The sequence below is a fragment of the Lissotriton helveticus genome, chromosome 11 (genome assembly GCF_964261635.1).
Source record: "Lissotriton helveticus chromosome 11, aLisHel1.1, whole genome shotgun sequence".
Classification (NCBI taxonomy): Eukaryota; Metazoa; Chordata; class Amphibia; order Caudata; family Salamandridae; genus Lissotriton; species Lissotriton helveticus.
In genome coordinates, this window is record NC_136072.1 from 1201173233 (window position 1) to 1201245321 (window position 72089).

The window sequence follows — 72089 nt, forward strand, 5'->3', positions numbered from 1 at the left end:
AACATACCATGCAATTCTTGATAATATTCTCTGCACACTTGGGAATCCCTGAATTCTTCCATACTGGGGCCAACAATTCGCAAATACCTTTCACGCTTATATGAGCCATTCCATGAGCCATTGTAACCACTGCAAGCACATATGCATCGGGTAACAACCATCTCTGATGTTCTGATAGGTCAATCCAGCATCCATTTGCATCCATTCTACCCGTACTTTCTCTCCACGTGCTCAACTCTTTCTCTGTGGCCTCAGCTTGAATGGAATTCACACTCTCTATCGTGTCTTCACACATTCCAACATCACCAGTCCATCTTGCAGGGCCTGCAACATACATTCGGCTCATCACATTCTTTGCCGTTTCCTTCGCGATCTCATCAGCAAATGCATTTCCACGACCAACATCATCAGTCACCTTCTTGTGAGCACTACATTTCACAATCGCCACTTGCAGAGGCAGGGTCAGTGACTCAAGGAGCTCATTCACCAACTGACCATGCTGAATCTTAGCTCCATGCGAAGTCAGGAATCCACGTTCTCTCCACAATCGTCCAAAACTGTGAGCCACTCCAAAAGCATACTGGCTGTCGGTGTAGACAGTCACTTTCATCCCTTTAGACAACACACATGCTCTCGTGAGTGCAATCAGTTCTGCGGCTTGAGCTGAATTATGCGGGACACGTGCAGCTTCAACAATTGTATGCAAAGTCGTAACGGCATATGCCGCAGTCGTGTCCCCACTCGGGAGCTTGAAACATGAACCATCCACCCATAACGTTCCATCACACTCAGCAAGAGGAGTATCGAATAAATCTATTCACCCTTTCGTTTCTTCCTCTGTTCTGAGAAAACAATCGTGTTGTTCTGAACCATCTGATTCCTCTGTAATTGGTAACACCGTAGCTAGGTTTAAGGTACTGCATCTTTTGATGTGCACATGACTCGCTAGCAGTGTCAATTCGTAGCTGGACAATCGAGCACTAGTTAAGTGCTGTGTCTTGGTTCTGTTTAACAACGTGTCTACTGCATGTGGGACCATCACGATTAGTGTATTATCCATTACTAGACCAGCGGACTGTCGAATTGAGACAGCCGCTGCTGCTGTGGCTCTTAAACAACTCGGCAATGCTTTAGCTACCAGATCCAAAGTCGATAAAAAATAGGCACATGGACGCTGCCTACCTCCAAACAACTGAGTCAACACAGACAATGCACAGCCCTCTTTCTCGTGGACATATAATGTGAAAGGCTTACTGTAGTCGGGGGTACCCAACACAGGAGCCGAACACAATGCTGTGCGTAATTCGAGAAAACTTTTCTGACATTCTTCAGACCAAGGAATGGGATTGGGTGTGCCTTTACATGTTAATGCCACCAAAGGTTTGGCCAATAATGAAAAATTTGGAATCCACTGTCTACAGTACGATGTAATACCCAAGAAAGCACGCACTTCTCTTTGTGTTCTAGGCACACTCAATTTCGCTATTGCCTGAATTCTCTCTGGGGTCAGTTTCCTTCCCTCCTTCGATAAGAGGTGACCCAAGTAGGTCACTTCTTGTCGGCAGTATTGCAGTTTGGAAAGTGACACCTTATGATGTAAATCACACAGATGGCGTAACAATGACGTTGTTGCTTTCTTACAAATTCTCTCGGTATCTGCAGCAATAAGTAGATCGTCAACATACTGCACAAGAGTAGCACCTTTTGGCAAAACAATCGTATCAAGCTGTGTTTTTAGAGCTTGACTGTATATCGATGGACTTTCACAGTAGCCCTGAGGAGCGCGTTTAAAGCGGAAGCTGCGACCTCCTAAACTGAAGGAAAAAATATCCCTGCTTTCCTCGGCAATAGGGATGCTGAAGAAAGCATTGTTCAAGTCAATCACCGAAAACCAAGATGCAGAAGCTGGAATCATAGTCAATAATGTAGTGATGTCGGGGACAACTGGGAATTGTGGCACAATTATTTTATTGACCTTTCTAAGATCAATCACGAATCTGTACACGGGTGGCTGAGAAGGGTCAGTTCGTTTTAAAACAGGCAGAACCGGACTATTGCACACGTTGCCTCGTGTTTCTTCAATCACATCCTTTTCAATCAATTCATAAACGATCGCTAGCAACGCTTTTTCACCTTCACTAGAAATTTGGTATTGGGGAATTCGTGGCATTTTCACATTCGTTTTCAATGTCACAACATATGGTGGAATTTCTAAAAGACCCACATCATTTGGACCAGCGGCCCAAAGGATATCTGGAAGAAACGACAATTCTGCTGGAAGTTTGTCTCTTGACAGGTACATGGGAGAAACCACTTTCTTACCTAAAGTAAGTTGTACTCCTGAATGAGAACAGTACAAAGTTGCATATAATCTCTTTAACAAATCCAATCCTAGCAAGTTTTCACCACAACCTGTTGTCAGAATGAGGGGTGCTTCAAATTCGCAAGGACCAACAGAAAGAGACAAAGGGTCAGACGCCAGAAAAACCTACAGAAACGTTCATTTCGCCAGACAAAGGTGCGCCAGGGAGTTTGGAGTGCATAATAGAACTCTTTGTAGCACCAGTATCCAACAGAAAAGGCTCTGACACACCGGATGTAATCACCTCAACGTATGGTCCACTCTGATCTACTGGAACTGAAACAACTCCCTCTCTTTGTCTATGGCTGTCCTAGCAATCATTAGTTTCCCAATTCTCACTTTCTGTATAGTAATCATCAACATAGTACTGGGCTGTTCTGTCAGATGTGTTGTTCTGTTGATCGAACCTATTCATAGAATTTTGTAGTAGAAGTGGACGTGTGTTTTGTGGGACGTTTCCACGTCCTCTACCTCTAGAGGCTTGCTGAATACCTCGACCTCTTGTGTTTGAACCACCATTTGCACGCTGTAACAGAATTGGACAATTATTCTTAAAATGACCTTCTTCCTTACAATATAAACACTGATTGGGGCCCACAGTGACACGTGGCTGAGTATACTCGACTCTTTGCGAGTTCCCTTGATACTGTTGAGGCTGTTGAAAATTATTCTGATAATAGTTCTGGCCGTTATTATTCTTATTACCACCACCACGTGGCGGATATGCTTGTTGCAACAAAACCTTCGTTTTCAACTCCTTAGTTTTCTTTTCTGCTCTGTCTTTCTCGTCTTTGTCCCTATTTTCGTAGTACTGTGCTGTAGCTAATATCTGCGCTGAAGACGAAACTGCCCAAGAACTTTCTGAATCCTTCAACTTTCTACACAATTCTGGAAGTAGATTGTGCACGAATTTATCGACGAACAATCTCTGACCACCTTCGGTGGTCATATCCTGACCACTGTGATTGACAAATGTTTCTTCAAACCTGGTGAAGAAATCTGAGACAGTTTCTTCTTTCTTCTGCTTGCATGCAGACAACTTGTCCCAATTTACACGTATTGCAGGCATTATCGTTTTCATGTAATCTACTATTTTACCGGGGAGTTCTGCTACCAAAGGCTCAGGCTTGGCACCACCAACTTGTCGGGCATCTGTAGCAGCAATATTAGCCCATGAGTCACCTAATTTCTGATCGTGATCTGTATGACGAATCTTACTCCATAAAGTCTGTGGAACAACATTCCCAAATAGCATATCTATATCGGATAAATTCATTATACATGATCCAGCAGTTTGCGACAGCTCTTTGTAATACCCTGCAGGATTCTTACGCGGATCAGGCAATGTCTGTTTGAGTGCTAAAACTTCAGCTCGCTTTCATGGGACATGTACCCATACACGCTGAAAATGTGGCAAAATAGGTGGGTTAGCGGTTGTGTCACCCTCTCCCCACTGTGGGGGAACTTCTCTCATTGGGTATTGTCGTGCCTTTTTCCTACTAGATGCACTATGCTCAGATTGTGACCCAGAAGCGGTTCCCTTACACCGATATGATAACAACATTTCAACTGCTTTCTCGACATCGGGACCTACAATCATGCCCTCTCCAAACTTAAACCGTACACGACACATCTCTTGCGAGATGCATTCCATATCATTGTCCTCCAAATCCTCACAAAGGAAAACACACATTTGTTCGAAAACATATCTCTGCGTCGGTGCTTCCCATTGATGGAAGACTTCCATGACCGACTCTACATCATATTTTACGGTGTCCATAGCCCACTTTCTTGCCAAACGATTCAGTGAGTCTCTTTCTTGATAATCAGGCAGTCGACTTCGCAACTGTTTTCGTTCCATTTTAGGGGTCGTAGTAGGCGACCCAAAAAGGGGTGAAAGAAGGCTAGTGACAGTGCTGGCCATTTTCTGCCGAATGGAAGGTGAAACTGAAGGAAGAACAGGCGGAAAAACGGGGTGAGACAAGGCAGAGTCAGAGCCATAGCAGAGGAGGCGTCAGAAGAAGTAGAAGGAGCGCTAGGCAAAATCGTAGAGGGAGCATTAGGAGAAGTAGATGTGGTCGGTGAGCCTTGAGGAGGCTGCACCAGAGAAGTATGAGCCAGCTGAAGAGTAGCTGGTGGGTGCTGTAGAGAAGCAGGCATAATAGCTACAGGGGGCCAACTAAAGGTTGCGGAGGTGCTGTGGCATTTTGCGCATAGGGTGGTGGCGAACTTAATAAATGTGACATTAGCGGGTCTTTTTCACGCTCTTTTGCTGCCTCTTGCTGAAGAGACGGCAAAACTGGATAGCATTTATCTATTGCCATTTTACGTTGCCTGTGCAACTGCTCACTCATCTGCACTTCTTCATTGTCTTTAAACTGCACAGCAGCTTGCATTACTGAAAGTTCCCCTTCTCTCTTATTTTTCTTAGCTAATTTGATTTCCTTTTGTTTGGCTTCTTTGCGCCATAGGCGGAAAGAGTCAAACATCGCCGGCCGGGCTTTCTTTTTGAACAGTTTAACTTCAAGGTTATCTAAGATTTCGGTATCAAAGCTACCGTATTGGGGCCATTTTAGAACACCATCTTTTCTGGTGTATTTGATCCACACTTCATTGTATGTGATGGGGTCTACCCCATGTTTCATATATAGCTCGTAAGTTGGAGTTCCAACCGGAGGAACCGGACATGAGTCCTCCAATCGGGAGTCCCTATTATTACCACCAAGACAAAACAAATTTCCAAGTCTAAGACTAGGCATCTTCGCTCTCTAGTCTAGTTCCAAACTTCGAAGGATTATCGATTACGATAGTTCTTGTGAATACACAAGTCCCTCGGTTTTGGTGCTTGCAAGTACCAACACAAAACTATCCCAAAAATACCAAAGACTAAGACCAACTAAGGACTGGGAGACGCTCCACTTATACTTAACTGAAATATCGATGACTTCACCAGAAGACTCGTCTTAGTGTTTCGCTCTACCAAACTTCAAGGGTCCAAATCAGGGCGATAGCCAAGGCAGCAGTCCTCGTAGCCGTCGGGAAGCGGGGAACCTCGCAGCAAAGACCTTCGGACCACGTCGACATGCAGGGGTCGATGAGGTGGTTGGCCGTCCTCCGGAATTTTCACACGAAGCTCCTCACGAACCTCTGGCTGACTGGTACCACTGGAATCGCCCCAAACATTGGGCGCCAACTGAGGTACTGGATTTTCTTAAGAACCGGCACGGATACCGATAACCCAGCGGTGTCAGGGTACACCCAGAGACCTCGGGTTCTTCCTGATCCAGACCACAGAAACTCAGAGTCTTCTAGGTGAAGTCAAAGATCGATTTTATTGGCTGCAACCAAGGTAACAAGTGTCCTAGAAGTACAACACACGGGAAGTATATTCTCAGGAGACTACTCGAATTTACAAAGTCAGGCTTCTCTTCTTATACACAATTTTAAGCTTCAGGCAAACATTCTTGGTTGTAAAGTAAATCGTTAACATATTTCCAATACAAAGAAAAAGCAGAGTCATGATGACATGTCCATATTTCACGTCGTGCTGCCCACAACAATTCACTCGGCAGGGCCCAACATTTCATCAGATATCGGTGGACCCCCAATAAAAACGGGCACCTCCCCATCATAAAGGAAATGAAGAGAAAGGAGTGGAGACAGATGTGAGCGAGATACGGCAGGTGTGGGCGCTGAAATGGTTTTATGTCTGGTTGAGCCTTGATGTTATCTTGCCCGGCCACTGGGAGGGGAACTGACCTAACGAGTTCGGCCTGGGGCAATGGTTCCAACTTGTATAGGTCAACGAAAAGTCGATTTAAGGAGTATGTGTCCTTGTGGAATTGAATTCAGCTGGATTAAGGCCTATGTAAAGGGCAACACACAAAATGGCTGCCATATACAAAATGGAAGCCAAGGGTTCAAGGTTCGAGTGACGATTTCGAGGTGAAACCATCACTTGAATGCGAAGAAAATGCTTGTGCATAATGTACTCGTCATTCTCGGTCTTTTGATACCAAATTCGTCATGTTTCGGAGAGTTTTAATTCTCGAGTCAAAAACCATTATACGAATCCAGAATTTCAGAACCACAAATGATGCATCATATTTACAGTATGACGCATCATTGCGCACGGAGCTACAGATACGTCAGTATTTCTGACTTATCTGTATGGCGCAAAAGTGACGCATTGCTGGAGTGTGTCACAAAAGTGACGCAACTCCAGCAATGTCTCCTTTCACATGGGGCAACCCCATGTGAAAGGGCCTGCATCAGTCTTACGCCTGCTGTGAGGCAGGCGTAAGAAATTGACGCATTTGTGTCCTAGAAGTGGCGCAGTGAAATCTTATAGATTTCACTGTGTCACTTCTATGACCCTTTCTTGCGTCAGAACGCCCCCCTTGCATACATTATACCTGGCGCAGGTATAATGTAGCGCAGGGGTTTACAAAGTGACGCATCTACCTAGATGCGTCACTTTGTAAATATGGTGCAACAAGGCACCAGCGGCGTAAAAGTGATGCTCGGCCTCATAAATGAGGCCCTAGGTCTGTTGGGACAGGAGTTTCAGGAGCTGGGGACCCAAAATATATTGCGGTAGATTTATAAGCCCCTTGCACCACTTTTGCGTCACTTTCAAATCTTGTAAATCTTCTCCTTCGAGTGTGGGGAGAGGAGCAGGGTGTTTACGAGTCCCTGGTTTGAAACAAAGGAACAGAAGAAACTTCCTGAACCAGATGCGTGGATACAAAGACTATTTTTAAACAGATAGAGCCGGGGGGCTGGGTGGGTTCGAGGGGGGGGTACTTTATTGGAGGTGGGGGGGAGATGACATTGAAAGTCGGTTTTTAAAAGTCCCAGTTGTCTCTGGTGCATTTATCACTCTCTCCAGCTGCCCAGAGATTAATGCACCCAGCTCAGCACTGGGGCGAGAGACAGACAAAAAAAGAAGAAGGGCAGGAGATACAGGGATACAGCCAGATTGGAATTGGGAACAAGGGGCATATTATCAAGGACAGGTGTTAAAATTATCGCCATTTTATCGGCAGGACACTGACGGTAAAACATCGATAATGGGCTTGATAATGCATCCTTGTTAATTCCCATAGAAGCCCAGGTTCTGAAGTTTCCTGCCGATAAAACAGCGATAATTTTAACACCTGTCCTTGATAGGTCCCTAAGTTCAAGTCCCAGCATCAGCTTAACATCCTGTGATTCTGGGCAAATCCCCTAGTCTCCCGGTGCCCAAAAACATGTGTAATGTACCCAGGTGTGCATGCAAAGGGCTCTAATGCCTTTCGGGCTACGTAAAACTGCAAAAGTGAGATGGAGGGAAAAAAATGTTGTAAGACACAATGGCTGGAGAGAAACAGAGAGGAAGGCAGCCGAGCTGATTCGGACGTTTTTGTCAGTTCAGCCTTCAGTTCCTAGACAGCCTATAAATAGATGAAGCCATCTGAAGACTCTGACATAAAAAGGCCCAATTAAAGTCACAGAACATCTCGGATTATTACATCTTTTACAAGTTCTCCTGCACAGCCAATAATATGGAAGGGCCTTTCAGGAGGCAATAATACCAGCCTTAATGTCTTCATTAGCATCTACATTTTCAGGTCACATAAACTTTGATTTGTCTAAGACTGCAGGCCAGTGTTAGCAGCCCAGTCAAGCCAGTCTCTGACCTGGAGAGGCGTGGCTCGTCAACTTCAGATAAAATGCTGAATAATGGCCAGAGGATGTGATTGGAAAAGATGTTAAAGTTCAGTGATTCAAAACAGCTTGAATTTCATTCCTAGAGTTGGGGCTGCACCAGAGCGCTGCAATGTTTCAGACACTCACCCTCAGTCACAGCTCTGGGTTTAATCCATCATCGTTCTTTAGCTCACTTCGCCAACCCAGTTCAGACACAGCTGTATGCAAATCTTTCTTGACCCTGTGCCTCATGGGAACAGTCCAGCTGGAGCTGTCAAGCCATGTCTTCCCTGGAAGGGAAACAAGCATCCTGGGACCGGTTTTGGGGTAACACCCCTGATCAGTAAGGCTAGCTTGAATCCAGTGGCAAAGTGAGCAAGGGACCCACGACTGGGCATACCCTGTCAACTTAGGGTAAACAAACCAAACTCAAGAAGATGATGGATGGAGCGCTAAAACTTTTCAGACACTCACCCCCAGTCACAGATCTGGGTTTGATCCATCACCGTTCTTTAGCCCACTCTGCCACCCCAATTCAGACCCAGCTATATGCAAATCAGTCTTGTCCCTATGCCTCATGGGAACAGTCCAGCCCGAACTGCCAAGCCAGGTCTCCTGTGGACCGGAAACAAGCATCCTGGGATCGGTTTCAGGCTAACAGCCGTCTTCAGCCAGGCTAGCTTGAATCCAGTGGCAAAGTGAGCACGGGACCCACATCTGGGCATACCCTGCCACACTTAGGGTGCACAAAGCAAATACAAGTAGAAGATGTACAGAGAGCAGAAACTTTTCAGTAATGACAACTTTTTGGAAAAGTGACTCTGTTGTTGGGAGACTGAAACGCAGGAATTTCCAACTCGAGTTAGGGTGAGGTGGAAGTTATGAAGGTATACACCTTACTCCAGCTGAGATCGCCTGGAGGGTGCGATGAACCCTCTGAACACAGACCATTGAGCCAATACCACTAGACGGTCCTGGTGACATCACAACAGCAGACGGCAGTGAAGATGGAGGCCGTGGGGGAGGGAGGGGGTCCAGCTGGCGTTGAGATGGACTCGCTCCCGGGTTTGAATACAACAAAAAGCATGAAATAAGCCCAGGGCCTCCTAGAGGATGCTCCCGTGGAAAGAGCTGCAGATTCACAGGAGAGCCCATAGAGTGAGATGCTGCGGTACGAGCAGGTTATCGATTGTACCCCCCGCACATACACAAACAGATACATGGTGGGCAAAGGGGGGCAGACTTACAAGCCCCTTGGGACACTTTTGGGCTGCCATTGCTTCACTTTGTGATGCAGCGGCTGCATAAAAAATGCGGCTAGTTTACAATGTGACGCATCTAGGGAGATGCGTCACATTGTAAAGCCCTGCGTCACATTATACCTGCGTCAGGTATACTGTGTGCAGGGTGGGTGTTCCCACACAGAAAAACCTTGTAAAAGTGACGCAGTGAAAACTACAAGATTTCACTACGTCACTTCTAGGACGTCACTGAGTCAAAACCTTACACCTGCTTGAAGCAGGGGTAAGGAGTGACGCAGCATAATAAGTATAGGCCTCAACATGCATTGCTAGAGTTGCATCGTGCTTGGGACACAACTCCAGTAATGCATGACTTTTGCCCCAACAGATTTGTCAGAATTTCTGACGCATCTGTCAATCTTTGCGCCATGGAGCACCGTATTGTAAATACCACGCATCTGAAGAGCCACCGCCGGAGGAAGATCCTCCTCTTACCTGGCAGCCAAGACATGGAACTCCCTCCCCATCCACCTTCGGCTGACCCAGGACCATCTCGCCTTCAGGAAACAACTCAAGACCTGGCTGTTCGAGCAGTAGCATACCCCTTCCCCCAAGCGCCTTGAGACCCTCCCGGGTGAGTAGTGCGCTATACAAATGGTATGATTGATTGATTGATTGATCCATGGTGGGCAAGGATTTCCCAGGGTGGCGCAGGGAAAGTGACGCACCTCTACAGATGAGTCACTTTTTTGTAAATCTGCCCCAAGAACTGCAGAGGATGTCCAGGGCACTGCTCCGAGGAGGCGTGGAAGCGTCTGACTAACAGTCCTCAGAGGAGACAAGACGTGGAGCAAACCAGACAAAGAACTGAGATGAAAATGAGCTGTAGGGAGACCAAACCGAGGTTCCAATGGCCTTATGGACGGATTCCCTTTGCCACACTTTTATTTTCTCTCTGCGTAGCAGGTCTCCTACCCTCTGCAGAAAGTCCGCTGGGTCCGGCCAGAACTAGGTGAAAGATCTCCGCTGTCGGTGTTTGCAGAAGATTTCACCATCGTTGGACTCCAGTGGAAGAGACTAATCTTTGAGAACTACGCGGCAGAAAAGAGGCTGCTAGTGAACACCATAACATGTAACACTATCCTATTTGCTAACATCATTCAGAAGAGATGACGGTGTCGGGGACCCAGGTTCATATTCATCAAAGGATTGCGTAGGCCTCGCGCCATGCTGGTGAGGTACTGGGTTTTTCAGAACCGGTACTGAACCGGTAAACCAGCGGTGCCAGGGACAACACCCAAAGACCTCCAGTACTTTCCTGATTCAGACACAGAAACTCAGAGTCTTCTAGGTAAAGTCAAAGATCGAATTTATTGGCTGCAACCAAGTAACAGGCGTCCTAGAAGTACAACGTATGTATATTCTCAGGAGACTGCTCAATCTTACCAAGCCAGGCTTCTCTTTTTATACGAAATATTAAGCTTTAGGCAAACATTCTCTACATTTCATTAGACCATTCACATGTTTTCATTACAAAGGAAAAGCAGAGTCATGCTGACAAGCCCACATTTCAGTTCGTCCAGCCCACAATAAATTACCCGGCAAGGCCCAACATTTTCATCAGATATCGGTGGACCCCCAATAAAAACGGACACCTCCTCCTCATAAAGCAAGTCGTATGTAAAGAAACAGGGACAGGTGTGTGCAAGATTAGGCAGGATGGGCGTGCGCTGAAAAGGGTTTATGGCATGTCGTGCCTTGATGCTATCTCGCTCGGCCACTGGGAAAGGAACTGGCCGGGCAGGTTCGGCCTGGGGCAATGGTTTCAGCTTGCCCAGGTCACAGGGAAGTCAATTAAGGTGTACGTGTCCTTCAGAATCAAATTTGGCTGTAGTTATAAGCCTATGTGAGGGCAACTCACAAAATGGCTGCCGTACACAAAATGGAAGCCAAGGGTTCAGGACGAAAAATGACGATTTCGAGGTGAAATCGTTACTGGAATATGACGAAAATGCTTGTACATAGTGTACTAGCCATTCTCGGTCTTTTGATATAAAAATCGTCATGCTATGACAAAGTTTATTACACAAGTCCAGAATTTTCAGAACCACAAACCCTCCTTTTGCCCTTACATAGGCAATTAACCTATCCTCATGCTAATCTGAGTCCAGGTCTATATTCCTAAAGTCATTGAGATACTGCTGTAACATCATCCTAGTACTTAGCTCGTCTCTGGATACAGGTTTCCTTACACATGATGTAGCACAGAGGCCACATATTGCAGGAGCACACTGCACGCACAGACAGAACAGGAAAAGAAGGGCTAAGACCATCCCAATGACCATCTGAATTTTCCACCCCCAGACGGATATCAGTTCCCAGAACCATCCCATTAACTACCAATCTCCTTTATCCACATGAATAGATTCGGAAATCTTATGCAGCTTGGAGATGGCCTGGTACACTGTTGGAGCGTTATCTGGAATGAAAACACAGCAACTCGATTGGATCAATTTACATACCCCACCTCGGTCTGCAAGTATGACATCTAATGTGACCCTGTTCTGAAGGGTCATAAGGCGATCCGACTGGAGCTCAGCAGTCAAGTTACTAAGGGCACCCGCAATTTCAACTACGGTGGACTCAACCACCCATGTCAATTGTCTTATGTTCCTGCTGTTAACCATTGGTCCCCAGAACGGCAGAAAACCCTTTACGAAGTCCCCAAATTCTTGTCCTGCGATGTCTTCTTTACTCAAGACACCTCTAACTATCCTTGTCTTGTGGTAGTCTGCCGCTGCTGTGTAGGTGGGAGGCAACAGGAACGAAACAAAACATGTGCCCGAAAAGTCAGGGGGCAACCATGTATAGGCTCTATCATGGCAGATGAAATAGGTACCCTTAGCTGCTAAAAACGAAGGGGAAGTCTGAGATGCAAAAACATACGTTTTGGTACAGATACTCTTCCCTAAATGAGCTTTGGGATTCTTGCCAGTACCTTGCAGACACAGGTGACCCTGATGGGGTACAATCCAAATCGGGGAAGATCTCTTAGCTTGCTGTTTCTCACTCAGAGTAGCTCCATATCCGGTCACGTTCCATCCTATGTATACTAGAGTCTCATCCCTCGGGATAGTCTCATAGGAAATATCTTCCTTGATCATGTCCACTATACCCTTAACCAGAGCACTATTCTTAGGATTGTCTGTTACAGAACGTAGGGGGTAGACTTCATGTGCATAGATGAACATTGTTCTGTATGCCCACACAGAACCATTATGGCTGAAAGGCAGGACCAGATAAGGGATACCTTTATCCGTTGTGTGAGGCATAAGACCACACACCCAACAGTTAGTCGTGTTCATTACTAGTTGGTGTTGGTGCAAAAGTTGAACGAAGGAGTTATTAATAAACTCTAACCTTCTAGCTGATTCGTGTTCAGGAAGGGGCTGAAAAGAATGAGAGGAAACAGTAGAAAGAGGAGGTGTAGGCGATGTAGTGGGTGCAAATGTTACTCGAAAAGTGAATAAAACATATCCTATAAAAAACATCATAATACTGAATAACATGAAAATGCACAATATCAAAAAGCTTTTCTTTGTCATCATTTTACATATTCTGCTTTTAAAGTTCGTTTCTTTGGCAGGTCTCTCCATCTCGAAAAACTCCATCCTCTCTAAAGTGCTGCTCGCGATGGTAGGTTGTTTCTGCTAAGGAATGCTTCTGTCAGTCTAGGGCAACTCCCTTGGACCAACCAGAACTGTCGACCTAATGTCGTCAGCTGCACCCCAAAGACTTTGGGCAATCGCGACCCTAGCAGCGGAACCCGGATGGCGGTTCGAAAAACAAAAATAAGCAAGTTTCTCAGATGGGAGAGCTGCGCTGTCAAAAATCGAGGAGAAAAAAAACTTTATTTGTCCATAGGTCTCGGCCTCAAATTATAGCGCTTCTTTCCAGGTACTGTCTGGTCTCGGAACAAGAGTTCAGGCTCTGTAGTGTCCAATCGAACTGACGGTGATACAGCTGGTTGCAAAATATTGTCACTCTATTTTTCAGTACTTGTTCCTTTCACACGTGCATAACTGAACGGCAGAAAACGAGGCACGGTTTCAGTCTCTGAGTCGGCGACACCCTCCTGGACCCACCGGTCGTACGGCAGAGGCAAAGGGATCCGCTTGCAGTGGATCCCGTGGATCCAGTTTTTCTTCCCCTCCACTCGAACAGCTGATCTTGTTGAGAGAAGAACGAGATGCGGTCCGGTCCACCTGGGCTGATCGTTCTTTGTTTGTTGGAAATTCTTTACTAGAACCCAGGATCCAGGGTCGATGCGATGACCTGGAGTTTCAGAGACCGGAGGCAGGGTGTCGTGGACCTGTTGGTGTAAAACACGCAATTTAGCCGTCAATTCGTACAAATAGTCAAGCAAAACAGGGTGTTCGATTTCACTGAACTTTGTGGGCCTTGGCACTCCCCATATGTTGGCCGGGCGGCCAAAAATGATCTCGTAAGGACTAAGTCCCACTCGCGAATGCACAGTCATTCTGGTGGATAGGAGTGCTAAGGGCAGAGCGTCAGGCCATTTAGGACTAGAGCTCGCTTGAATTTTGGCCAGTTTAAGTTTTAACGTGCCATTATAGCATTCTACTAGTCCAGCTGATTGGGGGTGATTTGCAGCATGGAATTTTTGATGAATACCTAGGCCTTCACATACTTTCTTCATCACACGACCCACAAATTCACTCCCATTGTCGCTCCAGACCTTTCTCGGCATTCCAAATCTAGGGAAGAACTCTTTCACAAGGGCTTTAGCTGTGGATAAGGCAGTGTTGTCCTTTAGGGGGTAGGCTTCCACCCATCTTTAAAAGGCACAAACAACAACGAGTACGTATTTTAAATTGTTGCACCTCTCCATGTGGATGAAATCTAGCTGCAAAACCTCGAACGGATACGTAGGAGGTGCAAAATGACCAGCTGGAGTTGGGGTTCCCCTACCAGGATTGTACTTCAGACACACCATGCAATTCTTGACCACGTTCTCTGCACATTTAGGGATTCCTGCATTTTGCCATACTGGAGCCAACAACTTGCAAATCCCTTTCACGCTGATATGAGCCATTCCATGAGCCATTGTAACCATTGCAAGCATGTATGCATCGGGTAGCAACCATCTTTGATGCTCTGACAATTCAACCCAACAACCATTTGCATCCATTCAACCCGTACTTTCTCTCCACATGTTCAACTCTTTCTCTGTAGCCTCAGCTTGAATAGACTTCACACTCTCTATCGTGTCTTCACACATTCCAACATCACCAATCCATCTTGCAGGGCCTGCAACATACATTCGGCTCATCACATTCCTCGCTGTTTCTTTTGCGATTTCATCAGCAAATGCATTTCCACGACCAACGTCATCAGTCACCTTCTTGTGTGCACTACATTTCACAATCGCAACTTGCAACGGCAAAGTAAGTGACTCAAGAAGCTCATTCACCAACTGACCATGCTGAATCTTAGCTCCATGCGAAGTCAGGAACCCACGTTCTTTCCACAATCGTCCAAAACTGTGAGCCACTCCAAACGCATACTGGCTGTCGGTGTAGATGGTCACTTTCATTCCTTTCGACAACACACATGCTCTTGTAAGTGCAATCAACTCTGCTGCTTGAGCTGAGTTATGTGGGATACGTGCAGCTTCAACAATCGTATGCAAGGTTGTGACAGCATATGCTGCAGTCGTATCACCATTCGGAAGCTTGAAGCATGATCCATCCACCCATAAGGTACCATCACATTGTGCAAGAGGAGTGTCCCTAAGATCTAATCTCCCTTTCGTTTCTTCTTCTGTTCTAAGAAAACAATCATGCTGTTCTGAAGCATCTAATTCCTCTACACTCAGCAACAACGTAGCTGGGTTAAGGGTGTTGCATCTTTTTATGTGCACATGACTCGCTAACAATGTCAACTCGTAACCTGACAATCGAGCTCTAGTTAAGTGCTGTGTCTTGGTTCTGTTTAACAACGTGTCCACTGCATGTGGAACCATAACAATTAACGTGTTATTCATCACTAAACCAGCAGACTTTCGAATAGAAACAGCTGCTGCCGCTGTTGCTCTTAAACAACTCGGCAATGCTTTAGCTACCGGATCCAAAGTCGACGAAAAATACGAACATGGACGCTGTTTGTCTCCAAACAACTGTGTCAACACTGACAATGCACAACCCTCTTTCTCATGGACATACAATGTAAAGGGCTTACTGTAGTCGGGGGTACCCAACACAGGAGCCGAACATAATGCATCACGCAATTCGGAAAAACTTTTCTGACAATCTTCAGACCATGGAAGGGGATTCGGTGTATCTTTACAAGTTAATGCCACCAAAGGTTTGGCCAATAAGGAAAAATGTTGTATCCATTGTCTACAGTGCGATGTAATACCCAAGAAAGCACGCACTTCTCTCTGTGTTCTTGGCACACTCAATTTTGCTATTGCCTGAATTCTTTCTGGGGTCAGTTTCCTTCCCTCCTTCGATAAGAGATGACCTAAGTAGGTCACTTCTTGTCGAGAATATTGCAATTTTGAGAGAGACACTTTGTGATGCAAATCACACAAATGACGCAACAGAGACAAAGTGGCTTCTTTACAGATTTCCTCAGTATCTGCAGCAACAAGCAAATCATCAACATACTGAATGAGGGTAGCACCATCAGGTAAAACAATCGTATCAAGCTGTGTTTTTAAGGCTTGACTATATATTGATGGACTTTCACAGTAGCCCTGGGGAGCGCGTTTAAAGCGGAAGCTTCGACCTCCTAAACTGAAGCCAAAAATATCCCTACTCTCCTCAGGAATCGGGATGCTGAAGAAAGCATTCTTCAAGTCAATCACCGAAAACCAGGTTGCAGAAGCTGGAATCATAGTCAATAGGGCAGTAATGTCAGGAACAACTGGAAATTGTGGCACAACTATTTTATTGACCTCTCTAAGATCAATCACAAATCTGTAAACAGGTGGCTGGGAAGGGTCAGTTCGTTTCAAAACAGGCAGAAAAGGACTATTGTCTCTTCAATCACATCTTTTTCAATCAGATCGTAAATGATCGCTAACAACGCTTTTTCACCTTCACTAGAGATTTTGTATTGGGGAATTCGTGGCATTTTAACATTGGCTTTCAATGTCACAACATATGGTGGTATTTTCAAAAGACCCACATCATTAGGACCAGTAGCCTAAAGAATATCAGGAAGAAACGATAATTCTGTCGGGAGTTTGTCCCTTGACAAATACATTGGAGAAACCACTTTCTTACCCAGTGTAAGTTGTACTCCCGAAGGAGAACAGTACAAAGTTGCATACAATCTTTTCAACAGATCTAATCCCAACAAGTTTTCACCACAACCTGATGTCAGAATAAGGGGTGCTTCGAATTCACAAGGACCAACAGAAAGAGACATAGGGTCAGAAATCGGGTTCCTAACCGGGGCACCAGAAAAACCTACTGAAACATTCGTTTCGCCAGACAAAGGTGCGCCAGGGAGTTTGGAGTGCATAATAGAACTCTTTGTAGCACCAGTATCCAACAGAAAAGGCTCTGACACACCTGATGTAATCACCTCAACGTATGGTCCACTCTGATCTACTGGAACTGAAACAACTCCTTCTCTTTGTCTATGGCTGTCCTAGCAATCATTACCTTCCATATGCTCATCTTCTGCATAGTAATCATCAGCATAGTACTGAGCCGTCCTACCAGACGCGTTATTTTGCTGATCAAAACTATTCATTGAATTTTGAGGTGGAAGGGAACGTGCATTCTGGGGGAAAGTTCCACGTCCTCTACCTCTAGGTGCTTGTTGAACACCTCGACCTCTTGAGCCAGAAACACCATTCGCGCGCTGTAACAAAACAGGGCAACTATACTTGAAATGACACTCTTCCTTACAATATGAAGACTGATTGGGACCTACAAGGACACGTTGTTGAGTATACTCGACTCTTTGCGAGTTCCTCTGAAACTGTTGAGGCTGCTGATAATTATTCTGATAGTTACTCTGACCACAATTATTTTGACCACCACGTGGCGGATATGCTTGCTGTAAAAGGACCTTCGTTTTCAACTCTTTAGTTTTCTTTTCTGCTCTATCTTTCTCATCTTTGTCCCTATTTTCGTAGTACTGGGCAGTAGCCAATATCTGCGCTGAAGAGTAAACTGCCCAAGAACTCTCTGAATCTTTCAACTTTTTACACAACTCGGGAAGCAAATTGTGCACAAAGTTATCGACGAATAACCGTTGACCACCTTCTGTACTCATATCTTGACCACTGTGGTCGACAAACGTCTCTTCAAACCTGGTGAAGAAATCTGACACCGTTTCATCTTTCTTCTGCTTACACGCAGACAATTTATCCCAAATTACTCGCATGGCAGGCATTAAAGTCTTCATGTAATCAATGATCTTACCAGGAAGTTCTGCTACTAAAGGCTCATGTTTAGCACCACCAACTTGTCGGGCATCTGCAGCAGCAATATTAGCCCATGAGTCACCTAACTCCTGATCATGATCTGCATGACGAATCTTTCCCCATAAAGGCTGTGGAACAACATTCCCAAACAACATGTCTATGTCTGCTAAATTCATGATGCAAGAGCCTGCAGTCTGAGACAATTCCTTGTAATACCCTGCAGGATTTTTACGGGGATCAGGCAATGTCTGCTTAAGGGCCAAAACTTCAGCTCGCTTCCATGGAACATGAACCCACACATGCTGAAAATGTGCTGGTATAGCTGGGGGAATATTATTATGACCAGCTGCTACTTCTTCCTTCCATACCGGAGGAACTTCTCTCATGGGATATTGCCTTCCCTTCTTCTTAACAGAAGAATCAGATTCAAACAACGAACGAGAAACACCTTCAGTCCTTAACGACAACAACGTCGCAACTGCTTTCTTAACATCCGAACCCACAATTGCGCCTTTTGAAAACTCGAACCGTACATGGCTCAACTCAGGCGGATTAGAGTCCAAATCATTGTCCTCTAAATCTTCACACTGAAAAGCACACATTTTCCCAAAAACGTATCTCTGCTTCGATGCTTCCCACTGATGGAAGACACCCATAACACATTCTAAATCATATTTTTCCGGGTCAGTAACCCATTTATGTGCCAAACAATTCAACGTTTCCTTCTCCCTAGAGTCAGGCAGTTGGCTACGCAACTGCTTAAGCTCAGAGGTAGGGGTCGTACTCGTCGCCCCAAAGAAAGGATGTAGGAGACTACTGACAGTGCTAGCAACTCTTTGTCGAACAGAAGGAGAAGTCGATGAAAAGACAAGAGGGAAAGCAGGGTGAGCCAAGGCAGATGCAGAGGCAGTGTCAGGAGTAGTACCAGGAGTGGTAGTCGTTACAGTAGTCAAAGTTGTAGGAAATATAGGAAGAGCAGATGTAAAAGCCGGTGGCCCTTGAGGAGGCTGCACCGGAGGAGCAGGAGCCAGCTGAAGAGCAGCTGGTGGGTGCTGTGGAGGAGCAGGAGGCAATGCAATCACAGGTTGCGCAGCTAAAGGCTGCGGAGGTGCCGTAGCATTTTGTGCATAAGGGGGTGGCGAACTTAACAAATGTGACATTAGGGGGTCTTTTTCAAGGTCTTTTGCTGCATCTTGCTGAAGAGGCGGCAAAACTGGATAGCATTTATCTATTACCATTTTACGTTGCCTGTGCAACTGCTCACTCATCTGTTCCTCTTCATTATCTTTAAACTGCATAGCAGCTTGCATTATCGAAATACCCCATTCTCTCTTATTTTTCTTCGCTAACTTAATTTCCTTCTGTTTGGCTTCCTTACGCCATAGGCGGAAAGAGTCAAACATTGCCGGCCGGGCTTTCTTCTTAAAAAGTTTAACTTCGAGGTTATCTAAGATTTCCGTGTCAAAGCTACCATATTGGGGCCATTTTAAAACACAATCTTTTCTGGTGTATTCGATCCACACTTCATTATATGTGATGGGGCCTAATCCATGTTTCACATACAGCTCATAAGTTGGAGTTCCAATCGGAGGAACCGGACACGAGTCCTCCAATCGGGAATCCCTATTATTACAACCAAGACAAAACAAATTTCCAAGTCTGCTAAGACCAGGCATCTTCGCTCTCTAGTCTAGTTTCAAACTTCAAAGGATTATCGATTACGATATTCTCGTGAATACAAGAGTCCTTCGGCTTTGGTACTTGCAAGTTCCAAATCAAAGATCCCGAAGGGATACCCAAAACTAAGAACCAACTAAGGACTGGGAGACGCTCCACTTATACTTAACTGAGATATCGATGACGTCACCAGAAGACTCGTCTATCGTTTCGCTCTACCAAACATCAAGGGTCCAAATCAGGGCGATAGCCAGGGCAGCAGTCCTTTGTAGCCGTCGGGAAGCGGGGAACCTCGCAGCAAAGACTTTCGGACCACGTCGACATGCAGGGGTCGATGAAGTGGCGGCCTTCCTCCAGAATTTTCACACGAAGCTCCTCACGAACCTCTGGCTTGGACCGGTACCGTTGGTATCGCCCCACGTTGGGCGCCAGCTGAGGTACTGGGTTTTTCAGAGCCGGTACTGAACCGGTAACCGAGCGGTGCCAGGGACAACACCCAAAGACCTCGAGTACTTTCCTGATTCAGACACAGAAACTCAGAGTCTTCTAGGTGAAGTCAAAGATCGAATTTATTGGCTGCAACCAAGTAACAGGCGTCCTAGAAGTACAACGTATGTATATTCTCAGGAGACTGCTCAATCTTACCAAGCCAGGCTTCTCTTTTTATACGAAATATTAAGCTTTAGGCAAACATTCTCTACATTTCATTAGACCATTCACATGTTTTCATTACAAAGGAAAAGCAGAGTCATGATGACAAGCCCACATTTCAGTTCGTCCAGCCCACAATAAATTACCCGGAAAGGCCCAACATTTTCATCAGATATCGGTGGACCCCCAATAAAAACGGGCACCTCCTCCTCATAAAGCAAGTCGTATGTAAAGAAACAGGGACAGGTGTGTGCAAGATTAGGCAGGATGGGCGTGCGCTGAAAAGGGTTTATGGCATGTCATGCCTTGATGCTATCTCGCTCGGCCACTGGGAAAGGAACTGGCCGGGCAGGTTCGGCCTGGGGCAATGGTTTCAGCTTGCCCAGGTCACAGGGAAGTCAATTAAGGTGTACGTGTCCTTCGGAATCAAATTTGGCTGTAGTTATAAGCCTATGTGAGGGCAACTCACAAAATGGCTGCCGTACACAAAATGAAAGCCAAGGGTTCAGGACGAAAAATGACGATTTTGAGGTGAAATCGTTACTGGAATATGACGAAAATGCTTGTACATAGTGTACTAGCCATTCTCGGTCTTTTGATATAAAAATCGTCATGCTACGACAAAGTTTATTACAGAGTCTAGAATTTTCAGAACCACACTGGGTGATTCAAGGTCCATGCAATCCTTTAGTCAGATTCACCAAACCATGCAAGGCCACCTTGCCTGACCTGTGTGGCTTGGTTTATTCCGAGTACAGCGAGGCAGCGCACGTCACTGCCTTGCGTTACTCTGCACGGAGAAGGAGTTCTATGTCTGGAGCATGGGTGGAGCGAGTGTGGAGCATGGGTGGAGCGTGGGTGGAGTGTGGGTGGAGCATGGGTGGAGCGTGGGTAAGTGTGGGTGGAGCGTGGGTGGCATGTGGGTGGAGCGTGGGTTGAGCATGGGTGGAGTTTGGGTGGAGTGTGGGTGGAGCGTGGGTGGAGCATGGGTGGAGTGTGGGTGGAGTGTGGGTGGAGCGTGGGTGGATCGTGGGTGGAGCGTGGGTGGAGTGTGGGTGTTCCAGCACATCCGCCCATGCTTTTTGAAGCCTTCGTAGATTTACCAAGGCTGGTAGACCAGGGAATGCCTCACAATTGTATGTCTTCCCGATAGAGCGGCGATGAAACTTTTTCCTCTTTCTCCGTTTGTTGGTCTCTAAGGCCACTTAGAAAGAGGAAAATGCCTCTAAGAACTGTGAGGCATATTATCAAGAACGGTGTTAAAAATGATTGCCTGTTTAGCGGCAGAAAACTGCTGCTAAAGAGGCGATAATGGGCTTGATAATACGCCCTTGTGAATTTCCATAGAAGTCCATGTTCTGGTGTGAACATGGGCTTCTATTGGAATTCTCCAGGGCATATTATCAAGCCCATTATCGCCAATTTCGCTGCAGTTTTCTGTCGCTAAACCGGCGATAACTTTAACGCCGTCCTTGATAATATGCCCCTATGTTTTTGCAAGAAGGAGACCCTTCCTGAAAAAAACAATCCTGGCTGTAGCACGGGCACCCTTGCATCATGGCACAGGGATGCCTGCATTGGCGCTAGGCTACACTCAGTGTGCCAATGCAGGGAGAGACCTGGGGCCTCATTTATGAGGCTGTGCATCACTTTTACGCCGCCAGTGCGTCACTTTTTGTGACGCACCAGCAGCGTAAAAAATGTGCCTTGTTGCACCATATTTACAAAGTGACGCATCTAGGTAGATGCGTCACTTTGTAAACCCCTGGGCTACATTATACCTACGCCAGGCAGGGGGGGCGTTCTGACGCAAGAAAGGGTCTAGGACACAAATGCAACAATTTCTTACGCCTGCCTCACAGCAGGCGTAAGACTGACGCAGGCCCTTTCACATGGAGCTTACCCCATGTGAAAGGATACATTGCTGGAGTTGCGTCACTTTTGTGACACACTCCAGCAATGCGTCACTTTCGCGCCTACAGATACATCAGAAATACTGACATATCTGTAACTCCTTGCGCCATGATGCGTCATACTGTAAATATGACGCATCATTGGTGTCGCATGGAGGGCGCAATGAAAAGTGACGCATCGCTGTTTTCACGCAGCGAGGCGTCACTTTTCATAAATGAGGCCCCGTATGTTTTACCGCATCCCAGTGAATAAAGGGAACGGCATCTCACTCCAGCGGACCTCTCTGTAATGAGAATCCTGGGGGTGAGATGCTACACCGAGGACAGAGCTTCCGCCGCCACACTCATCCACCACACTATGGTATATAGATGCAAAGACCCAGTGAGCTGTCCTTGTGAACATTGACCTAACTCGAGAGCTGTCCTCAGCACTAGAGAGCTATGCACAGTACCAGAGAGCTTTCTATAGATCGAGAGTGTTGTCTTCATCGCCAAAGAGCTGTCCTTAGCACTAGGGAGCTGTCCTCAGCACTAGGGAGCTGTCCTCAGCACTAGGGAGCTGTCCTCAGCACTAGAGAGATGTCCTCAGCACTAGGGAGCTGTCCTCATCACTAGAGAGCTGTCCTCAGCAATAGAGAACTGTCCTCAGCACTAGGGAGCTGTCCTCAGCACTAGGGAGCTGTCCTCAGCACTAGAGAGCTGTCCTCAGCACTAGGGAGCTGTCCTCAGCACTAGAGAGCTGTCCTCAGCACTAGGGAGCTGTCCTCAGCACTAGGGAGCTGTCCTCAGCACTAGAGACCTGTCCTCAGCACTAGAGAGCTGTCCTCAGCACTAGAGACCTGTCCTCAGCACTAGAGACCTGTCCTCAGCACTAGAGAGCTGTCCTTAGCACTAGAGAGCTGTCCTCAGAATTAGAGAACTGTCCTCAGCACTAGAGAGCTGTCCTTAGCACTAGGGAGCTGTCCTCAGAATTAGAGAACTGTGCTCGACACTAGAGAGCTGTACTGAGCACTAGAGATCTGTCCTCAGCACCAGGGAACTGTCCTCAGCACTAGAGAGCTGTCCTCAGCACTAGGGAGCTGTCCTCAGCACCAGGGAGCTGTCCTCAGCACTAGGGACCTGTCCTCAGCACTAGGGAGCTGTCCTCAGCACCAGGGAGCTGTCCTCAGCACCAAGGAGCTGTGCTCAGCACTAGAGAGCTGTCCTCAGCACGAGAGAGCTGTCCTCAGCACCAGGGAGCTGTCCTCAGCACCAAGGAGCTGTGCTCAGCACTAGATTGCTGTCCTCAGCACTAGGGAGCTGTCCTCTGCACTAGAGAGCTGTCATCAGCACTAGAGAGCTGTCCTCAGCACTAGAGAGCTGTCCTCAGCACCAGGGAGCTGTCCTCAGCACTAGAGAGCTGTCCTTAGCACTAGAGAGCAGTCCTCAGCCCTGGGGAGGTGTCCTCAGCACTAGAGAGCTGTCCTCAGCACTAGAGAGCTGTCCTCAGCACTAGAGACCTGTCCTCAGCACTAGAGAGCTGTCCTCAGCACTAGAGAGCTGTCCTCAGCACTAAAGAGCTGTCCTCAGCACTAGAGACCTGTCCTCAGCACTAGAGAGCTGTCCTCAGCACTAGAGAGCTGTCCTCAGCACTAGAGAGCTGTCCTCAGCACTAGAGAGCTGTCCTCAGCACTAGGGAGCTGTCCTCAGCACTAGAGAGCTGTCCTCAGCACCAGGGAGCTATCCTCAGCACTAAAGACCTGTCCTCAGCACTAGAGAGCTGTCCTCAGCACTAGAGAGCTGTCCTCAGCACAAGGGAGCTGTCCTCAGCACAAGGGAGCTGTCCTCAGCACAAGGGAGCTGTCCCCAGCACTAGAGAGCTGTCCTCAGCAGTAGGGAGCTGTCCTCAGCACAAGGGAGCTGTCCTCAGCACAAGGGAGCTGTCCCCAGCACTAGAGAGCTGTCCTCAGCACTAGAGACCTGTCCTCAGCACCAGGGAGCTGTCCTCAGCACTAGAGAGCTGTCTTTAGCACTAGAGAGCTGTCCTTAGCACTAGAGACCTGCCCTCAGCACTAGAGAGCTGTCCTCAGCACTAGAGAGCTGTCCTCAGCACTAGAGATCTGTCTTTAGCACCAGGGAGCTGTCCTCAGCACTAGGGAGCTGTCATCAGCACTAGAGAGCTGTCCTCATCACCAGAGAGCTGTCCTCAGCACTAGACAGCTGTACTCAGCACTAGACAGCTGTACTCAGCACTAGACAGCTGTCCTCAGCACTAGAGAGCTGTCCTCAGCACTAGAGAGCTGTCCTCAGCATTAGAGAGCTGTCCTCAGCACTAGAGAGCTGTCCTCAGCACAAGGGAGCTGTCCTCAGCACAAGGGAGCTGTCCTCAGCACAAGGGAGCTGTCCCCAGCACTAGAGAGCTGTCCTCAGCACTAGAGACCTGTCCTCAGCACCAGGGAGCTGTCTTCAGCACTAGAGAGCTGTCCTCAGCACTAGAGAGCTGTCCTCAGCACTAGGGAGCTGTCCTCAGGACTAGAGAGATGTCCTCAGCACTAGAGACCTGTCCTCAGCACTAGAGAGCTGTCCTCAGCACAAGGGAGCTGTCCTCAGCACAAGGGAGCTGTCCTCAGCACAAGGGAGCTGTCCCCAGCACTAGAGAGCTGTCCTCAGCACTAGAGACCTGTCCTCAGCACCAGGGAGCTGTCTTCAGCACTAGAGAGCTGTCCTCAGCACTAGAGAGCTGTCCTCAGCACTAGGGAGCTGTCCTCAGGACTAGAGAGATGTCCTCAGCACTAGAGACCTGTCCTCAGCACCAGGGAGCTGTCTTCAGCACTAGAGAGCTGTCCTCAGCACTAGAGAGCTGTCCTCAGCACTAGGGAGCTGTCCTCAGCACTAGAGAGCTGTGCTCAGCACTAGAGAGCTGTACTCAGGGCTACAGAGCTGCAATCAGCACCAGGGAGGTGTCCTCAGCACTAGAGAGCTGTCCTCAGCACTAGAGACCTGTCCTCAGCACTAGAGAGCTGTCCTCAGCACTAGAGAGCTGTCCTCAGTACTAGAGAGCTGTCCTCAGCACCAGGGAGCTGTGCTCAGCACTAGAGAGCTCTCCTCAGCACTAGAGAGCTGTCCTCAGCACTAGAGAGCTGTCCTCAGTACTAGAGAGCTGTCCTCAGCACCAGGGAGCTGTGCTCAGCACTAGAGAGCTGTACTGAGCACTAGAGAGCTGTCCTCAGCACCAGGGAGCTGTGCTCAGCACTAGAGAGCTGTACTGAGTACTAGAGAGCTGTCCTCAGAATTAGAGAACTGTCCTCTGCACTAGAGAGCTGTCCTCAGCACTAGGGAGCTGTCCTCAGCATCAGGGAGCTGTCCTCAGCACTAGGGACCTGTCCTCAGCACTAGGGAGCTGTCCTCAGCACCAGGGAGCTGTCCTCAGCACCAGGGAGCTGTGCTCAGCACTAGAGAGCTGTCCTCAGCACGAGAGAGCTGTCCTCAGCACTAGGGAGCTGTCCTCTGCACCAGAGAGCTGTCATCAGCACTAGAGAGCTGTCCTCAGCACTAGAGAGCTGTCCTCAGCACTAGGGAGCTGTCCTCATCACTAGAGAGCTGTCCTCAGCACTAGAGAGCTGTCCTCAGCACTAGAGAGCAGTCCTCAGCCCTGGGGAGGTGTCCTCAGCACTAGAGAGCTGTCCTCAGCACTAGAGAGCCGTCCTCAGCACTAGAGAGCTGTCCTCAGCACCAGGGAGCTGTCCTCAGCACTAGGGAGCTGTCCTCAGCACTAGAGAGCTGTCCTCAGCACTAGAGAGCTGTCCTCAGCACTAGAGAGCTGTCCTCAGCACTAAAGAGCTGTCCTCAGCACTAGAGAGCTGTCCTCAGCACTAGAGACCTGTCCTCAGCACTAGAGAGCTGTCCTCAGCACTAGAGAGCTGTCCTCAGCACTAGAGAGCTGTCCTCAGCACTAGGGAGCTGTCCTCAGCACTAGGGAGCTGTCCTCAGCACTAGAGAGCTGTCCTCAGCACCAGGGAGCCGTCCTCAGCACTAGAGAGCTGTCCTCAGCACTAGGGAGCTGTCCTCAGCACTAGGGAGCTGTCCTCAGCACTAGAGAGCTGTCCTCAGCCCTGGGGGGCTGTCCTTAGCACTAGAGAGCTGTCCTCAGCACTAGGGAGCTGTCCTCAGCACTAGAGAGCTGTCCTCAGCATTAGAGAGCTGTCCTCAGCACTAGAGAGCTGTCCTCAGCACAAGGGAGCTGTCCTCAGCACAAGGGAGCTGTCCTCAGCACAAGGGAGCTTTCCCCAGCACTAGAGAGCTGTCCTCAGCACTAGAGACCTGTCCTCAGCACGAGGGAGCTGTCCTCAGCACTAGAGAGCTGTCTTTAGCACTAGAGAGCTGTCCTTAGCACTAGAGACCTGTCCTCAGCACTAGAGAGCTGTCCTCAGCACTAGAGAGCTGTCCTCAGCACTAGAGAGCTGTCCTCAGCACTAGAGAGCTGTCTTTAGCACCAGGGAGCTGTCCTCAGCACTAGGGAGCTGTCCTCAGCACTAGAGAGCTGTCCTCAGCACCAGGGAGCTGTCCTCAGCACCAGGGAGCTGTCCTCATCACCAGAGAGCTGTCCTCAGCACTAGACAGCTGTACTCAGCACTAGACAGCTGTACTCAGTACTAGACAGCTGTCCTCAGCACTAGAGAGCTGTCCTCAGCATTAGAGAGCTGTCCTCAGCACTAGAGAGCTGTCCTCAGCACACGGGAGCTGTCCTCAGCACTAGAGAGCTGTCCTCAGCACTAGAGAGCTGTCCTCAGCACTAGAGAGCTGTCCTCAGCACTAGAGAGCTGTCCTCAGCATTAGAGAGCTGTCCTCAGCACTAGAGAGCTGTCCTCAGCACACGGGAGCTGTCCTCGGCACAAGGGAGCTGTCCTCAGCACAAGGGAGCTGTCCCCAGCACTACAGAGTTGTCCTCAGCACTAGAGACCTGTCCTCAGCACCAGGGAGCTGTCCTCAGCACTAGAGAGCTGTCCTCAGCACCAGGGAGCTGTCCTCAGCACTAGAGAGCTGTCCTCAGCACTAGGGAGCTGTCCTCAGGACTAGAGAGATGTCCTCAGCACTAGAGACCTGTCCTCAGCACTAGAGAGCTGTCCTGAGCACTAGAGACCTGTCCTCAGCACCAGGGAGCTGTCCTCAGCACTAGAGAGCTGTCCTCAGCACTGGGGAGCTGTCCTCAGCACTAGAGAGCTGTCCTCAGCACTAGAGAGCTGTACTCAGGGCTACAGAGCTGCAATCAGCAACAGGGAGCTGTCCTCACACTAGAGAGCTGTCCTCAGCACCAGAGAGCTGTCCTCAGCACAGCTGTCCTCAGCACTAGAGAGCTGTCCTCAGCACTAGAGAGCTGTCCTCACACTAGAGAGCTGTCCTCAGCACTAGGGAGCTGTCCCCTGCACTAGGGAGCTGTCCTCAGCACTAGAGAGCTGTCCTCAGCACAAGGGAGCTGTCCCCAGCACTAGAGAGCTGTCCTCAGCATGAGGGAGCTGTCCTCAGCACTAGAGAGCTGTCCTCAGCACTAGAGAGCTGTCCTCAGCACTAGAGAGCTGTCTTTACACCAGGGAGCTGTCCTCAGCACTAGGGAGCTGTCCTCAGCACTAGAGAGCTGTCCTCAGCACCAGGGAGCTGTCATCAGCACTAGAGAGCTGTCCTCATCACCAGAGAGCTGTCCTCAGCACTAGACAGCTGTACTCAGCACTAGACAGCTGTCCTCAGCACTAGGGAGCTGTCCCCTGCACTAGGGAGCTGTCCTCTGCACTAGGGAGCTGTCCTCTGCACCAGGGAGCTGTCCTCAGCACTAGAGAGCTGTCCTCAGCATGAGGGAGCTGTCCTCAGCACTAGAGAGCTGTCCTCAGCACTAGAGAGCTGTCCTCAGCACAAGGGAGCTGTCCTCAGCACTAGAGAGCTGTCCTCAGCACTAGAGAGCTGTCCTCAGCACTAGAGAGCTGTCCTCAGCACCAGGGAGCCGTCCTCAGCACTAGAGAGCTGTCCTCAGCACTAGAGAGCTGTCCTCAGCACTAGAGACCTGTCCTCAGCACCAGGGAGCTGTCCTCAGCACTAGAGAGCTGTCCTCAGAATTAGAGAACTGTCCTCAGCACTAGAGAGCTGTCCTCAGCACTAGAGAGCTGTCCTCAGCACTAGGGAGCTGTCCTCAGGACTAGAGAGATGTCCTCAGCACTAGAGACCTGTCCTCAGCACTAGAGAGCTGTCCTGAGCACTAGAGACCTGTCCTCAGCACCAGGGAGCTGTCCTCAGCACTAGAGAGCTGTCCTCAGCACTGGGGAGCTGTCCTCAGCACTAGAGAGCTGTCCTCAGCACTAGAGAGCTGTACTCAGGGCTACAGAGCTGCAATCAGCAACAGGGAGCTGTCCTCACACTAGAGAGCTGTCCTCAGCACCAGAGAGCTGTCCTCAGCACAGCTGTCCTCAGCACTAGAGAGCTGTCCTCAGCACTAGAGAGCTGTCCTCACACTAGAGAGCTGTCCTCAGCACTAGGGAGCTGTCCCCTGCACTAGGGAGCTGTCCTCAGCACTAGAGAGCTGTCCTCAGCACAAGGGAGCTGTCCCCAGCACTAGAGAGCTGTCCTCAGCATGAGGGAGCTGTCCTCAGCACTAGAGAGCTGTCCTCAGCACTAGAGAGCTGTCCTCAGCACTAGAGAGCTGTCTTTACACCAGGGAGCTGTCCTCAGCACTAGGGAGCTGTCCTCAGCACTAGAGAGCTGTCCTCAGCACCAGGGAGCTGTCATCAGCACTAGAGAGCTGTCCTCATCACCAGAGAGCTGTCCTCAGCACTAGACAGCTGTACTCAGCACTAGACAGCTGTCCTCAGCACTAGGGAGCTGTCCCCTGCACTAGGGAGCTGTCCTCTGCACTAGGGAGCTGTCCTCTGCACCAGGGAGCTGTCCTCAGCACTAGAGAGCTGTCCTCAGCATGAGGGAGCTGTCCTCAGCACTAGAGAGCTGTCCTCAGCACTAGAGAGCTGTCCTCAGCACAAGGGAGCTGTCCTCAGCACTAGAGAGCTGTCCTCAGCACTAGAGAGCTGTCCTCAGCACTAGAGAGCTGTCCTCAGCACCAGGGAGCCGTCCTCAGCACTAGAGAGCTGTCCTCAGCACTAGAGAGCTGTCCTCAGCACTAGAGACCTGTCCTCAGCACCAGGGAGCTGTCCTCAGCACTAGAGAGCTGTCCTCAGAATTAGAGAACTGTCCTCAGCACTAGAGAGCTGTCCTCAGCACTAGAGAGCTGTCCTCAGCACCAGGGAGCTGTGCTCAGCACTAGAGAGCTGTCCTCAGCACTAGAGAGCTGTCCTCAGCACTGGGGAGCTGCCCTCAGCACTAGAGAGCTGTCCTCAGCACCAGGGAGCTGTGCTCAGCACTAGAGAGCTGTACTCAGGGCTACAGAGCTGCAATCAGCACCAGGGAGGTGTCCTCAGCACTAGAGAGCTGTCCTCAGCACTAGAGACCTGTCCTCAGCACTAGAGAGCTGTCCTCAGCACTAGAGAGCTGTCCTCAGCACCAGGGAGCTGTCCTCAGTACTAGAGAGCTGTCCTCAGCACCAGGGAGCTGCCCTCAGCACTAGAGAGCTGTCCTTAGCACAAGGGAGCTGTCCTCAGCACTAGAGAGCTGTCCTCAGCATGAGGGAGCTGTCCTCAGCACCAGGGAGCTGTCCGCAGCACTAGAGAGCTGTCCTCAGCATGAGGGAGCTGTCCTCAGCATGAGGGAGCTGTCCTCAGCACAAGGGAGCTGTCCTCAGCACTAGAGAGCTGTCCTCAGCATGAGGGAGCTGTCCTCAGCACAAGGGAGCTGTCCTCAGCACTAGAGAGCTGTCCTCAGCATGAGGGAGCTGTCCTCAGCACTAGAGAGCTGTCCTCAGCACTAGAGAGCTGTCCTCAGCACTAGAGAGCTGTCCTCAGCACCAGGGAGCTGTGCTCAGCACTAGAGAGCTGTACACAGGGCTACAGAGCTGCAATCAGCACCAGGGAGGTGTCCTCAGCACTAGAGAGCTGTCCTCAGCACTAGAGACCTGTCCTCAGCACTAGAGAGCTGTCCTCAGCACTAGAGAGCTGTCCTCAGTACTAGAGAGCTGTCCTCAGCACTAGAGAGCTGTCCTCAGCACTAGAGACCTGTCCTCAGCACTAGAGAGCTGTCCTCAGCACCAGGGAGCTGTCCTCAGCACTAGAGAGCTGTCCTCAGCACCAGGGAGCTGTGCTCAGCACTAGAGAGCTGTCCTCAGCACCAGGGAGCTGTCCTCAGCACTAGAAAGCTGTCCTCAGCACCAGGGAGCTGTGCTCAGCACTAGAGAGCTGTACTCAGGGCTACAGAGCTGCAATCAGCACCAGGGAGGTGTCCTCAGCACTAGAGAGCTGTCCTCAGCACTAGAGACCTGTCCTCAGCACTAGAGAGCTGTCCTCAGCACTAGAGAGCTGTCCTCAGCACCAGGGAGCTGTCCTCAGTACTAGAGAGCTGTTCTCAGCACTAGAGAGCTGTCCTCAGCACGAGAGAGCTGTCCTCAGCACTAGGGAGCTGTCCTCAGCACTAGGGAGCTGTCCTCAGCACCAGAGAGCTGTCCTCAGCACTAGGAAGCTGTCCTCAGCACTAGAGAGCTGTCCTCAGTACTAGAGAGCTGTCCTCAGCACCAGGGAGCTGTGCTCAGCACTAGAGAGCTGTACTGAGCACTAGAGAGCTGTCCTCTGCACCAGGGAGCTGTGCTCAGCACTAGAGAGCTGTACTGAGTTCTAGAGAGCTGTCCTCAGCCCTAGGGAGCTGTCCTCAGCACGAGAGAGCTGTCCTCAGCACCAGGGAGCTGTGCTCAGCACTAGAGAGGTGACATCAGTACTATTGAGCTGTTTTCAGCACTAGAGAGCGGTCTTCTTCACTGGTGAGCTGTCCTCGGTGTTACTAATGCTACGGAAGCAGTCAGTGTGCTGTCCTCAGATATACTAATGCTGCAGCAGTAGTCAGAGAGCTGTCCTCAGCACTAGAGATCTGTCCTCAGCACAAAAGACCTGTCTTCATCACTGGAGAGCTGCCCTCAACACCAGAAAGCTGTTTTCAGCACTAGGAAGCTGTCCTCAGTGTTGCTAATGCTATGGAAACAGCCAGTGAGCTGTCCTCAGCACTAGCAAGCTTTCTTCAGCACTAAAGAGCTGTCCTTAGCACCAGGGAGCTGGCCTCAAGGCTAGAGATGTGTACACCGCAGTCCACAGCTTCCCTCAGCACTAGAGACCTATCCTCGTCACCAGAAAGCTGTCCTTATCACCAGAAAGCTGTTCTCAGCACTAGAGAGCTGTCCTTATTGCTGCTACTGCTATGGGAAACGTGAGTGAGCTGTCTTCAGAACTAGAGACCTGTCCCCAGCGCTAGAGAGCTGTCATCAAAACCAGAGAGCTGTCTTCAGCAATAATAAGCTGTCCTCGTCACCAGATAACTGTCCTTAGCACCAGTGAGATGCCCTCAGTTCCAGTAAAGTGTCCTAAGCAGTGTTGATGTCATGGAAGAAAAAGAAACAATTGATGGACGGAATGCTGGGCAATGCAAACATTCACCCCCAGTCATAAGGATCTGGGTTTAATCCATCATTCTTTTGCTCACTCCACCACCCCAGTTTGGACCCAGCTATATGCAAATCAGTCTTGACCCTGTTCCTTGTGGGAACAGTCCAGCCCAAACTGCCAAGCCAGGTCCTCCCTGGACCGGAAACAAGCATCCTGGGACCAGTTTCAGGGCATCACCCTTCATCAGCCAGGCTTGCTTGAATCCAGTCGTGTAGTGAGCATGGGGCCTACGTCTAGGCATACCCTTCCCACTTAGGACGACATATTCAAAAGAAACAATTGAAGGACGGAATGCTGGACAATGCGACGGCATATTTTGTGTTTAAGATTTCCGACCCATGCAATATTGTCGATATAAATTTAGCGGCAATTACCTTAAGCAACTGGCCTGTCGGGCAGCCTTTTAGCTTCTTCTGTAGGATTTTGAAAGCATAAAGGAATTGTTATGCTTTTTTTATTCCCTTGGTCCAGGTGTAGCTTATAGTTGAGTTTGTGGTCAAATTAGAACCCTAGATATTTATAGGAGTCCACCTGGAATTTTAATTTATCCTCCAATTTCCAGGTGAATTTGCCTTTTGACCCTGTTTTATGATGTCTAGAAAAGCATAGCACCTGGGTTTTCTTAAGGTTTATTATTAGTTGAGCAGAGATGGTATAAGCTCCTAGTTGGTTCATTGATCGCAGCAAGCATATTGGAGTTTGTGCTAGAAGAACACTATCGTCCGCGTATTGAAGGCTGGTGATTGGTGTTTTGCCAAGTTTTGGGGGTTCAGTTTGAACTTGTTGGAGATGCTTCTCAAGATCAGTGGTGTAGATATTGAATAGACAGGGGGCCAGCATGCACCCCTGTTGTAGCCCATTTTTAGTTGGAATCCTGTTTGTTATGGTGCAGCCATCTCCTTTTCTGTGAGTAGTCCACATCACCTTTTATCTGTCCTCTTCACCAGCGAGCTGTCCTTTTCACAAGTGAACAGTCTGCATCACCAGTGAGCTGTCCTCCTCATAAGTGAGCTGTCCTCTTCACCAGCGAGCTGTCCTCTTCACCAGCGAGCTGTCCTTTTCACAAGTGAACAGTCTGCATCACCAGTGACCTGTCCTCTTCACCAGCGAGCTGTCATCATCACCATTTAGCTGTCCTCTTCACCAATGTGCTGTCCTCATCACCAGTGAGCTGTCCTCTTCACCGGTGAGTTGTCCTCTCCTCACCAGTGAGCTGTCATCATCACCAGTGAGCAGTCCTCCTCACCAGTGAGCTGTCCTCTTCACCAATGTGCTGTCCTCCTCACCAGTGAGCTGTCCTCTTCACCAATGTGCTGTCCTCCTCACCAGTGAGCTGTCCTCTTCACCAATGTGCTGTCCTCATCACCAGTGAGCTGTCCTCTTCACCGGTGAGTTGTCCTCTCCTCACCAGTGAGCTGTCATCATCACCAGTGAGCAGTCCTCCTCACCAGTGAGTTGTCTTCATCACCAGTGAGCTGTGCTCCTCACCGGTGAGTTGTCCTCTTCACCACTGAGCTGTCCTCTCATCACCAGTAAGCTGTCCTCCTCACCACTGAGCTGTCCTCCTCACCACTGAGCTGTCCTCTTCACCAGTGAGCTGTCCTCCTCACCAGTGTGCTGTCCTCCTCACCACTGAGCTGTCCTCATCCCCAGGATTCCATATTCAGCACCAGTGCACCGTCCGTGGTGCTGCTCTGGAAGCAACAGTTGAGCTGCCTGCAGCAAAGGTGACCGATCACCAGTATTACCGACCTGTCCTAGAACCAGTGAGCTGTGCGAACCTCGAGGGTGCTGTCCTCCGCAACAGACAGCTGTCCTTTGTACCACACTACTGTCCTCAACAGTGTGCTGGCTTCATTCCTGCACATGTATCCCTCCAGTCACAATCTACCAATCTCAGACACTGTCCACCAGGGCCAACCTATACCTCTACCCACAGTCTGGGGAGTTTCAGAGGCTCTGAGTAGCAACTCACACTACACTCTTTGCCTTCACTGTGCTGCCTGAGGCCCAGAGACACCCAATATATGTGCCCTCTTTCCCACTCCTGCAGTTTTGCACCTCACACCCTTGAGCCCCTCTGTCAAGCAAGCTGACTTACTGCACTGCCCTGCGACACACTATTTCCATGAATTTGCTTTTAACTGTGCTCACATATAGCTGCCGGCTCACTGACTCTGGAGTGTCAGGATTTAGAGGGCGCTGACTGTGAGTGTCAAGATGGACAGGACCTTTCTTGCTCCCTCTGCAACTGTACCTACCATGAGCGTGGGGGTGGGGTGGGGGCTAATGTCATACAGAAAGCCACGGGGTTGCAGATAGACCACACAGCCCTGCCAAGTACCACGCATCAGGGGTTAAACTAACGCATTTCAGTGTGGTGGTCCGCATCACCTAGTTAAAATGCAAAGTCACACATTTTAGCGCTTCATAAGAAACCAGAGCGCTGATAATGCGCCACTCACTGACTGAGACAAGCTGGAGTGGCAGGGCGTGGCCCACCTTGCCCCCGGCAGGCTGGGGGCTGGCTCAGCTACTCACAGCCCTAGCTACCACAAATGATTCAGCTATAAATCTATCATAATAACCACTATTCACCCGGCACGGGTGGCATTACTGGATACTGATTCACTGACGTCACAAGGAGTCAGTGCCCAATGGCTACTGCCGAGACAGCCAGGCAGGGCACACGTCCTAAAAAATTAACTAGGGGACAAACCTAGTTTGGCAGTATGCAAGTGACATCACGGCGCGCAACATCATGGCGCACGACATATGGTGAACGACATCACACATGGCATCGCAGGAATTGACATCATAGAAAGTGGCATCACAAGCCACGACTTTACAGGAAGTGGCATCACAGGAAGTGACATCAGACCTTAAGCGCCCACATATATGATAAGCAGGTCTATCATGAGTACATTGGAGCACATTCCGAGTATACATGCAAACCCTCCTGATTTAGGGAGAAGTCTCACACTTCTGTAGGCTACACATAAAACAGCGCTGCCTTTTGTCAGCGTAAAGCTTCCTTCACCCAAGGATTGAACAAACTAACTCTACCGCCATCCTACTCAACCAGGCATGATATTCCATATGCAACACATTTCCATGTAGGTGTGTTCGCTTTAACTGCGTGCGCTCGTCCTAGGTGAGACCCCTCTCCTAAGTATTCTTACGCAGCCTCACCCACCGGCACTCATTTTAGGAGACTGGGGATAATTTTTCACCAACAGACCGTGACTCAAAGCAAGAGAGAAAGATAGAAAGGGAAGATAAGAGAGAGGTAAGAAAACAATGATGAATGCAAAAAGGGGCTGAAAAAAGAACCTACAAAAATAAGCAATTTTAGGGTAGAGAAGGAAAAATGTTACTGCAACCTTGGCATTCAGCAATAAGACCCTAAGAAAAAGTTTGCTTTTTTCCCCCAAACCACACAAAAAGTATTTTATGAGCCTGTTTCCTCTTTGTATGTGTGCTCCAGAATGCAGCGTAGATGCAAAGAGGAAATAACGAGGAGAGATGGATATATTTCTTATTGCTCCGCCAGCCTCAGGTGGACGCACCAGTTTGGTGCAAACCTATATTTACAAGTCTTTGTAAATATGATTCAGCATCAAAATACATCGATGGATGCACAGGGACGCCCGGGTACCACCCATATAAGGCCTACCTGACCCAAGGTAATTCAAGGCAGAGCAGTGTGTGGTCCTGTAAATCCCAAAACAGGTTTCACGTTAGGGTTGTACCAGGAAAGTGATTTAACCCTGAAGCAAAATCTGGGCCTCAGCTTATACCTTTATTTTTATTTAAACTCTTGCCACAAAGAAAGGGCCAACAAGAAGAAAACTGACAATAAATCTGTTCTGGTTCATTGGTTGCAAAGATTGTATTTTAAAATATCTTCTGGGGTTAAGGCACCTGCTGCAGAGATCCGTGTGTGCTAGTGAATCAGAATGAATAATAATTGTTAAGATAACTCTGGATGGAAGTTAATGCACTTGCTGGAAATATCTGTGTTGTGTCTAGCCTCAGTTTTGACTCAAAGTAACATCGAGGGTTAATGCAAAGCACATCATGTAACATGTAACAAGTCCTTCTTTTCTGATGCATAGTACTGTACCACCCGCATGGTTCTACTTTTACCTTTTTAACTTTTCTAAATGTTCTTTTAAAAAATTGTTTTTCCTAAAGGTTTATTCATGTACTTGTCTCCTTCTTGTTTTTTATTGCCTAATTGCAAAGATTTTAATTAATCATGCAATAAAGATTATTATTATTATTATTATCATGTAACATGCAAATGACAGTTTTTTAATGTAGCTAGGTAGTGAAAAGCTGCTTTTCCATCAAGTGCGAGGCTCCTGACCGCTGCCAGCCAAGAGACTCCAACAAAAGGAGGCCTGATGACCCCTGAGACTCGGCTTTTGTTATGGGCCCAGCCGGAGTCTGAAATATGAAAGCCCCGCCCCCGCCTGCACGGTGTTGTGGATCAAAAGCAGACAACAACATGCAGGCGCTGCAGAATGAATGTGTCCAGGTGTTTGCAAAGGACACCGGGACAAATTAAGCACATTATTCAGTGGGGCCCAACTTCTTGTCAGAGTGAACAGCGTCCACCTTGTGAAAATAGTGGGTGGATGCTGTCCACCCGCATGTACCCCGACTCGTGCCCTGCAGCCAGGGGTGTGTCACACACACTTATAGGTGGGCCTGGCCACCCGCGGCGCGAGCTGCAGCAGACAGTTTAGTTGATCGTGAATAAAGATCCTCTAATCATCATATTTATATGTTGCTGGTTTCGGACCCAACCCCACCGGCTGACCCCCGGGACCGTGGCCAGCGCCAGAGCGGACGTGGTGCCTCAGAAGCCAGAGCAGCGCAGTCCACTGTTCACCCGAGTGGCCAGTCAAGTCGTGGATGGACCGCCGTCATGACCACTGCTGGTGGGGGGGTCGGTGTGTGGCCAGGGATGGCCAGACCGTACCGAATGGCACGCGCAAAGATGCAGAAGAGGGTCTTGGGTATCTCCTTCCTAATAAGGACGAGCAGTCATGATCAGTCTGAGCTGCCCTGAGTGAGTGACATCTGAGCTCTGCAGTCACTGCAGCCTGACAGCTCACTGAAGGTTGAGTTCAGCATTACGGGGTCAGTCGCACTGTCTCGTTTTGGGGTGGGAGGGCGTGGTTGTCCCGCTCTACTTTTGCTTTGTTTCAGCACAGCGCGTCATCAAGTCAGCCATCAGACTACCATGCGTATCACTGAACGTGTGTCATTCATGTACCTCAGTCCCATGGCACTAGGGGGCAGATTTACAAACACTGGCGCATCCTTGCATATCAGCAGGGATGCGCCAGTTATTGTGCGCCAAGGCTACGCCATCATGGATGCGCCGCATTTACAATGTGCCGCACCATGGGGCAAAAACGGCGTAGAGGCCGTAAAGGTGGTGAATTGCTGGAGTTGCGTCGCAAGCGCTACGCAGCTCCAACAATGCTCTGGGGGCCCTATCCCTAACATGCTGCGTCAATCCTTACGCCTGCTTCAAGCAGGTGCATGGTTTTGACGCAGCATGGGCTTAAAAGAGACTAAGTGAAATCTTGTAGATTTCCCTCAGCCACTTTTAGGAGGCGTTCCTGCGCCGGAACGCCCCCCCCTGCGCAGGAACGCCTCCTTATGGCGCAGGGCTTTACAACGTGACGCATCTCCCAGATGCATCATGTTGTAAATACCCTGCACCATGGCGCCTCTTTTGCGCCGCCGCTGCGTCACAAAAGTGACACAACATTGGCGTAAAAGAGGCGCAAGGGGCTTGTAAATCTGCCCCTAGGTTTGTACACTTCCATTTCTGGTGCTTTGCTGCTGTTTCAAGATCTTCCTCGAGTTTCTTGTTGCTCTAATTGGGTGGTATTTCTTCTATTTGTCTATTTACATGGATTTTATTACTTAATTTCACTCACAAGAAAGTGTCACTTTAAGAGTCACACATTTGCTCATTGAATGTCACACATAAGTACACGGAAACCATGAACATGTCACAGACAGATACAACCTGAGCCCTTGGCATCGATGGTTTCTCTCATTGTGTGATTTCACTCACGGTCGTTCAATGTCACTCACGGTCGTTCAATGTCACTCACGGTCGTTCAATGTCACTCATAATGACACTGAAATGATGAAAACAACACACAAGCAATCTGAAACCTTGGCAGCAATCCCTGCATTCCCTCAATGGGGGAAGCAAAAGTAAAGAAATAAACATTAAAACTTCATTTTCAGATGTTTTTCCCAGACGCGGTGTCCCTGAATCATTAACAAAGCTCTGATGAATTTATACATATTTAAATAAACCCATTATCAGTGCTGGGGTTTCCATTCACTTCTCTCTGCCTCGCCAACTAATCAGTTGCAGCTTTTAATTAAACAGCTGTCGGGCGCCTCCTAACGCTGTCTCCACCTGAAGTTTATTACATTTTAATTGACTCCAGGCAGGATAAGAAACGCATCCTTTAGACAACAAAGAGATGCTACTTGTAATGTTCAGGCTTATCTCACGAGGTCAGACCATGTGCAAGGAGTGTGTTGGAGACCCCCCCCTCAATAAGTGGGTTATGATGGTTTATGCCAGGGAGTGATGTGGGTAGTAAACAAAAGGTAAACACAAGGAGATGATGGACGGAGCGCTGAAACTTTTCAGACATTCACCCCCAGTCACAGATCTGGGTTGAATCCATTATCATTCTTTAGCCCACTCCGCCACCCCAGTTCCGACCCTGCCATATGCAAATCAGTCTGACCCGGTGCCTCATGGGAACAGTCCAGCCCTGCCTCCCTAGCCCTTGCAGGAGGTCCTCAGAGGAACCCTGACTGGGGCGTCTCTTGCAGGATCACAGTAAAAAAAAAAAATGTTGCCCGTTTAATTTTGTATTTTATAAATGACCCCTGCTGTGGGTAAGGACCCAGGGGTCAAACAACATTCATTTTTAAAAATTGATGGGGGGAGGTGTTCATGGCCCCCGTCCCTGAGCTGATTATGGCTCGGAGGACACCATCCACCTTGGGTCTGGCGCATTTTAAGAAGGGAAGGGGAGAGTGGGTCTCCCTCCCCGTACCATGGATCGGCCCCAGGAGCCCCATTCCCGAGCGCTAGATCTAAGCAGTGTCCCAGAGACCCTGGACCGCCGCGGTTTTCTGCTCTGGAGAGTGCCGGCATACCCTGCCTTTGGCCGCACTTTGGTGGGAGCAGTACAATAACACCTTCCATGCTCATGACGAGCTCAGCTCATCATGAGGCACGGTGCTCGGGTGCTCATGGCGAGCTCAGCTAGTCATGAGCCGTGGAACGCTCACACGCGGGGATAATTCCCCTGCTGTGCTGAGCGTTCCACGGGAACGGGTGCGGCCGTGACGAGCTCAGCTCGTCATGAGCACCGGAGCGCCGTGCCTCATGACAAGCTGAGCTCGTCATGAGCATGGGAGCGCTGTGCGCGCCCCCCACCCCCCAGCACAGCGGGGGTATTACCCCCCACAGCGAAGGGGTTAAACTGCTCCCGCCTGAGGCAGTGGGGGCTTTCAAACTTGCCTCCATAGCCCACAATGTTCCTAGACATGTGGGTGCATTAGGTCAACCACCATTATTGAAAGGGGCACCCACTGCTTAAAAAAAAATGCCAGCTCCAGCTGGCACTCACGAGAGGTGCCGGCTGGGTAGTCGGCAAGGGCCGCGAGGCATTGGAGCTTCACCGCAGCCCCCAACTTAAAAAAAAGATGTTGGTGCATCGAGTGTGCCATGGAGCAACCAAAATATCTATAAAAATTATCTTCTCAGCTGATGTTCTTAAAATACAGGGTAAGATCTCCTCATTTATCTGGGCAGCTAAAGGGATCAGGCTGTCCTGGAAGAAACTAAGGCGGAAACTGTCTAAGGGAGGTTTGGGTCTGCCGGACCTTCAGTTGTCCTGCTGAGCATATCAATTGAAAAACTGCAGGATGTTACTTTTGAAACCAGACAGCTCCCTGATTGGCAGTATTTTTAAAGCTATGCTTTTAGATCTAGGGGGCAGATGTATCAACATTGAGATTTGCGAATCTCAAATAGCGATTTTTTAGAAATCGCTATTTGACATTTGCAAATTGGTATGTATGTAGAAAATCGCATTGTTTTTTGCGATTTCTTAAAATTCCTTAAATGCGCTTAGCCAACTCGACCTGTGCAGCCCGTGGCAGGGGCAGCACGTAGAACACAGCGTCCAGAGCCGTGAGAGGAACGGCGGTAGTTCCCACCGGGGAACTACACCACCCAGCAGCCCCGGGGCCGGCGCACACCTCACGTATCACCAGCGCGCCCGGAGGCGCTTCATAGCCCGCGTCCCCGAAGAGCCCTGGGGGAAACCAACTCGACCTGTGCAGCCCGTGGCAGGGGCAGCACGTAGAACACAGCGTCCAGCGCTGTGAGGGGAACGGCTTTGCAGACCGGGAGAGCCGTGAGGGAAACGGCGGTAGTTCCTACCCGGGAACTACTCCACCCAGCAGCCCCGGGGCCGGCGCACACCTCACGTATCACCAGCGCGCCCGGAGGCGCTTCATAGCCCGCGTCCCTCACTCGCCCCGCGAGTCGCGCGTGGGAGTTTCCCGGTAGAAGCCCGGGACAAGGGCGGGACAGTCTTTGGCAGAAAGAGGCGGGGCGGGGTCACCCCCTTAACATCACATCATCCACGAACAATGGGTAAGCGCAAGAAAAATCTGACTTGTGACGATGAGGGGAACAATGCAAAAATGCCCAGACATTCTAAGTCCATATTGTCATACCTTTCATCTGCAGTGGGGGCCCTTACTAAAGAAATTGCTAGCGCTGAACAAGAACTGGGTCTGTCACTGCCTGGCGTAGTGGAGTCACCCACTCCCGAGTTGCATTCCACCAGTTCAGTGGGAGCATTGAGTGTGGCTCCCCCTATACCTTTGGATCCCGTGGTAATTATTACAACCAAAATGCAAAAGGAGTACAAGGTTCCCCGGGAAGAGTGTGAAGGTAGAGGTGTGTGTGCTAGGAAGTGGGGGGAATCCCCAGGTTGGGACTAGAACCCTCACACACCCAGCAAGCTAGGTGTCATGCTTCATCATATGGGTTCTGCTCCTCGTCAGACTGGCGCTGCAATGTCTGACGGGCTCCCGAAACCGGGGCTCTTTATCGGAGATCTTTTGTCCCGGCCATATGGTGCATGCGTGTGAGGGGGTGGGGGAGTGTGGTCATGACGTGAGTGATAAAGTTAAAAAAGGTAAATGAGTCCACGACCCATTTATTATTGTGGTAGATTTCCTTGGTTAAAAGGGGGTGGGAAGGGAGCTAAATGCCCTGGAGCTATCCTAGCAAGTTAGCTACTACCCTCTTATACGGTCGACATGTTTCTTGCCGTGATGGCAAATCCTCAGGACCTAGATGTAGTGTACCACACAGTGAAAAGAAATTAATAAAGAAGTGAGTGAAAATTATATAGGAAACTTGCAATGTGGTATACGACCTTCTGTGGGCGGTAATACCGGATTGCAGGCCAATTGGTCCTGCTCAAGTTTCTAGACCCCAGGAGGTTCCCTGAAGTGCTTCTCAGTCTGCTTCCGATGAACCAGTGGGAAACAAGGATATGATACCTTCGGTGGCCCGCGGTCCAAACCGTAGCACCTACCCCTCTGACGGCGTCTCAATCGAGGCGCTCAGCAGCTGGTAAAAAAAATAAATAAAATTATTGCAACCAGCCCCGCCCCCCCGGTCACAACAGAAACCCAGCTTAGTACTCCTGTTGAGCCACCGCAGCCTCGGCAGCAGGCAGCAAAACTTCCAAAGGGAGACAGAGGTAAAAAAAACAAAGCGGCAGGCACAGCTACCAAACCACCTGACCCTTTAGGGGACCAACTGGAGGCTCTTTTTGTTGCCAGAATTGAGCCATTATTAGTATGGATCGCAAAAGACATCGTTGATACATTGAACTCATGCCTGTCCGATCTCCTTAAGAAATGCGCTTTGTTGGACAAAATCATTACCTCCTATCCTCCGTCTATGGAGCTGCTCAAGAGGGGCACATTGCCCAGAGACCCTGGTGTGTCAGGAGGGGCAAGTCTCAGTTCCACAGCCCCGCTCCAGGGGGGAGAGGGCATAGCCTTCAGAGGGCAGTGCCCCCAAGTCGCCCTACCCGCAAGCCAGGCGGGTCTTACATCTATTGCTCCCCAATGATTGCATTCAGCCATGTCCCCAAGCAGGAAACTACTACCAAGCAAGTCCAACTTAAGCTTGCCCCCGGCTGCCGCCCCTTTGGTCGCAGTGTTCATAGGAGTGCCACCGCTTAAAGAGGGCGATCGTGAATCCACCACTAATCTTTTACAGAAAGCAAAAACCTGGTGTGCTGATTCTTCCAGTGGGGAGTACCCCTCAGACTCGCTCATTTTTGCAAGGAGGGTGGGGTGGGTTGGGAAAAAACTCAAGATCACAAAGGGGGACTGTGTGGTAATAAATTTCAATAGGCCCAACGTGGCAGATAAACTATTCTGGGACGGTTCTGCTATAACCGCTAAAGACCATGTGAGACCGCTACCCCTGGGGTTATTTTATTCTCCTTTGGAGAGAGTCTATGCTGGACATTGTCACCGCACTACGAGTTCAACCCTGGTTTCACGACCAAGGGCGGGCACCGTTGTGGGCACCGTCATGGGCTCCTCTCAAAGCCGTGCTCAAAGTCCGGAGCCCACACTGTTGTCATTGCCTGACCAAGGGGTGGGTGTTGCACCTTCAGCCAGCGGATAGTCACCAGTAACCGCTTTGCACCCCTGTTAGGCCAGGAGGGCATGGAGGGCATGGAGGATGTCGATTGACCACTAGCTCCTGTGTGGCCCCTCCCAACAGGATCTCGTGAGCGGGGGGAGGCTATGGTATGTAAACTTGTTAGTTGGAACGTGGCAGGCATCAAAAGCAAAGTAACAAACGAGGATTGGGTGGGTATGGTCCGCGGATACGAAGTTATTGCCCTGCAGGAGACATGGGATACTGCAGATAGTTTTTGGCTGGACGGCTTTACCAGCTTCGTTAGTGCTGCAACCCCAAGTAGATCAGGTAGAGCTAGGGGAGGTCTTATAACTCTTTTTTCCCTAAAACGTAAAGGCTCCCTGAAACTGGTCAATTATCCCTGCCCAAATCTGCTAATAGTCGAAAGGTCAGTTTCCCCTTCTATGAGCACCTTTTATATTAATTTTTATAATTCAATGAATAAGGACACTGGAAATATTAGTATTGCCAGTTTAGATTCCTTTTTAGTTTCTGTCAGTCAAAACACACGTTTTAGCCATGAATATATCCTCTTAGAGGATTTTAACATTCACCCATGCAATGGTCTCTGTGGCTTAACGAATGGCGCTGACCTTGCAGGGCCAGAAGGGCCACACTTTGAGCACTCTACTGAGGGAGTTGAGTTAGAAGATCTACTGGCCACCCATAATCTCAATGAACCTAACTCACCCGAAGGCATTACCAGAACCTATACTTACAAAGGTACCATCCTGGGGTCCATTATTGATTACATATTTATGACCCCAGGGATCCTGAATAGGGTAACGTCATACAATGCGCTGGTGTCTGTACATAGCGACCACAATCCGGTAGTAGTAGAGGTAGCCTGGGGGCAGTATATGGGGCCTAAGCCCCAACCACAAAAGGCCCACACCACAGTACGTTCAGTGGACCAGGGGAGAAGGCTCAAATGGGCGAATGTGGCGCCTGACACCTTTTACGCAGAGCTTCGACCCAAAATCAATAGCCATCTAGAGGTCTGCCAACACACTACGTCCCCGGCCAATGAAATTAAGGGGGCCTTTGAAGCAATTTGCAACCAAATTGTGACTGACCTTTAGGTCAGCACGAGGATGGGAGCCAGCAAGCACCAGCGCTGGTTTGACGCAAGTTGCTCCAAAGCTCACAGACTGCTGTTGCTTGCACTCAAGCATCAACCAAGGGACAAGAAGAACATAGCTCATCTCAGGAAGCAATACAAGTTGGCCATCAAATCCAGGAAAGAGACGATCAAGAAACTAGCCTGGGATAACCTACTGAATGTAGATATTTTAAGGGATAGTAAAGAATTTTGGAATATAATAAACCAGCCCTTTTTCTCCGACACACCCAATTCAGACATGGACTGTGTGATTCCGGATGAAAAATGGATTAGTCACTTTAGCGCAGTATATGGTGGGGATTGTACCCTCAGCCCATCTGCTGCCCCAGAGACTATCCCCCTGAGCTTCAACACAGGAGAAGTGGAAAAAGCCATCCAGGATACTTCAAAGAACAAAGCACCAGGCCCTGATTGGGTGCCGGCCGATCTCTCTAAATTTTACCCCGGTCTTTGTGCAGGCGATCTGACCAATGTATTTAATGCGGCCACCAGCAGCTTCCATCCATCTTCCTGGGCAACCTCCATCATCGTCCCAATCTTCGAGAAAGGCAACCGGGATGACCCAGGCTGTTATAGGCCCATATCTCTCCTGGACTCTGCAGTTAAGATCTTAGGCAGACTCTTGTTAACTAAGCTGAGGGGGAGTATAGAGAAATGCGGTGGGCTGGCCCGCACCATATAATCAAACAAGTAAATGACACTGATTAAAAAGATGAGACAAACGGGTAATTTTATATATTTACCCTATGTAAACCTTTAAATTGCTATGTGAAACCTCTAATCTATTTCTATTGAGTTCAAATGTCTGATAGCTTTAGACATAGTTTTATTTCAATGTGTCTCTCCCATTGTTTTGGTCAAAATAGGTATGGAAGCGCTATATTCTAGGTGAATAACTCACCCTGTATCCAAGAATAAAATTTGAATAATATCACATCTTGATGTAAGTAACTAGATTAATAGTATTCTTCATCCTTTGTCCATAAACAAAAGAAACTTCCCCCCCTTCCTTCCCCGTCCTTCCGTCCCCGCCCTCTGGTTAGGGTTTAACTTGAATGCCTACAAATACCCAACAGAGATCATTAAGAACAAGTTTAGATATGACAACCCCAGTTTAATACATGTGGTATACCAACCCTGTTCGTTATTCCTCTTCTTTTTCTTCTTCTTTTCCTTTCATTATCCTCTTTCCCTTCTTAACTAATTATCTTTCCTAAAATGATTAAGCTCTGATGACTAAATATAAAATTCATTACTTTTTGTGACCATCTCATTATTAAAATGATACATAGCTAGTAGCCGACACTGAAGAAGTAATTAACATATGAAGCAGGTTTGTTCTATGGTGCACATCAATTTACTAGTTATTACAGTATCCAAATGTTTAGAGCATAGTAAGTACATAGACACATTTTATCAGATACAGAATTGACTTACTAGATTGAAAGCATACATTTTCCAATGTGCTGATAGCTGCTCCGGCATGATGAATCCTGTAATTACACCAATGATGTATAAGTTTGTGTTTTTTAAGTATAAACTAGACCTAGACCCAAGGTTGATTTAATGTAAATATTGTAGTACTAATTAGTTTGTGACACGGTTTTTATATGTTTTTCAGTGTTGAATGTAATGTCCTTTCGCAATTGACGGACTCCTGAAGAAGGCAAATGCCGAAACGCGCGTAGAGTCTCCATCCACCGCTTTGCTTACTCCACTAGCCCTCCTCAAGACCATTGTCAATTGTGTTGTTTAATCCCCCTTGTTCTTTTTTGTGGTGTAGTATGTTTTCATATAGGGTATGAAATATAATATGTATGTGATTGATTTTTAATGTAATAATTGTATTTATACATAAGAAATGTCTATAAAAAATTAAGAAAATATCTGAAACAAAATTCAAAAAATAAATTTCATAAATAATATGCGAAGTTTTTTTCATGTCACAATATTTTATTAAGTAAGTGTATGGTGTCCTTGGGTTTTTTGGCTTATTAACTTAGTTTACTACTGGTTGTTTTACAAAATAGTGTTCATATTATTCTCTACAAGTAGTGAATGCATTAGTAGTAGGGGTCCCCTTTTTTCAAAATTGTGGGCTGGCCGATATCCAATACGGGTTCAGGGAAAAGAGGGGCACAGTGGAACAGTGTTCCAACTTACACATTCTGTTCGCCAAGTATACGGTCGCCAAGGAGGGGTCCTTATTTCTACCATTTATGGACCTCTCCTCGGCCTTCGATCTGGTGAACAGATCTAAGCTCTGGGCCATGCTGCTGAAGATTGGGATAGATGGGGCCCTGGTTAGATTCATGGCCTCTTTACATCAGGATTTGTCTGCTAAGGTCAGGGTCACCAGTGAGGGAAGATGCAGTCCCCATTTTAAGTCCATGCGTGGGGTACGGTAAGGCTGCATATTAGACCCCCTATTGTTTACCATATATATCAACGGCCTGGGGAGGTGCCTGGAGGAGACCGGGGGGGGGCGTCCCGCGTGTAGGAGAAGCTAAGATCCCTGCACTCCTATACGCGGACGACGCAGTCCTTATAGCCCGCACTGGTAACGCCCTACAGAGTTTTTTGCATGCATTTGGTACCTTCATGGACGGCTTGGATATGAAGGTCAATGCTGGCAAATCCCACACAATGATAGTTGGAGCACACAGGCGTAAAGGCATGACTAAAACCTTTAGATGTAAGGGCCAAGAGGTCTCCAGAACGGCAGTTTTTCCCTATCTGGGGGTGCTGTTCGACAAGAGGGGGTCGTGGGGCCCACAGGTTAGGGCAAAAAATCTGTCGGTGACCAGGTCATCGGCAGCCCTTATGGCCTTTTCTAAAAGATTGGGGGCCAGGCCAATGGAGGCCCTATTGAAGGTCTATAGTTCAAAATGTTTATCAATCGCCATGTACGGTGCCCCAATTTGGGGTTATGCACAGCTGGAACCTATTCAGAGAGCCGAAAATAGGTTCTTACGTTCATTATTGTCAGTCCCTCCATCAACCCCAACTTACTCCATTCACTCGGAGGTGGGTATGGACTATATAACAGACAGGCTTAACCTGGCTCCGCTGATCTACTGGCTAAGGACGTGGCTTAACAAGGAGGTAACCCTGAACCACTCTATTATGGAGGATGTTATGTCATTGGAGCACTGTAAAAAGATCCCTTGGTTGGATTATCTGAGTAAGTCTTTCCATCGGCTAGGAAGACCGGAACTTTTTGAATCCCCTCTATGTATAAGAATCACAGACGTAGTCTTGATCAAGAGGCAGTTTTTGACCCTGGCAAGATCTATCCGAGAGTAAAAAGAACTTCAGAAGCCCTCGGTGAGGTCTCATTATTTAACAAAATGTTCTACTGCCATGGAACCTTACCTTACTATAGTTACTAGACCTTTTCACAGGTTCCTCTTGACAAAACTTAGATTTAATTTGATTCATTACCAACTGGGAAATTATCCATCCTGGGCTAAGCCAGAGTCAGCCCCCCCTTGCTCCTGTGACAATCACTCAATTCAGGACACCACGCATTTTGTCCTGTTTTGTCCATTGTTCTTAGTGCCCCGAAAGAAATACTTACTTCCAATTTTAAGGGAGGCGGGCTTTAAACAAGTTAAACCGGCACTCCTTTATTTACAGTCGGTGTTTGCGAACCCATTTGAGCTTCATACATCTGCCCCTAGATGAGGTAGGTTTTATGTATAAATTTGGAGCCCGTAAATATTTTAAAAAGATTAGGCTGAAGACTCTATCCATGGCAGCTAAGTTATGGAGGGATTGCCGGCCATGTTTGGGATTATCCTATTACAGTGAATTGGCTCCAGTGTGGGACTCCCCAGGAACACCAAAACGCCTCTTACATGGTCTAGCTCAGCCATTAAAGGAGGCTGGAGTCTCAAACTGGAAGGATATGATGGATGGCAATAACTGTTACCCCTGGGAAGTCTGGCGGAACCGCACCAGTGGACCTCTCTCCAGATTTAAATTCTATCAAATTTCTTCATGGTGTAAGAGCCAATGCTGGTTAATCTCCAAAGATACCTCCATGGAAGATGAGTTGCAAGACGCAACTGTTAAGAAAAAGGAAGAAGGACGGTGGTACCATTATCTTCTTGCGGCAGCGGATAGAAAAATGGAGCGTCCATACCAGGACCGGGAAAACGTTCAAGAAGACACGAAGAGCGAAGATCTGGAAAATTTATGGCAAGTTTCCTTAGAAATTTTATATCCCTTGATTAAATCTGCTGCACACAGGAAGAATCACTTTTTCACATTTCGCAGGATATACTGGTCACCCGTGAAGCTCGTTAAAATAAGGGTCAATGAAGAGGCTACGTGTTCGAGATGCGGAGTCCCGAAAGCGGATGACGTGCACATTTTTGTGGCATGTCCCGTGAGTCAAGAATTTTGGGGCAGTGTGGGTAAGACCTTGTCTGACTGAAGCCTGAAGGGGTGCTGGGGCTCCCAGGGCTTCAAAGTAAGTTGGTATTTTACTTAGTTCTTTTGGCAAGAAGGGAGATTTGTAAGGTATGGCGCCAAGCTTTGCCCCCAACCTGGAGAGCCTGGTGGAATGCGGTACGATATTTTAGAGATTTGGGCCAAAAGGTCAATCATAATAGGGATAAATCAGTCTAGGGGTTGTTTTGGAATTTGTTAGATTGTACTGTTGCTGTTTAATTTACTTTGTACAATCCAATGATTATACCTCTTCGTAGGCTCACGATGTGTGGTGCGGCTGGGCTTCGCATAAATAGTATCAGCTGAGTCTGGACCCCTTAGATAAGAGCAACAGGGGTGGTACAGATCGAGAGGTTGTTTCATCTACGGAGGTCATATGAGCATGAGAAAAAAAAATCCCCTTCTCCATGAAATGATGAAATTTGAGTTGTCATAAGTATGGTTATGAACGCTATGAATTCACATGGTATAAGTGATGTAATGTGGATGGAGAAAGTGAGAGTTCTAGCTAATGTAGTGTGGCAAGTGAGCGGAAATGCGCTACTAATAGTAACGAAGATGGCACATAAATTATGAGTTTATGTTCTAACTATACATTTAGAATTTCTAAGGTTTGTCTAGTTTAAGTTGGTTTGTATCGAAAGAATAAATAAAGTTTTCCTAATTATAACTTATGTCTAACCTTTGTTTTTTTCATTGAATTTCAATGGTTTTATTTTTTTCATAAAAATGTGCGTCAAATCGTAGAGCTGAGTGTCATTTATTAGTTTGTTGTTAATTGAAGTGTCAGGCAGTAGATAGAAAGAGAGTATTTGAATTGCCCATGTCAGTCACCAGCCTCTTAAGTGGCCACTATACTCCTTCCTTCGTGACTCCCGGAAGACTTACCACGTGCCTGCTAGGCAAGTTGTGAGTCAAGTGTGCATGGGCTGTGTTGTTAGGGAAGCCATTCATCATGATCCCAGTTGGGTGCCTGACTGCATCGACAATGTACAAGTGCTAGGAAACCAATACCTGACCTGGTCCGTGTCACTTTTCTCCCGGTGCAGCTCCCCCACTAGGCAGCTGCCCCCTGAGTGTGCTCTGACCCTCCTGGTCCTCCCCCACCCGCAGGCTCCTGCCTGTGCCTCTTCCGTGGTGGTTAAGCAGGAGACCATTCTGATCTTCTGCTGCTTCAGCATTTTCTTTGCTCCTGCTTTTCCTTTTCTCCTACTCTTTGTGCCTTTTTTCTCTTCTTGCCTTTTTCAAAGTTTTTTTTTGCTTTTTCCTTTTTAATCTTGTTGCCTCTGTTTCCAGAGCTTTCCCACCTCTACTGACCCCTGCAGCCCCCATCCGATTCACTGTTTTTCCCACTTCCTACTTCCCACCACCCACACACTTTTTAATAGTGACTGCCATGCGGCCATGCGTCAGGAGTGCCGCTGTCGTGCTAAAGGCACACCAAAGGCAAGCCCGTCTGCGCATGTCTGCTACCCAACCACCACAAGCGCCAGGAACCCTGGTCCTCTGACCCACCACTGCTACAACGCCAGCATCCTCTATGATCACAAACCCAGACACAACAACAACTGCCAGCTCCCAACGCCGACCAACACCCATGATCGGCCCTCCTGCCTTCACTGCCTCCTCACCTTCGCACATTTCCATACCCCGGCTCCCTCACCCACCCCTCCGACCATTACCACACCAAAGTCTCTCAAGTACATCCACCTCAATGTTTGATCCCTCCACAAACATGCCACCGAGATCTGGGATCTCCGCAATGCAGTCTCGTCTGGCATCGCCTTCCTGAAGGAAACCTGGTAGAACACCATCGCAGCGGCAGACATTGCCACCACCATCTCGACAGCTACAAGATGATCTGAAAGGACTGTCCCAATTGGCAAGGAGCAGGCATTTCCATCAGCCACAAAAGCTCCCTCTGCCTGACCACCCAGTCAGATTAACCAACAGCTCACATGGACAACCTCCACTTCCAGATCCAGACCAACTTGAAAGCCACCCTCCATGGCACTCTTGATTACAGACCACCTAGTACCTGTGCCTCTTATACCAACGACATTGTCTACCTCATCACACCTCAGGCCCACACATCCATCAACTACATCCTACTCAGGGACCTCAACTTCCACCTGGACAACCAAAACAATCCCAACACCTTCTCCTTCCTTGAGAACATCGCCAGCGCAGGACATACACAGCTAGTCACCTCTCGCATGCACACAGCAGGACACACATTCGACCCCGTCTTCGCCACTGGAAAGAGCATATTCAACAGCAACATCAATAAATTCCTCTGGATCGACCACCACTGCTTCTACTTCTCTTTCAACAAACTCACCACACTCCAGCATGCCCACCGTTTGCCCCACAGAAGCTGGAACAGAGTCACCGAAGATCAACTCACCACCTTCCTCAACGAAACTTCACCACTGACATCCTCTGATGTCAACACCACACCATGCAACCTCCATCAATGGATTAGAAACTGGCCCCTCAAGAAAGCAACTGGCAAACAACATGTCAGGAATGCAAGTTGGGTCACCCTGTGCTTCAAGAGCCTAGACGCACCTGTAGACGGCTCAAGAAGACATGAAGTAACAACATAGCCCCGGAAGCCCATGCTGCCTTCAAAGCAGCCACCACCTCATCAAAACCACAAGGAAGAAGGCCCTCCAAGACAGAACCACCAACAACACACACAATAGCAAAGAACTCTTCAGCATCATGAAGGAGTTTACCAAACCCAACAGCGAAGCCTCAGATGTCCCACCCTCCCAAGACCTCTGCATCTTCTCTACCACAAGATCAAGACTATCTATGACAACTTAAACACCCAGGACCACCCCTCCATGCCAGCAACCACCACAATAGACACCAAACCCCCGATCAACTCTGCACAGCTGATCCCCACAACGCAGATGACATCATAAAGACCATGAAAATCATCCACTCCAGAGCACCTTCAGACACCTGCCTATACCACATTTTCCACAGAGCCGCCATCTCACCCAAGGTATGCCGAACTCTCAACTGCTCCCTCGAGACTGCCACCCTCCCCGATGACTGCAAACACACCATTATCAATCCCCTCCTGAAGAAACCCTCTGCACAGCAAAGGACCTCAAGAACTACAGGGTCCTCTCCCTGCTTCCCTCCCACACCAACGTCATCTTAAAAGCCATCAACGCCCGACATGAAGACTTTATCAAAACCAACCACATCCTTGACATCTCCCAATCTGGATTCCGAAGCAATCGTAGCACCGAGAGTGCTCTCCTCGCCACCACCAATGACATCTGTTCCCTCCTCAGACAAGGCGAAACCACGGCCCTCGTCCTACTGGACCTCTTGATGGCCTTCAACATCATCTCCCACTGCACCCTAGCCACAAGACTACACGACTTGGTATCCGAGGCAAGGCACTCAACTGGATTCGCTCCTTCCTCATCAAGAGACCACAATGGGTTAGACTCCCATAGTACCTCTCGAAACTGAGAGAGATCAACTGCAGAGTACCCCAGGGCTCTACCCTCAGCCCCACCCTCTTCAACGTCTACATGACCCCCCTCACAGCCATTGTTAGGAACCACGTCTCAACATCTTCTCCTACGCCGATGACACCCAGCTGATCCTCTCCCTCACCAAAGAACCCACTGTCGCCAGGAACAAATTCCATGAAGGAATGAAAGCTGCTGCTGCCTGGATTAAGGACAGCTGCCTGAAGCTCAATTTTGACAAAACAGAAGTTCTCATCTTGGGAGCCTCCCCGACACTTGGAATGACTCCTGGTGGCCGGGTGCTCTAGGTAGCCCCCAATGTACCACTCATAAAACCTCTGCATTGTACTGAACTCCTTGCTCACAATGGACCACCAGAAAAACACTATCTCCTCTTCCTGCTTCGCCACACTCCACCTGCATTGAATGACCTTCAGATGGATCCCCACCGAATTCAGGAAGACAGTCACCCATGCCCTCATCAGCAGCAGACTCGCCTACGGCAACACACTTCACCCAGAAACTCCTCCGAAGACTCTAGGATGTCCAGAGTGCCACAGCAAGACTAATCATCAACGTTCCCTGTGGCAGCCACATCCCACAACACCTCCACGACCTCCACTGGCTCCCAGTCGACAGAAAAAAAAACTTCCACTCCTCACCCACGCATACAAGGCCCTTCATAATGCTGGACCCGCATTCCAGAATCATCACCTCACGCTCCACATACCCAACAGACATCTCCACTCTGTCCAGCTTTCCCTAGCTACCATCCCATGAATCAGGAAGACCAGAACCGGAGGCATGTCCTTCTCCTACCTCTCCTCCAAGACATGGAACACCCTGCCCATCCACCTCAGGAAATCACCCTCACTGACGCAATTCAAGAAGGACCTTAAGACCTGGCTCTTTGGATGAACTCAGCACTTAGTCTGATTTGCTGTGCCTCCCCCTCACAGCACTCTGAGACCCTCACCGGTGAATAGCTGTGCATTATAAACCCTGATTGATTGAATGATTGATTGATCAAAAGCGAAGTGCTGATACCAGCCAAAAGAGAGGGGTGACGTCCACTGAGCTAAGGATAAGAGATGTGGTATTGGTGCAGGATTACCCCCCTGTTAGGGCATTCTGATTAAGGTCAGAGCTGACTCCCTAGCAATTGACCCGTCAATGAGGCACAAGGGTAACAACCCAGAGGGCTCAATCGAGTGTTGATTTTGAAAAGAGACAAGGGCCAGGAGCCTGAACTCTCGACGGATGATGGTGCTGGAAAGGCCAGACAGGCTGGAGGTGAGCAACATGAGTTCCATTGAGGTGGGTAACAATAAACATCTGTTATTCAGCGCCAGGACACGTTTGGGAAACGTACCCTTTACAAATACACAAGTTATGTTCATGTGATGTGATGTGATGTCATATGATGTAATGTCATGTGATTACATGTCATGTCATTTTATGTTATGTCATAGGATGTGATTTGAAGTCATGGTATATGATGTGAGGTCATGTTATGTTGTGTCATGTCATGTCATGCCATGAGATGTCATGTGATGTTATGTCATGTGATCTCATGTTATGTTAATTCATGTTTTATGAGGTCATGTGATGTCATATGTCATTTTATATATTTTTTTTATTTACAGAGTTTTATGTAGCGCAAACTTGGCCCGAATCGGGTATCAGAGCGCTTTACATAGCACCAGTTGCATTACATGAGGACACATTCATTTTTGCTAGGCACGGGGAGATTAAGGGCCCGATGTAGGTAAATCTCATTTACCGACTCTAGAATACCGAATTGTACTGATTCGGTATTTTAGATTCGGTAAATGAGATGTAGTAAATAATTCAGTAATTTTTACCGAATCGGTATGATTCGGTAATTACCGAATCGGTAATTACCGAATCGGTAATTGCCATTGATTCCTATGGGCCTTGCCTGAAGCTCAATTTCAACAAGACAGAAGTTCTCATCCTGGGAGCCTTCCCAACACTTGGAATGACTCCTGGAGCCCCCAATGTACCACTCATAAAACCTCTTGAGGCTTGAGGCCCATAGGAAACAATGTCAATTACCGAATCGGTAAATACCGATTCGGTAAAATTACTGAATTGTCAAGGGGGACAGGGTGTCACTTTGATACCCTGTTGCACCCCTGATTCTGTCTTGTGTGCCATGTGACACACATACATGCCCACAGGTGTACATGCACAGATGTGCATGTACACAGGAATTCGTTATTTACCACAAAATAGTATTTTGTGGTAAATAACAAATCCTTAAGGGCCTGTGGCACTGTTTTCAGTGCCACCTACATCTAAATTTACCGATTCGGTAAATGTACTGATTCTGTATTTTACTGATTCTGCAATATTTTGTCCCCGTACATATCAAAAACCAAATACCGGTCGGTAACGGCCGAAATCGGCCGTTACCGATTGGTATTTGGTTACCTACATTGGGCCCTTAGTGATTTGCCCAGAATCACAAGATGTTGAGCCTCATTGCTGAGACTTGAACCCTGCTCTAGCCATTAGGTCAACTCCTTTCCCCATGTCATGTCATATTACGTTATGTTATGTCATTTTATGTTAGTGAAGCAGATTTCAATGGATAAGTACTCAATACAAATGAGGGAGAAGGGTTGCATATAAGTCCAGCAAGCCGGCCCCAATAAATACAATGTAGTACCGAAGGACTATGCAGTCCTGTTCATTCTCTTCACGTGGGTCTCCATCACTTGGCGCCCCAGACACGTTTCCATTGAGACACCGAAGGAGTGTGCAGTCCTGTTCATTCTCTTCACGTGGGTCTCCATCACTTGGCGCCCCAGACACGTTTCCATTGAGGCACCGAAGGAGTGTGCAGTTCCTGTAGGGTGGGGAAAGAAGAGAAGGAGGCTCGGTTGGTCAACACCCTTACTCAGTAGTGGAGTGTGGGTGTCTCCCAATTTGGGAAGTGGGGCCCACACACACCCATTTGGGTGTCATGCTTCATCATAGGGCTTGCACCTCATCAGGCCGGCGCGTTAATGCCTGATGGGCACCCGATGAGGGGCTATTTGTCGAATATATTTTCTCCAAGCCCTATAGGCCCATGATTTGTATTATTAAGGTATCCCATTGAAAGGTCATCAGAGTGATTGGTTCATTTTCCATAACCAACCACCCGTGTAGATAGCGCATCAAGATAGATCCTGAAGAATTGCAGAGTGATTTACAAACCTAAGGCAAGAAACATGTTGACCATGACTGCACACATATAGACACCTCTGACCATTATAATCAGCTGTATCCCTATTCTGCTTTTAATTGAGACGAGTGGGCTCACAGATTAAAATTCTTTTTGGAGCACCACCTCGCTTCATTTTATTTCTCCTCACATCTACCCCACTAGGTCACTCACACGAACCTCACCTATGCAGATTGGGGAAAAGATCTCCGACAAAGAGCCCCTAATCGGGTGCCCGTCAGGCATTGCAGCGCCGGCCTGATGACGAGCAAGCCCTCTGATGAAGCATGACACCCAAATGGGTGTGTGTGGGCCCCACTTCCCAAATTGGAAGACACCCACACTCCACTACGGAGTAAGGGTTTGCATCAACCTAGCCTCCTTTTATTATTATTATTATTATTATTGAACAGGTTTCTATAGCGCGAACATGACCCTTGGGTATCAGAGCGCTTAACAACAAAAGGGGCAGATTATAAAACACAACATATAAATATACAATATGACTGTTAGGAAATTGGTTAAGAAAATTTCCATATAGGGCTACATAAGGATCGATACTTGTTTTAACATGAATATACAATACTGTGCGATTTGTTAGTAACTGATTAATATATATATATAGATTGGCTCTTTCCGTGATATGAATGATTTTAGTGATTCTACGTCAGGTCACTATCTTCTCCAGACCCAGGGTTGGCATCATTGTCATCCTATCGTTGGAGTATTTCTATATATTTCCCTAGTTTTTATCTAACAATGATCATCACAGTGCCAAGTCTTAGATGGTGGATAGTCTTGCCTATGGAAGGAACTTACTCATAAGAAAGATCTTAGTTTCCCTCTTAAATGTTGTAATGTTTGTGATTTTTCTGAGGCTTGGTAGAAGAGAGTTCCAGATTCTGGGAGCCGCTCCTGAGAACGTCCTCTCATAGCACACAAAGCCCTGCACAACCAAGGACCAGGATACCTCAACAGCCGCCTCAATTTCTACCCTCCCAAACGCCAGCTTCGATCGACCGGCCACGCCCTCGCCGCCGTCCCCCGCATCCGAAGAGTCACGACAGGGGGAAGGTCCTTCTCCTACCTCGCCGCCAAGACTTGGAACTCCCTCCCGACCCACTTCCCCCTGACCCAGGACCACCTCGCCTTCAGGAAGCAGCTCAAGACCTGGCTGTTCGAGCAGTAGCGGACCCCCCCTCCCCAAGCGCCTTGAGAACCTCCGGGTGAGTAGCGCGCTATACAAATGCTTTGATTGATTGATTGATAGGTTTTTTTTTCCTGAAGATAGGTGGTCTCTTTGGCACTCCTGGCAGGTCTGTTTTCTCCTGAGATTTCTATTTTCTGGGCGAGGTATTTCGGTGTGTTGTAGTGAATCGCTTTGTGTGTGATACATGCCATTTTTAGCTGTATTCTCGCTTCGTAAGGTAGCCAGTTTAAAGCTTTCAGGTGAGGGGAGTTATGGTCAAATTTCCTCGTTCCTGTTATAAGTCTTGCCGCTGCACTGAGGCATGCTTTTAATGGTGCTGTAGAGATTTTTGGTAGTCCTGCTAGCGTTGTACATCCATATTCGATCCTTGAGATAACCAGTGATTGTACTGCTAGTTTTAGATCTGTCTCCGTTAAAAATGGTTTCATTTTTCTCAAATAGTTCAGATGAAAATGGGCGTTTTTTGCCATTGCTTTAATGTGGGATTTCATGTCTAGATTCTCATCCAGTGTGATTCCAAGTGATTTTGCTGTTTCAACTAGTGTGTGGGTGCAATTTAACGCTGTAATCATTTCGGACCATTCCCTCACTTCTGACTGTTTCTTTTGAGGCGAGATAAGTAAGAATTCTGTTTTATTTGCGTTTAACTTGAGATGATTGATAGTTAGCCATTTTAGTGTCTTTTTGAGGGCCTTATTCATTAAGGTAATGTCCTCCAGGGACGTGATCTTGATGTATAACTGAGTGTCGTCCGCGTACATGTGGTAAGATATTTTGGCATTTCTCAGAATTTCTGTGAGGGGTTCAATGTATAATTTGAACAGTGAAGGAGATAAAGTAGATCCTTGGGGTACTCATATTGTGTTTGGCCTAGCAGGTGAAAGTGCTTGATTTACTAGGAATCTCTGAGATCTATTCTGTTGGAATGATTCGAACCATTTCAGTACAATACCCGATATTCCCGTCCTGTCTTGAAGTCTGTTCAGTAATTTTTCATGGTTAACTGTATCAAATGCCTAAGACAGAGACTGTGAGCTATGAATGGCAGCGATTAGTGTTTCATTGCTATTTGATGGTATTTATACTTTTTTTATATTTTGTTAAGAATGAAATCTTTGGGGGTTTTCAGGCCATGCACAAGGGGTGGATCGGAGACTTCCAGCCACGGCCCGTGCAGTTAAGAGCAGTGGGGCCGGGTGGGGGCATTAAAAGATAACCATGAGGGTAAATTAAATAAATAATTAATTTGCCCTTGTCGTGATCTGTTGAAATTGACCCCCCCCACCCGACTCACTGCCCCTCAGCTCTTACCTGCAGCAGCCGCGACTGGAGACTTCCCACCAAGCCAATGAGTGGGTTATAATGGTTGAAGCTAGGACCACGTGGTTCCGGGGCACTAGTTATTGTAGAATACTAGTTCACGTGTTCTCACTGCTGCGCTCCCCACTGCCTCCCACGGGATCACTACCTCACTCTGCGGGACCACAACCTTACACTACTCACAGGATAGGCTTGTCATTCCATAGAGACAGGACCAAGCACAGGTGATGATTTCAGTGCCCATCTGAACCCTCCATGACTGGCGTTGGCTTCAGGGTGGAGTTAGTACACGCTGACCCGGAAGGGGTCACTGCTTAACTCATTGACACGTGTCACCCTGCCCGGATGCCATAAGGGCGCCCTGTATTTTGTCTGAAAATATCAGATCTAAATGCAAAAAGAAAATGGTCAGAGTTGTGATCTTTTGTTTAATTAGTAGGCAGTTTCCTTACTGGTGTTCATTTAACCCCATTGATGCTGCCTTCAGCCGCCGAGCATTCGGAGCACTACCTGGCTGGTGGTGCGAACGTTCAAAGGCTGACGTGGCCCCGCCCACTCTAAAGAACACCCAGCCCTGCGCCAAAATAACGGCCGCAGTTAAGGTGTTAAAAAGGGCTGTTCCAAACTACTATAATCTATTGCCTCCTACAGTTAGTAGAGTCACAGCCTGGTCATAGGGACAATAGTCACTCACTCTCAAAGGTGTACCACTTTGGGTGACCCCATCACCAAGTAGAGTTTGGCACCCCGCTGGGAGCCGCATACCAGTGGCCAGGAGACTTGTGACATGAGTGTTGTGCAAAAGAAAACACACCGGGCATATTTACATGTACCTAACGCCACTGGAACCTGACTTTCTTTGACACTCAGGTGACGTTGCACCATTCCCCATATTTACAAGATGGTGCTAAGCCTCTTAAAATGGCTTAATGTCACCATGTAAATATGCCGCTTCCCGCCGCAGTGTGCTGTGATAACTGGGCGGGCAATGGCTGTTTCTGTGAGCGTTCCACCGCAGCCCCCATTGCTTTTTGATGGTGTCGCTGGTTTACAAGATTAGGGCAGCTAAAAAAAAAGGCCAAGTAATACCTGATCTCAGAATGGTGATAAGAGGAGGAATTATTAATTTCTCGTCATATTTTGCTCTTTCAGTGTGTACTGCATTGTGCGTTGTGGAGGGGGGCAACTTAAGTGCACGTATCTTTGTATCACACTGCAGGACAGAGCTGACATCAGTTGTGTCAGGAGAGAGGTAAGTACAAGTATCTTCTTTGCATCACTCTGCAAAAAAGACCACAAGTCAGGTGTGTAGGCAAAGTAATTCTATCCTATTCATCACGTGATACAACTTGCTCATGCCAGGCACGTGCGTCAGTGGATAGAACAGGGCTCGAGTCAGGCGTGTCAGGGGGGAGATAAATACATGTGTCTTTGTTTTACAATGTATTGAAGACAGGAATCTGGTCTGTCACTAGGGAACTGGATATATGAGATATAAATAGAGCAGGACTGCAGTCAGGCGTGTCAGGGGGAGATATCTAGACATGGCTGTGTGTCACACTGTAAAAACTCCTGAAGTCAGGCATGTCAGAGGGAGACGCCTCCACAAACCAATGGAAAACATGGACCTAATCAGGCAACTTATGTGAGAGTTGAATTCTGATATCTCTGTATCTCACTCTAGAGCAGCGCTACAGTCAGACGCACTTAAGAGAAGTGTAGACACCTCTGCATCACACGAGGGGGCTGGGAGGAAGTCAGGGGTGTCCCAGTGGAGGCAGATACATCTGCCTGACACTGGGAAGCAGGGATGAAGTTGGACGTGATGGGGAACAAAAATACAGAGATCTATAGCACACTTTAGAGCAGCACTGACGTCAGGCATGCCTGAAATGAGATACATATAGATATCTCTGTCACACTGGGGAGGGGGCTGAAGAGTGGGATGGAAAGAGCTGTTTCAGTATCTCATTGTAGAACACGGGCAGAAGTCGGTAAGGTCAGCTGAGAGATAAAAACAGAGATCTCTATCACACTTTAGAGCAGCACTTACGTCATGCGCGCCTGATATGAGATGAATATAGATATCTCGATAACACTGGGGAGGGGGCTGAAGAGTGAGATGAATAGAGATGCCTCTGAATCACATTTAGCCCTGGGCATAGTTCACGTCGTAGCGCTACGCGTAGCTATGCAAAGCTACGCAAGGTGCACTTCACACTACGCAAGCTACGCATAGCTACCCGAACTGTGTTGTGCGGTAGGGAAAATGCTGTTGGCACTGATTGCACAGTGCCAGATGCTTGTCCGCACTGTGCAATCATTGCAAACCACATCTTGCACAGTGCAAGCGGTTGTTTTCTGCCACTCGATTAGATTTGAACTCAAGCTGCAGCTTTCTCAATGTGGACTGGTAGTTTCTCATCGCGAGCGGTCGCGAGCGTACGCAACCACTCGCACTGAGAAACCTGACCTCCCCATGTTGCGAATCTCGTCGGGAGGTTTATTTTCCACGCTTGCGATCGGCAACTTGATGTTGCTGATCGCGAACGAGGAAAAAGTCTCGCCGGGATGTTATTTTGCTTGCTCGCGGCCGCCAACTTGATGTTGAGGACCGCGAGCAAGCAAAAAATGGCCGATATGCCGCTATCCATTTTTGCACTGTGCTACGTGCAATTCTCGTAGCGCGTAGTTGTGCAAACAACGCACGCTCCACGAGCATAGCATAGTCCCACGCCCAGGGTTAATCACATTGTACAACACAGGCAGAAGTCAGACATATCAGCTGAGAGATGAATACAGAGATCTCTATCACACTCTTGAGCAGCACTCGCTGCAGGCGCGCCTGACATGAAATAAATATAGATATCGCTATAACACTGGCAAGGGAGCTGGAGAGTGAGTTGGATACAGATTTTTTTTTTTTACAGAGCTTTATATAGCACGAACTTGACCCGAATCGGGTATCATTGCGCTTTACACAGCACCAGTTACGATACATGAGGACACATTAATTTTTGTTAGGCAGGGGGAGATTAAGGGCCATATGTATCATTGAAATTCGCATTCGCAAAGGCCAAAATTAGCAGAATTTCGGCCTTTGTGAATGCGAATTCGCAAAATGATAAGTATGAAGGAAATCCTGATGCAAAATAAGGAATTGCTAAATTTGCGATTCCTTATTTTGCGATTGCATTTAAGGAATCGCAAATTTTGCGATTCCTTAAATGCAATGTAAGAAGCCAAAAAAATTTGCAAATTGGCCTTAAGGAATCGCAAAATACCACCAACTTCTAGTTGGTGGTAAGTTGCGAATTCCTTTCAAAATGCATATTTTTTCAATTTTCTAAGTGCCATGTGACGCACATACATGCCCTTAGGGCATGTATGTGCGCCACATGTGCACCCATGCCAATTTCAGGGGTGCAGCAGGGTGTCCTTTGGACACCCATGCACCCTTGAAAATATTCACAATTTACAATTAGCAAATTGCGATTCGCAAATTTCCCCTTCATTCCTATGGGCCTCCTGGCCCATAGAAATGAATGGGAAATTATTCCTTAATTGCGATTAGCAATTTGCTAATCGCAGTTAAGGAATTTTAAGAAATCGCTAAAAAGAAGCTAATTTCTACATACATACCATTTTGCGATTTCTAAATAGCGATTCATTAAAAATCGCTATTTAGGAATCGCAAAACGGAATGTTGATACATATGGCCCTAAGTGATTTGCCCAGAATCACAGGATATTCAGCGTCATTGCCGAGACTCGAACCCAGCTCCTCAGGTCCGAGGTCGAGCGCCCTAGCCGCTAGGCCAACTCCTCTGTTTCACATTGTAGAACACAGGCAGACGTCAGGCAGGGCGGCTGAGAGAGAGAGGCAGAGATCTCCATCTCACTCTATAACTGTACTCATGTCAGGCGCGCCTGACATGAGATACATATAAGCGTTTCTGATACGTCTGTATCACACCTGGGAGCGAGGCTGATGTCAGGCATGTTTGAGGGGAGATTAGTGCAGCAACATAGCTTCAGGGGAGTTTATAGGGTGGGACAACACACTAATAATTTGTAGTCGTGTGTTGGACTGGCAACGACAGTTGGATCGGCAGACTGCAGCAACATGGCCACCAAGGGCCAGATGTACAAACATTAGGAATACAGATGTGCCATTGCATTTCTCTCTGAATCACAATTCAGAAATCAGTATTCATACTGTATGCAACTCACTGAGTTTCATTTAGGGGTCCTTGTGGTTCACAAATCAACCTACCCCATGAAACTTAATGAGGTAGGTCACAGTTTGCAGCCCATTAGGAATCACAGTCATCACAGGGATGGTGTCCCGGTGAGGTCAGCAGACCACCATTTCTGTACTTAATTTTTATTAAAGCAATCTTTTTTCTGTTTTGAAATGCAGCCCATTTTCCTTAAAGGATAACAGGGTGTGTTGAAAAAGGAAAAAAAGGAAATCTTGGAGGTTCATTTTTTAGGAGCAGGGAGTGGTCCCTGGGACAAAATATTATTATTCACATTCTCAAAGGAGAAAGGGTCCCTTGGGGACCTCTTCTCCTTCGCGAATGGGTTACCACCAGTTTTAAACTAGAGGCAGAGAATAACTAATTTGTGACCAGTATTTGGTCGCAAAACAGTAATACATACTGTACCACTGCGGTATTTGGAAGGGGCGACCGAAACACACCCATTCCAAATACCGAATTGCAAATTTAAAAAAGCATACTGCCAGCCAATACACAGAATTGGGCCGTTTGCAACCAACAAAAATGCGTTCTACATCTGACCCCAAGTCACTGTAGCGGCAGACTGGATAGAGGGGGATGTACGTTGTTACAACGCATTCTTTTACCACGCATGCCTTTACAACGCAGGATTTACAACGCAAGTCGTTACAACGACTTGCGTTGGGGGGCGCTTGATAGTGAATAGTTTAATTTACTATTTCAACTCCAGTCCCTGTGGATAGTAGGGAAGGTGTTGGATAGTAAATTAAACTATTACCTATTCTAGAGCGCCCCCCAGCGCAATTCGTTGTAATGACTTGCGTTGTAAATCCTGCGTTGTAAAGGCACTGCGTGGTAAAAGTTGCGTCGTAAAGGATGTTTCCCGATAGAGGGGGGTGAGCCGGCACATGAACAGGGTGAGCCAGGTCAGTGCTGAGACAAAAGTCTGCCATGGGTCTAAGCCTATGCACAAACAGAGCCATGAAATTGGGGGACTCGTAAATCACGCAGAAAATATTGTGCAAAAATATCATAAGCTTGCTTTCAAATTAGTATTAAACTGTATTTCTTTAATACATGGAAGTGATGGAAGTGTTTCACCTTAGTATTTCAGTTGATATTACATCATTGAGGAGTATTTAACAAAACTAATATTTTTAATGGATTTAGAAATACTCACACCTTCCCTGGCCTTAATGGCAACATCACTATTGAAATCAGAAGCAAGTCGATTGTCACGTGGACCCTATATGTGGCTGGAGTCCTATAGGAGATTAATCAACAGTAAAGCCTTTTAAATCAAGCATGAGTTTTGTACAGCACTCTTCCTGTACTCGTGTATTTACAGGTAACCTCATATTTGATGATAATGAAGAAAAATGAGGTTTTTCTAAATAAAATAGGTGCCTAGAAGCTAACAATGGGGCAGATTTACAAGCCCCTTCCAACACTTTTTTACTCCATCATTGCATCACTTTTGTGGTGCAATGACGCAGCGTAAAGAATGTGCCACTATGCGACATATTTACAACATATTTACAACGTGACACAACTAGGTAGATGCGTCACTTTGTAAACCCCTGCGCCACATAATACCTGCGTCAGGTATAATGTATGCAGGGTGGGCGTTCCGTCGCAAGAAAGCCCAGTAAATGTGACACAGTGAAATCTACAAGATTTCACTGAGTCACTTTTACGTCCCCGCTGCTTCAAATCCTTATGCCTGCTTGTAAGGAGTGATGCAGCACCAGTGACGGCTCGTATAGGGCGTGCTGCGGGCGGGGGAGGGACAGGCTGAGGGGGTAGTAAACTGGGACATATGACAGAACTGAGGAAAGTAATTTTTCCTCTGTTCCGTCATATGTCCGAGTTTACTACCCCCACCCTTCCTCTCCTCTCCCCGCCACACCCCACAGCACACCCTATACGAGCAGCCACTGATCAGCACAATAGGTATAGGGCGCCTCTGAGCATTGCTGGAGTTGCGCTGCGCTTGTCACATGACTCCAGCAATGCGCTGCCCTTACGCCAGAAGATCTGTTATCTGCTACAGGTCTACAATAAAAGCGCCGGGACACTCCTAGGAGTAGCCGTGCGCTATAAAAGATTTATATAACATAACATAACATAACAAGATGTAACATGCATCTGACTATCCTTGCGCCACAGTGCGCCACATTGTAAATGCAACGCATCAGTGTTGGCGCGAGGGTATTCCTATGTGTCGCCTCTTTACTGGCGCATCCCTGCTAATGTGCGGAGATGCACCAGTCCTTGTAAATCTGCCCCAATGTGTTCACGTTGTAAATCCGGGATTGATCTCAGCCTTTCTGGCTTCCTGTTGTTCAATTCAGCTACTAGGTGGGTGTCTCTTTCTCTTGCATGTTTCACATCAAAGGTCACTGCTTTGTTGGTATTTCTTGATGCAATATTTACAATATGAGAGCAGGCAAATGCCACATGACATCTCAGCTCATTTTGGGCTCGAGGGCCCCTGAGGGCCTAGAGATGAGCCAGGCATCTGGCTTGAGATTTCTGTAGCTCACCCACCGCCAACACTGAGCCTGTGATGACGCGGTATGTATATGTGCCTCACTGGACCCTGCCCTTCACTCACTCCACCTCTGAGCTCCACCTGCAGGGTTTGAGGTGGGTTCTGTCCTGCCAGGTCTCACATGTAGCCATAATTAAAAACTGTCTTTAAAATAGGTCCCTATAGGTACTAAATTCATGTCCTTTTGGAGTAAGTGTTTAAGGGCGGGGCATACTTACAAGCCCTACCGCCACCACAACATCACTTTTCTTGACGTTGTGTTGGTGATAAGACACCTTGCTGCACTGCGTGATAGGGAAGGAAGAGGAATGCGTTGCACTTAACGTTATGTGGCGCATTGCTTTCTTTTCCCTGCGCTGCCACGCAAAGTGCTGCTTAGTGCAGGCACCCTTGCACCATGGTGAAAGGGTGCCTGTGTTGTAAGTAGAATTGTGTTTGTGCTGGAGAAGTCACCTTCCTGCACAAAAGCAATCCCCTGAGTAATGATCCTCTTTCTTTGTTTACTTCAGAATGTAGCACATATAGAGAGAGAGGAAAAACAAGGAGAAATAAAGGTATTTCTGCTCATTAAGCCTCCCCTGGGGATGCCCAGCACTTTCATTCATTTCCAGGTCTTCTAGTGATGGTAAATCTGTGAACGCACCAAAATGCAGGGGTTGATGCGTGGCAACATCAACCCTCCACCCATAGAACGCATCACTGGGGCAGAATAACGCAGCGCAGCAATTTGTGATGCGTTGCATTACTCTAGATATATCCAGCCAGGCAAGGTCATGCCCCGAGGCGTGCGTGACTTTGTGAATCTAACTTAAATTTATTAAGGGTGGGCGTAGTTCACGAAGTAGCGCTACGCAAAGGTACGCGAAGTGCACTTAGCACTACGCGAACTTCGTGTTGCACTTCGCGAACTGCGTAGTAGCATGTTCGCACTGTGCAAGATGCATTTTCAATGATTGCATAGTGCAAACAAGCATCCGGCACTGTGCAATCATTGAAAACGGCATCTTGCACAGTGTGAGCTGTAGTTTTCTGCCACTCGAGTAGATTTTTACTCGAGCGGCAGCTTTCTCAACGCGAACTGGTAGTTTCTCATCACGAGCGGTCGCGAGCATGCACGACCACTCGCAATGAGAAACCTGACTTCCCCGCATTGAGAGTCTCGCTGGGATGTCATTTTACTTGCTCGCGGTCACAAACATGACATTGAGGACCGCGAACAAGCAAAAAATGACCGCTGCACTACACTACGCTGTGCTACGCTATGCTGCGCTACGCGTGTTTGCACTGTGCTATGTGCAGCTCGTGTAGTGCGTGGTTGCGCAAACTTCGCGAACTACGCGAGCGTAGCGTAGTGCTTTGCCCAGGGTTAAAATTTATGTCGCTCTTGTTTCCCGTTGCGTGGTGCAAGGGCAACGCAACTCTTTGATAGATACGCTCCTAAGGGTCTGATTATGAGTTGGGTGTTTAATTCTGACCCATGCGTAAACCCCTGTTTGAGCACAGGTTGTAATTACGAGCCATTAGGTATTTAAGCATCTGGTGATTATCAGATGCGTTAAATAGTTGAACCTTTATTACATTTTGGCAGGTCAAACCTGACGCAATTGAATAGGGGAAAGTCCAACGCTATTTACCGTATTAAATGGGTTTCAGTGCATTAAACACCAAAATATGTATCTTATTCCACAACAACTCGTGATAGGTGGTATTTATGGCATTCGATAAATAACGTACCCTTTGGTATCGTTATTTATCATGTACAATAAATGCCACCTATAGTTGTATTCAGGGCCTAAGAAGGGCTCCAAGCCAAATAATTAGAAAAGTTAGCTTAAAATGTAACAGGCATGCAGTGGACAATTATCCCTCTGAGTAGAAAGAAGCAAACTGCAATGACCTTCAGCACATGAACCCATGGCTATAATCTGCATAACTTTAAGTTTGTGATGACATTTCTACACTTTTGTATTAAAATAGAGAAAGGAAAGAAAGAAAGAGAGAAAGAAAGAAAGAAAGAAAGCAAGAAAGAAAGAAAGAAAGAAAGAAAGAAAGAAAAAGGTGTCACTGGTTCTTGTTGTGTAGCTCACTGCAGTGTACAAGGAATTTATGGTCCAGATAATTTAAAGTTTTCATTACTGCATTGTATGTGTCTATCAACCACACCCTACCAGGCATTCTGCAGCACTTTCTACTTTTTAGCATTTTTCTTCTAGGCTAGTCTCAATGACTCCTCTCTTCTTCAAAGCGTGGTCTGCTGCTGGGCCTGGCCCCTAACAAGCCTGTTCTCACTGCCCACCCATGGCATGGCATCTAACAAGCCTGTTCTCACTGCCCACCCATGGCATGGCATCTAACAAGCCTGTTCTCGCTGCCCACCCATGGCCTGGCATCTAACAAGCCTGTTCTCGCTGCCCATCCTGGGCCTGGCTCCTAACATGCCTGTTCTCGCTTCCCACCCTGGTCTTGCCCACTAACACGCCTTGTGGAAATTAGCCTTTTTAGGGGCCCACCGGTGCAGGGGTTCACCCTAATCTGTCCACTGGTTCTTAAACCAACAAAGAAGAGATTGGCACGGAAGCTGTAATATCAAAGAAATACGTTTATTAACCTCTCATGAGTGGGACTATGTCAATACATTACCCTCAGGCCTCTGTAGGAGGTAGTCCATAGAATACAGAGGCCTTGGGCCCTATAAACCCAGTTTACAGCTCAGAAGGCATGGAGACTCAACGAGGAGATACAGGCATATACAGGAATAGTTATTGACTAACATGGGCACACAAATATGTCTTGGTCAGCAAAGTGGGAGGGGAAACATTACTTCTTATGTCAGTTGGAATAGCCTGACATTTACATTCTAAAATAGGCGCATTCTAGCAGCTACAGGCTTTTCTGAGCATGCGCAGTGCTCTGGCTCAGTACTGAAGGAGTTAACTATAGTTGATGACTCAAGCCGAATAGAAAAGCAAGCAACAGTGAAGACGAAAGAAGCACATGGCTAACACATGGCTAACTAAAATGGATGCCACAAACAAAAATGGCTTCAGCTTATGCTAACGGTAATTTCTGCGATTTCCACAGATAGCCCTTTTAGCATTAGCTGAAGATATATGTTATGAATTAATAGAAGCATAGAAGCTATCCTGCACTTCTATCCTCATAAATTCATCAATATCCTGATCCATTTCTAGGTGGGCATTTACATTCTTGGTATTTTTTTTGACTGGGATACATGAGGTCGCAGCACAAAAGGAACAAAGCATCGGGCCACATTGTATACAAACGCAGCGGGAGAAAAGGATTGCAACAATTATATATAGGGTTGATAATAACTTCCAGCCCCAGACAGAAAACAGTGTCCAAACCAACCAGTCCAAGTCCATGTCCCTGAGTTCTGGAAACAATTTTTGCTTTAGGGGACCAGGAGGACCAAACGGGGCCATGGGAATTAGGACAAGGAGCTGCAAAGGGCTTCTCCTCCTCAAAAATGGAATGACCAAAGGGGTACATTGCTAAAAAGAATAGAAGCCGCTGTACAACCAGCCAGAGGGGAGTCTTCTCCCTGTGTCCATCTGAGCCTCACGGGCAGGCTCCTATCCTTCATCAAATGTTCACTTCTCCCACGGTGGAGCTGCATGACTCACCACCCAGGAAAAACAATCACGGCCCAGGCTGAGGGAAAAGTCTTTCTTTCAGGATAGGGAAATCACCTTCTAGGGCAAATACCCTCAACGATCCTGTCCAGTGTCTCAGGCAGTGCACCAGTATTCTGCACTCTAATCTAACAGGCACCAGAGGCACAGAACCTGTACCCTGAACTCAAGTCCTTCCCTAACTCCTGTGTTGCTCCGCTGGCGCACTGCTCATTTGTCGGGGCCGCAGATTGTACTAGTATGCCCAGGCACCTCTTGATCTACAAACAAAGGTGCAGATTTGCTTTCACTTGGGGACCAAAACTCAGAGGCCTGATGCACAGAACCGAAGCAACCCTTTTTCAGAGGAGGTCACCTCAGTCAATACCTCCTTACTCTTGTTAACGGTCTGTGCCTCTCACAGCTTCACAGCGGTCCTAGTTGCCACTAGGCCTGGGCAAAGCACTACGCTACGTTTGTGTAGTTTGCGCAACTTCGCACTACGCAAACTGCACGTAACTGTGTGTATACTTGTAAAGCGAACTGCCGCCCCATCTCGGGGCATCCTGGTGCTGTATACCGCTGTGGAACCCATCCTGGCTTTCCCTGTGAGATGCCCCCTCCAGGGCACCCCCAAGGTGAAGCCAGGCATCCCAGCTCTATTGGGGCCGTTGTGGAGATTAAGCAAGCTATTGCCCAGAGTTGCAGAGTGGGACCCATGATTAGAGTAGGCACCAAGGCGAGAATTATCGAGTCCATGGACATTGAGCCCAAGACCCTTCTGCGTCAGGAATTTAACCCTGGTCCCGGGCCCGACCTCTGCTTCAGGATCTGCCACTTCTAACCAGTGAGCCACACTTCTCCACGTAGCACAGTGCGAACACGTGTAGCGTAGGGTAGTGCAGCAGTCATTTTTTGCTTGCTTGCAGTCCTCAACGTCAAGTTGGTGACCGCGAGCAAGCATAATGACATCCTGGCAAGACTTTTTCCTCATTCGTGATCAGCAACATCAAGTTGCCAATCACGAGCATAGAAAATAAACCTCCCTGCGAGATTCTCAGCGCGGGGAGGTCTGTTTTCTAATTGCGAGTGGTCGCGTATGCTTGCGACCGCTCGCGATGAGAAACTACCAATCCGTGTTGAGAAAGCTGCCGCTCGAGGAAAAATATTGTTGAGCGGCAGAAAATTACAGCTCGCACTGTGACAGATGCCGTTTTCAATGATTGCACAGTGCCGGATGCTTGTCCGCACTGTGCAATCATTGAAAACGGCATCTTGCACACTGCGAACATGCTACTACGCAGTTCACGTAGAGCTATGCGTAGTGCGAAGTGCACTTTGCGTAGCTTCGTGAAGCGCTACTTCTCAAACTACGCCCAGTCCTAGTTGCCACCAGCACCTGTGCTGGTCCCCTTCACCTCGGCTCCAAGCTGAACTTGCGCTGAATCCTCAGGCTGGATCTGATGTCCTGACCCCTCTGGCAATGGTTGTAAGGCAGCAGACATCTGTTAGTGAACAGAAATCTTTAGACACAACATACAAATAATCAATCAAAAGAGGATATTCTATTTCAGATATGCCCCTATATTATTTTTCTGAAGACCCTCAAAGAAAAGGAATTTCAAAACAACTACTCTTTTAACAAACTTGCACTTATAAGTCATCACGATATAGCTTCTACTTTGTGAACCTTCACTATTGTGCAAAGCTGCAGACACCTCTAAAATTATTTTCCGTGCATAAGAACAACCATGTTTTGTCCTTTATGACCATGCTCTCAAATTATAGGTGTAGCGGGAAACTCTAAAACTATGAATGTAACAGAGATCCATATTACATGAATAACTGATAAATTAAACATAACCTAGTAGGTACATGAATTTTCCAACGGAACTTGTTTGTGGCAGACAAGAAAACAAGCAAGGAACATTTTGGAGCAGATTTACAATGACTGACGCATCCCTGCATATCAGCAGGGATGCGCCAGTTATTGTGCATCAAGGCTCCGCCACCATGGATGTGCCGCTTTTAACAAGTTCGGGCAGGACTGTTCCCATGAGGCACAGGGTCAGACTGATTTGCATATGGCCATGTCTGAACTGGGGTGGCAGAGTGGGCTAAAGAATGGTGATGGATCAAACCCAGATCTTTTAACTGGGTGTGAGTTTTTGATTGGCTCAGATGCTCCGTTCATCACCTCCCCCTTTTGTACCGCATTTAACAATGGGGCACACCATGGGTAAAAAATGGACAGATGCGTGACGCATCTGCTGCCGTGAAGGCGGCGCATTACTGGAGTTGCGTCCCAGCTCCAGCAAGGCTTGGGGGTGCCCTATCCTTCAAATTCTGCATCAATCCTTATGCCTGCTTCAAGCAGGCGCAGGGTTTTGACACAGCATGGCCTTCAAAGTGGCTAAGTGAAATCTTGTAGATTTCACTCAACCACTTTTAGGAGGCGTTCCTGCGCCGGAACGACCCCCCCCCCTGCGCACAAAAACCTACATGTGGCATAGGGCTTTACAACGTGACGCATCTCACAGATGCATCACGTTGTAAGTACCCCGCACCATGGCGCTGGATTTGCACAGCCGCTGCGTCACAAAAGTGATGCAACGGTGGCGTAAAAGAGGCGCAAGGGGCTTGTAAATCTGCCCTTCCGCTCTTAAAAATGTGTGCTAAGGGCAAGTGGGCTTCTATCCCAGCATTGTAAACCATATGTATCATACTTTCCAATATCTGGGCCATGTAATATCATATTCAGGGGAGAAACCTATTTACCAGCGCTAGCAAGGGTGTCAGCTTCATTACATAGACTTAACTAATGAGGGACTCATGATGCCTCTACGACTTATATAGTGCTGGAATAACATCAACAATCATATATTACATCAGTTTACAGACAGGAGAGGCAGTAACATGGCATATTTATTTATTCATTTTGTTAACTCTAACAATTTGTTCAAACAGTATTACTTAATAGCCAATTAGACGTGCACTGGTGAGGTGCTTTGTCTCTATTTATTTAAGAACAATATTCACAGCATCTTGTCAAATGAATGACTAAAGTGGGCCCAACCAATTGTCTCATAGCCGCTCCTAGAAAGCTTAGACAAGCTCAAAAAAGAGAAATAAAGAACACAACAACAAATAAAAATCCCCAAAAATACAGTGTGTTACTAAATTTTGCTTACCCTTAATTTACCCAGGAGCCACCCCCCTTCGACAGTAGGTAACCTAATAAGGTGACCTCCTTTTGACAATATTTACCCCCTTTGGCAACTGGGCACAAAAGACTTGTAGGAGGTAAATAGCTAGGAAAAACCACACCAAAGAGGCCATGTCCAATACTATTGGACTGTACCACTTTGTAAATGTTGGTGTACAAGCACATTGGGCTAACTAGAAAACATTAATCCAATAACCAACTACCAATTCCGTTAGCCTATTGAGCTGTGTAAAATAATAACGCATTAATGCAAACTTTATTTCATGGCTTTTTATCTGGCCCAAGCACAACAATTTTAAGATTAGCATCTGAGCTAAAAAAGCCAATGGTGATTAGTCAGCAACTGACCCTGACAACTGTTTTTATACAACCTTATTTGCTGTGTGTAGAGGGCGGATATGATAGATATCTTTTGACAAGATTCAGGTTTGGGATTTTCCACCATTTAATTTCATATCCTACCACAAACGACTGGTCAAGAGTATTATGCAAATGCCCATGTGACGATGTATCCGGACAAAGCACCATGCATGTAGTCTTATTCTGTAAATTATATAACAAAGAGAGGATAAGATGGCTAACACCTTTATTAAAGTGGGCGGATAGAGACAATGGAGCCCTGCCTTTATTTATTTACAGATGCTTGAAAATTACTGCTACATAGGGTCAATGGTGGGATTCCTAAAGAATGTTGTGAGGACTAGAAAAGCAGTTAACTACTGAATCACGGGACACCTGCTCAGAGCTATAAGACAATTGGAAGAATGAAATCATCTTGATTTTAAGTCCGATTTGTTAAATATGATTGTTGCTTATATCTTTCTATGTATACAATGTAAATGTATTATTGGATCATGTGTATGCTTTTATGATTTTTAATAATTATAAAATTTGAAATGAAACTATTACTTCTGTATGCATGGCAGAGCTATTTTCTGCACATGGCCTACAGACGCTGCTACCCCTCGATAATGTTATTCAATAGGATACACCCCACCCTGCATATCTGAAGAAAACAGTGATATCCTCATCTGCTCCTAACAATATATGCAATATTTTCTTTAGCTAATGTTACCTAAAACAGATCTGTGGTGTCCAATCTTGTTCCAAAAAGGCGTAATCAAGGCCATTAGTTCATTGAAACAACTAAGTAATTCTTCCATTTCTTAAATATAGTTAAATTACTAATCACGATATCCTAAATATTATTAACATGAAT